The sequence below is a fragment of the Amphiura filiformis genome, chromosome 12 (assembly GCF_039555335.1).
Source record: "Amphiura filiformis chromosome 12, Afil_fr2py, whole genome shotgun sequence".
NCBI lineage: Eukaryota > Metazoa > Echinodermata > Ophiuroidea > Amphilepidida > Amphiuridae > Amphiura > Amphiura filiformis.
The window spans coordinates 12,474,482-12,535,429 of NC_092639.1; the positions used below are offsets into that span (position 1 = coordinate 12,474,482).

The following is a 60,948-nucleotide window of genomic DNA, read 5'->3' on the forward strand; positions in this document are numbered from 1 at the left end:
CCTATTAGCACATGAAAATCAAAACAAATTCTGATTTCAAAAGAGCACCTGAAAATCATAAAATGTTTTTAATGGACCAAATGTCTGGTAGCGACGTATAAATTGAAAGTTTAATAGTGTCAATGGTAAAGATATACCCTAGTTTTACCATAGGTTTAGTTAAGAAAATAAAATCACGGAAAACCGTGATTAATGCTATTTCGCTCTGTTGTACGTTATCCATACGTCATTGCGTACAATTGGTTTCATGTTGGTGAATTCAGACAACGTTTCGGCTAGCCGTCACTCATTTTCTAGGCTGTATTATAAATCTGTTGTGTCATCATTCTATATGGTATGTTCATGAAATGTAATCATATACTTGTTTTTCATTAGAATATTGAATTATTTTCCTCACATTACCCCTGGAAAACCAAAGAAATTGAGTTTCTGTCTTTGAGAATAACTACACACACGTATGAGAGAATGAGTGAACAGGCTATGAGAGAGAGTTACCAAAACACATGAGCTGCTCTCGCTGGGTTACATGACTTCTTTATACGCCAAATATTGTATTTCGCGCTTGTTGTAATTACATCTGCTTAAGTCTAATTTCCTATTAGCACATGAAAATCAAAACAAATTCTGATTTCAAAAGAGCACCTGAAAATCATAAAATGTTTTTAATGGACAAAATGTCTGGTAGCGACGTATAAATTGAAAGTTTAATAGTGTCAATGGTAAAGATATACCCTAGTTTTACCATAGGTTTAGTTAAGAAAATAAAATCACGGAAAACCGTGATTAATGGTATTTCGCTCTGTTGTACGTTATCCATACGTCATTGCGTACATTTGGTTTCATGTTGGTGCTTTCCAGACAACGTTTCGGCTAGCCGTCACACATTTTCTAGGCTGTATTATAAATCTGTTGTGTCATCATTCTATATGGTATGTTCATGAAATGTAATCATATACTTGTTTTTCATTATAATATTGAATTATTTTCTTCACATTACCCTGGAAAACCAAAGAAATTGAGTTTCTGTCTTTGAGAATAACTACGCAGAATGAGTGAACAGGCTATGAGAGAGAGTTACCAAAACACATGAGCTGCTCTCGCTGGGTTACATGACTTCTTTATACGCCAAATATTGTATTTCGCGCTTGTTGTAATTACATCTGCTTGTACGCAATGCAATCAAGCTACACTATATGAAAGGTAAACATGTAAAATGTATTTAAAGTCTAATTTCCTATTAGCACATGAAAATCAAAACAAATTCTGATTTCAAAAGAGCACCTGAAAATCATAAAATGTTTTAAATGGACAAAATGTCTGGTAGCGACGTATAAATTGAAAGTTTAATAGTGTCAATGGTAAAGATATGCCCTAGTTTTACCATAGGTTTAGTTAAGAAAATAAAATCACGGAAAACCGTGATTAATGCTATTTCGCTCTGTTGTACGTTATCCATACGTCATTGCGTACAAGTGGTTTCATTTTGGTGAATTCAGACAACGTTACGGCTAGCCGTCACACATGTTGTAGGCTGTATTATAAATCTGTTGTGTGCGTTATATTCTTCAGGACGTCACAAAATTAATTTTGCTAATAATTTATAGTGTGCTTATCTACCTAGTGTTATTTATCTGTATTAAACCAAAAGTTTAATTTATGCAAAGTCAAAAGAAAGTGGGTGAACCTGTGAATGGAATATTAACCTGTTTTGATATAGGGAGAGCAATATTATGCATGCCTTCATTGACAAGATGTCAAATTATGACGTATAAACTGAAGTGTAAAATTGTAGAGTGGTACACATTCACAAGGAAGGTGCAACATCACCATAGTTCCGAATTGATTATCAGAATTGTCATCATTCTCTATGGTATGTTCGTGAAATGTAATCATATACTTGTTTTTAATTATAATATTGAATTATTTTCTTCACATTACCCTGGAAAACCAAAGAAATTGAGTTTCTGTCTTTGAGAATAACTACGCACACGTATGAGAGAATGAGTGAACAGGCTATGAGAGAGAGTTACCAAAACACATGAGCTGCTCTCGCTGGGTTACATGACTTCTTTATACGCCAAATATTGTATTTCGCGCTTGTTGTAATTACATCTGCTTGTACGCAATGCTATCAAGCTACACTATAAGAAAGGTGAACATGTAAAATGTATTTAAAGTCTAATTTCCTATTAGCACATGAAAATCAAAACAATTTCTGATTTCAAAAGAGCACCTGAAAATCATAAAATGTTTTCAATGGACAAAATGTCTGGTAGCGACGTATAAATTGAAAGTTTAATAGTGTCAATGGTAAAGATATACCCTAGTTTTACCATAGGTTTAGTTAAGAAAATAAAATCACGGAAAACCGTGATTAATGCTATTTCGCTCTGTTGTACGTTATCCATACGTCATTGCGTACAATTGGTTTCATGTTGGTGAATTCAGACAACGTTTCGGCTAGCCGTCACTCATTTTCTAGGCTGTATTATAAATCTGTTGTGTCATCATTCTATATGGTATGTTCATGAAATGTAATCATATACTTGTTTTTCCGATAATATTGAATTATTTTCTTCACATTACCCCTGGAAAACCAAAGAAATTTAGTTTCTGTCTTTGAGAATAACTACGCACACGTATGAGAGAATGAGTGAACAGGCTATGAGAGAGAGTTACCAAAACACATGAGCTGCTCTCGCTGGGTTACATGACTTCTTTATACGCCAAATATTGTATTTCGCGCTTGTTGTAATTACATCTGCTTGTACGCAATGCAATCAAGCTACACTATATGAAAGGTAAACATGTAAAATGTATTTAAAGTCTAATTTCCTATTAGCACATGAAAATCAAAACAAATTCTGATTTCAAAAGAGCACCTGAAAATCATAAAATGTTTTTAATGGACAAAATGTCTGGTAGCGACGTATAAATTGAAAGTTTAATAGTGTCAATGGTAAAGATATACCCTAGTTTTACCATAGGTTTAGTTAAGAAAATAAAATCACAGAAAACCGTGATTAATGCTATTTCGCTCTGTTGTACGTTATCCATACGTCATTGCGTACAATTGGTTTCATGTTGGTGAATTCATACAACGTTTCGGCTAGCCGTCACTCATTTTCTAGGCTGTATTATAAATCTGTTGTGTCATCATTCTATATGGTATGTTCATAAAATGTAATCATATACTTGTTTTTCATTATAATATTGAATTATTTTCTTCACATTACCCCTGGAAAACCAAAGAAATTTAGTTTCTGTCTTTGAGAATAACTACGCACACCGATGAGAGAATGAGTGAACAGGCTATGAGAGAGAGTTACCAAAACACATGAGCTGCTCTCGCTGGGTTACATGACTTCTTTATATACGCCAAATATTGTATTTCGCGCTTGTTGTAATTACATCTGCTTGTACGCAATGCAATCAAGCTACACTATATGAAAGGTAAACATGTAAAATGTATTTAAAGTCTAATTTCCTATTAGCACATGAAAATCAAAACAAATTCTGATTTCAAAAGAGCACCTGAAAATCATAAAATGTTTTTAATGGACCAAATGTCTGGTAGCGACGTATAAATTGAAAGTTTAATAGTGTCAATGGTAAAGATATACCCTAGTTTTACCATAGGTTTAGTTAAGAAAATAAAATCACGGAAAACCGTGATTAATGCTATTTCGCTCTGTTGTACGTTATCCATACGTCATTGCGTACAATTGGTTTCATGTTGGTGAATTCAGACAACGTTTCGGCTAGCCGTCACTCATTTTCTAGGCTGTATTATAAATCTGTTGTGTCATCATTCTATATGGTATGTTCATGAAATGTAATCATATACTTGTTTTTCATTAGAATATTGAATTATTTTCCTCACATTACCCCTGGAAAACCAAAGAAATTGAGTTTCTGTCTTTGAGAATAACTACACACACGTATGAGAGAATGAGTGAACAGGCTATGAGAGAGAGTTACCAAAACACATGAGCTGCTCTCGCTGGGTTACATGACTTCTTTATACGCCAAATATTGTATTTCGCGCTTGTTGTAATTACATCTGCTTAAGTCTAATTTCCTATTAGCACATGAAAATCAAAACAAATTCTGATTTCAAAAGAGCACCTGAAAATCATAAAATGTTTTTAATGGACAAAATGTCTGGTAGCGACGTATAAATTGAAAGTTTAATAGTGTCAATGGTAAAGATATACCCTAGTTTTACCATAGGTTTAGTTAAGAAAATAAAATCACGGAAAACCGTGATTAATGGTATTTCGCTCTGTTGTACGTTATCCATACGTCATTGCGTACATTTGGTTTCATGTTGGTGAATTCAGACAACGTTTCGGCTAGCCGTCACACATTTTCTAGGTTGTAGTATAAATCTGTTGTGTCATCATTCTATATGGTATGTTCATGAAATGTAATCATATACTTGTTTTCATTATAATATTGAATTATTTTCTTCACATTACCCTGGAAAACCAAAGAAATTGAGTTTCTGTCTTTGAGAATAACTACGCAGAATGAGTGAACAGGCTATGAGAGAGAGTTACCAAAACACATGAGCTGCTCTCGCTGGGTTACATGACTTCTTTATACGCCAAATATTGTATTTCGCGCTTGTTGTAATTACATCTGCTTGTACGCAATGCAATCAAGCTACACTATATGAAAGGTAAACATGTAAAATGTATTTAAAGTCTAATTTCCTATTAGCACATGAAAATCAAAACAAATTCTGATTTCAAAAGAGCACCTGAAAATCATAAAATGTTTTTAATGGACCAAATGTCTGGTAGCGACGTATAAATTGAAAGTTTAATAGTGTCAATGGTAAAGATATACCCTAGTTTTACCATAGGTTTAGTTAAGAAAATAAAATCACGGAAAACCGTGATTAATGCTATTTCGCTCTGTTGTACGTTATCCATACGTCATTGCGTACAATTGGTTTCATGTTGGTGAATTCAGACCACGTTTAGGCTAGTCGTCACTCATTTTCTAGGATGTAGTATAAAACTGTTGTGTCATCATTCTATATGGTATGTTCATGAAATGTAATCATATACTTGTTTTCATTAGAATATTGAATTATTTTCCTCACATTACCCCTGGAAAACCAAAGAAATTGAGTTTCTGTCTTTGAGAATAACTACACACACGTATGAGAGAATGAGTGAACAGGCTATGAGAGAGAGTTACCAAAACACATGAGCTGCTCTCGCTGGGTTACATGACTTCTTTATACGCCAAATATTGTATTTCGCGCTTGTTGTAATTACATCTGCTTAAGTCTAATTTCCTATTAGCACATGAAAATCAAAACAAATTCTGATTTCAAAAGAGCACCTGAAAATCATAAAATGTTTTTAATGGACAAAATGTCTGGTAGCGACGTATAAATTGAAAGTTTAATAGTGTCAATGGTAAAGATATACCCTAGTTTTACCATAGGTTTAGTTAAGAAAATAAAATCACGGAAAACCGTGATTAATGGTATTTCGCTCTGTTGTACGTTATCCATACGTCATTGCGTACATTTGGTTTCATGTTGGTGAATTCCAGACAACGTTTCGGCTAGCCGTCACACATTTTCTAGGCTGTATTATAAATCTGTTGTGTCATCATTCTATATGGTATGTTCATGAAATGTAATCATATACTTGTTTTTCATTATAATATTGAATTATTTTCTTCACATTACCCTGGAAAACCAAAGAAATTGAGTTTCTGTCTTTGAGAATAACTACGCAGAATGAGTGAACAGGCTATGAGAGAGAGTTACCAAAACACATGAGCTGCTCTCGCTGGGTTACATGACTTCTTTATACGCCAAATATTGTATTTCGCGCTTGTTGTAATTACATCTGCTTGTACGCAATGCAATCAAGCTACACTATATGAAAGGTAAACATGTAAAATGTATTTAAAGTCTAATTTCCTATTAGCACATGAAAATCAAAACAAATTCTGATTTCAAAAGAGCACCTGAAAATCATAAAATGTTTTTAATGGACAAAATGTCTGGTAGCGACGTATAAATTGAAAGTTTAATAGTGTCAATGGTAAAGATATGCCCTAGTTTTACCATAGGTTTAGTTAAGAAAATAAAATCACGGAAAACCGTGATTAATGCTATTTCGCTCTGTTGTACGTTATCCATACGTCATTGCGTACAAGTGGTTTCATTTTGGTGAATTCCAGACAACGTTACGGCTAGCCGTCACACATGTTGTAGGCTGTATTATAAATCTGTTGTGTGCGTTATATTCTTCAGGACGTCACAAAATTAATTTTGCTAATAATTTATAGTGTGCTTATCTACCTAGTGTTATTTATCTGTATTAAACCAAAAGTTTAATTTATGCAAAGTCAAAAGAAAGTGGGTGAACCTGTGAATGGAATATTAACCTGTTTTGATATAGGAGAGCAATATTATGCATGCCTTCATTGACAAGATGTCAAATTATGACGTATAAACTGAAGTGTAAAATTGTAGAGTGGTACACATTCACAAGGAAGGTGCAACATCACCATAGTTCCGAATTGATTATCAGAATTGTCATCATTCTCTATGGTATGTTCGTGAAATGTAATCATATACTTGTTTTTAATTATAATATTGAATTATTTTCTTCACATTACCCCTGGAAAACCAAAGAAATTGAGTTTCTGTCTTTGAGAATAACTACGCACACGTATGAGAGAATGAGTGAACAGGCTATGAGAGAGAGTTACCAAAACACATGAGCTGCTCTCGCTGGGTTACATGACTTCTTTATACGCCAAATATTGTATTTCGCGCTTGTTGTAATTACATCTGCTTGTACGCAATGCTATCAAGCTACACTATAAGAAAGGTGAACATGTAAAATGTATTTAAAGTCTAATTTCCTATTAGCACATGAAAATCAAAACAATTTCTGATTTCAAAAGAGCACCTGAAAATCATAAAATGTTTTCAATGGACAAAATGTCTGGTAGCGACGTATAAATTGAAAGTTTAATAGTGTCAATGGTAAAGATATACCCTAGTTTTACCATAGGTTTAGTTAAGAAAATAAAATCACGGAAAACCGTGATTAATGCTATTTCGCTCTGTTGTACGTTATCCATACGTCATTGCGTACAATTGGTTTCATGTTGGTGAATTCCAGACAACGTTTCGGCTAGCCGTCACTCATTTTCTAGGCTGTATTATAAATCTGTTGTGTCATCATTCTATATGGTATGTTCATGAAATGTAATCATATACTTGTTTTTCCGATAATATTGAATTATTTTCTTCACATTACCCCTGGAAAACCAAAGAAATTTAGTTTCTGTCTTTGAGAATAACTACGCACACGTATGAGAGAATGAGTGAACAGGCTATGAGAGAGAGTTACCAAAACACATGAGCTGCTCTCGCTGGGTTACATGACTTCTTTATACGCCAAATATTGTATTTCGCGCTTGTTGTAATTACATCTGCTTGTACGCAATGCAATCAAGCTACACTATATGAAAGGTAAACATGTAAAATGTATTTAAAGTCTAATTTCCTATTAGCACATGAAAATCAAAACAAATTCTGATTTCAAAAGAGCACCTGAAAATCATAAAATGTTTTTAATGGACAAAATGTCTGGTAGCGACGTATAAATTGAAAGTTTAATAGTGTCAATGGTAAAGATATACCCTAGTTTTACCATAGGTTTAGTTAAGAAAATAAAATCACAGAAAACCGTGATTAATGCTATTTCGCTCTGTTGTACGTTATCCATACGTCATTGCGTACAATTGGTTTCATGTTGGTGAATTCAGACAACGTTTCGGCTAGCCGTCACTCATTTTCTAGGCTGTATTATAAATCTGTTGTGTCATCATTCTATATGGTATGTTCATAAAATGTAATCATATACTTGTTTTTCATTATAATATTGAATTATTTTCTTCACATTACCCCTGGAAAACCAAAGAAATTTAGTTTCTGTCTTTGAGAATAACTACGCACACCGATGAGAGAATGAGTGAACAGGCTATGAGAGAGAGTTACCAAAACACATGAGCTGCTCTCGCTGGGTTACATGACTTCTTTATACGCCAAATATTGTATTTCGCGCTTGTTGTAATTACATCTGCTTGTACGCAATGCAATCAAGCTACACTATATGAAAGGTAAACATGTAAAATGTATTTAAAGTCTAATTTCCTATTAGCACATGAAAATCAAAACAAATTCTGATTTCAAAAGAGCACCTGAAAATCATAAAATGTTTTTAATGGACCAAATGTCTGGTAGCGACGTATAAATTGAAAGTTTAATAGTGTCAATGGTAAAGATATACCCTAGTTTTACCATAGGTTTAGTTAAGAAAATAAAATCACGGAAAACCGTGATTAATGCTATTTCGCTCTGTTGTACGTTATCCATACGTCATTGCGTACAATTGGTTTCATGTTGGTGAATTCCAGACAACGTTTCGGCTAGCCGTCACTCATTTTCTAGGCTGTATTATAAATCTGTTGTGTCATCATTCTATATGGTATGTTCATGAAATGTAATCATATACTTGTTTTTCATTAGAATATTGAATTATTTTCCTCACATTACCCCTGGAAAACCAAAGAAATTGAGTTTCTGTCTTTGAGAATAACTACACACACGTATGAGAGAATGAGTGAACAGGCTATGAGAGAGAGTTACCAAAACACATGAGCTGCTCTCGCTGGGTTACATGACTTCTTTATACGCCAAATATTGTATTTCGCGCTTGTTGTAATTACATCTGCTTAAGTCTAATTTCCTATTAGCACATGAAAATCAAAACAAATTCTGATTTCAAAAGAGCACCTGAAAATCATAAAATGTTTTTAATGGACAAAATGTCTGGTAGCGACGTATAAATTGAAAGTTTAATAGTGTCAATGGTAAAGATATACCCTAGTTTTACCATAGGTTTAGTTAAGAAAATAAAATCACGGAAAACCGTGATTAATGGTATTTCGCTCTGTTGTACGTTATCCATACGTCATTGCGTACATTTGGTTTCATGTTGGTGAATTCCAGACAACGTTTCGGCTAGCCGTCACACATTTTCTAGGCTGTATTATAAATCTGTTGTGTCATCATTCTATATGGTATGTTCATGAAATGTAATCATATACTTGTTTTTCATTATAATATTGAATTATTTTCTTCACATTACCCTGGAAAACCAAAGAAATTGAGTTTCTGTCTTTGAGAATAACTACGCAGAATGAGTGAACAGGCTATGAGAGAGAGTTACCAAAACACATGAGCTGCTCTCGCTGGGTTACATGACTTCTTTATACGCCAAATATTGTATTTCGCGCTTGTTGTAATTACATCTGCTTGTACGCAATGCAATCAAGCTACACTATATGAAAGGTAAACATGTAAAATGTATTTAAAGTCTAATTTCCTATTAGCACATGAAAATCAAAACAAATTCTGATTTCAAAAGAGCACCTGAAAATCATAAAATGTTTTTAATGGACCAAATGTCTGGTAGCGACGTATAAATTGAAAGTTTAATAGTGTCAATGGTAAAGATATACCCTAGTTTTACCATAGGTTTAGTTAAGAAAATAAAATCACGGAAAACCGTGATTAATGCTATTTCGCTCTGTTGTACGTTATCCATACGTCATTGCGTACAATTGGTTTCATGTTGGTGAATTCCAGACAACGTTTCGGCTAGCCGTCACTCATTTTCTAGGCTGTATTATAAATCTGTTGTGTCATCATTCTATATGGTATGTTCATGAAATGTAATCATATACTTGTTTTTCATTAGAATATTGAATTATTTTCCTCACATTACCCTGGAAAACCAAAGTAAGTGAGTTTCTGTCTTTGAGAATAACTACACACACACGTATGAGAGAATGAGTGAACAGGCTATGAGAGAGAGTTACCAAAACACATGAGCTGCTCTCGCTGGGTTACATGACTTCTTTATACGCCAAATATTGTATTTCGCGCTTGTTGTAATTACATCTGCTTAAGTCTAATTTCCTATTAGCACATGAAAATCAAAACAAATTCTGATTTCAAAAGAGCACCTGAAAATCATAAAATGTTTTTAATGGACAAAATGTCTGGTAGCGACGTATAAATTGAAAGTTTAATAGTGTCAATGGTAAAGATATACCCTAGTTTTACCATAGGTTTAGTTAAGAAAATAAAATCACGGAAAACCGTGATTAATGGTATTTCGCTCTGTTGTACGTTATCCATACGTCATTGCGTACATTTGGTTTCATGTTGGTGAATTCCAGACAACGTTTCGGCTAGCCGTCACACATTTTCTAGGCTGTATTATAAATCTGTTGTGTCATCATTCTATATGGTATGTTCATGAAATGTAATCATATACTTGTTTTTCATTATAATATTGAATTATTTTCTTCACATTACCCCTGGAAAACCAAAGAAATTGAGTTTCTGTCTTTGAGAATAACTACGCAGAATGAGTGAACAGGCTATGAGAGAGAGTTACCAAAACACATGAGCTGCTCTCGCTGGGTTACATGACTTCTTTATACGCCAAATATTGTATTTCGCGCTTGTTGTAATTACATCTGCTTGTACGCAATGCAATCAAGCTACACTATATGAAAGGTAAACATGTAAAATGTATTTAAAGTCTAATTTCCTATTAGCACATGAAAATCAAAACAAATTCTGATTTCAAAAGAGCACCTGAAAATCATAAAATGTTTTTAATGGACAAAATGTCTGGTAGCGACGTATAAATTGAAAGTTTAATAGTGTCAATGGTAAAGATATGCCCTAGTTTTACCATAGGTTTAGTTAAGAAAATAAAATCACGGAAAACCGTGATTAATGCTATTTCGCTCTGTTGTACGTTATCCATACGTCATTGCGTACAAGTGGTTTCATTTGGTGAATTCAGACAACGTTACGGCTAGCCGTCACACATGTTGTAGGCTGTATTATAAATCTGTTGTGTGCGTTATATTCTTCAGGACGTCACAAAATTAATTTTGCTAATAATTTATAGTGTGCTTATCTACCTAGTGTTATTTATCTGTATTAAACCAAAAGTTTAATTTATGCAAAGTCAAAAGAAAGTGGGTGAACCTGTGAATGGAATATTAACCTGTTTTGATGAGAACCTAGGGAGAGCAATATTATGCATGCCTTCATTGACAAGATGTCAAATTATGACGTATAAACTGAAGTGTAAAATTGTAGAGTGGTACACATTCACAAGGAAGGTGCAACATCACCATAGTTCCGAATTGATTATCAGAATTGTCATCATTCTCTATGGTATGTTCGTGAAATGTAATCATAAACTTGTTTTTAATTATAATATTGAATTATTTTCTTCAAATTACCCCTGGAAAACCAAAGAAATTGAGTTTCTGTCTTTGAGAATAACTACGCACACGTATGAGAGAATGAGTGAACAGGCTATGAGAGAGAGTTACCAAAACACATGAGCTGCTCTCGCTGGGTTACATGACTTCTTTATACGCCAAATATTGTATTTCGCGCTTGTTGTAATTACATCTGCTTGTACGCAATGCTATCAAGCTACACTATAAGAAAGGTGAACATGTAAAATGTATTTAAAGTCTAATTTCCTATTAGCACATGAAAATCAAAACAATTTCTGATTTCAAAAGAGCACCTGAAAATCATAAAATGTTTTCAATGGACAAAATGTCTGGTAGCGACGTATAAATTGAAAGTTTAATAGTGTCAATGGTAAAGATATACCCTAGTTTTACCATAGGTTTAGTTAAGAAAATAAAATCACGGAAAACCGTGATTAATGCTATTTCGCTCTGTTGTACGTTATCCATACGTCATTGCGTACAATTGGTTTCATGTTGGTGAATTCCAGACAACGTTTCGGCTAGCCGTCACTCATTTTCTAGGCTGTATTATAAATCTGTTGTGTCAACATTCTATATGGTATGTTCATGAAATGTAATCATATACTTGTTTTTCCGATAATATTGAATTATTTTCTTCACATTACCCCTGGAAAACCAAAGAAATTTAGTTTCTGTCTTTGAGAATAACTACGCACACGTATGAGAGAATGAGTGAACAGGCTATGAGAGAGAGTTACCAAAACACATGAGCTGCTCTCGCTGGGTTACATGACTTCTTTATACGCCAAATATTGTATTTCGCGCTTGTTGTAATTACATCTGCTTGTACGCAATGCAATCAAGCTACACTATATGAAAGGTAAACATGTAAAATGTATTTAAAGTCTAATTTCCTATTAGCACATGAAAATCAAAACAAATTCTGATTTCAAAAGAGCACCTGAAAATCATAAAATGTTTTTAATGGACAAAATGTCTGGTAGCGACGTATAAATTGAAAGTTTAATAGTGTCAATGGTAAAGATATACCCTAGTTTTACCATAGGTTTAGTTAAGAAAATAAAATCACAGAAAACCGTGATTAATGCTATTTCGCTCTGTTGTACGTTATCCATACGTCATTGCGTACAATTGGTTTCATGTTGGTGAATTCAGACAACGTTTCGGCTAGCCGTCACTCATTTTCTAGGCTGTATTATAAATCTGTTGTGTCATCATTCTATATGGTATGTTCATAAAATGTAATCATATACTTGTTTTTCATTATAATATTGAATTATTTTCTTCACATTACCCCTGGAAAACCAAAGAAATTTAGTTTCTGTCTTTGAGAATAACTACGCACACCGATGAGAGAATGAGTGAACAGGCTATGAGAGAGAGTTACCAAAACACATGAGCTGCTCTCGCTGGGTTACATGACTTCTTTATACGCCAAATATTGTATTTCGCGCTTGTTGTAATTACATCTGCTTGTACGCAATGCAATCAAGCTACACTATATGAAAGGTAAACATGTAAAATGTATTTAAAGTCTAATTTCCTATTAGCACATGAAAATCAAAACAAATTCTGATTTCAAAAGAGCACCTGAAAATCATAAAATGTTTTTAATGGACCAAATGTCTGGTAGCGACGTATAAATTGAAAGTTTAATAGTGTCAATGGTAAAGATATACCCTAGTTTTACCATAGGTTTAGTTAAGAAAATAAAATCACGGAAAACCGTGATTAATGCTATTTCGCTCTGTTGTACGTTATCCATACGTCATTGCGTACAATTGGTTTCATGTTGGTGAATTCAGACAACGTTTCGGCTAGCCGTCACTCATTTTCTAGGCTGTATTATAAATCTGTTGTGTCATCATTCTATATGGTATGTTCATGAAATGTAATCATATACTTGTTTTTCATTAGAATATTGAATTATTTTCCTCACATTACCCCTGGAAAACCAAAGAAATTGAGTTTCTGTCTTTGAGAATAACTACACACACGTATGAGAGAATGAGTGAACAGGCTATGAGAGAGAGTTACCAAAACACATGAGCTGCTCTCGCTGGGTTACATGACTTCTTTATACGCCAAATATTGTATTTCGCGCTTGTTGTAATTACATCTGCTTAAGTCTAATTTCCTATTAGCACATGAAAATCAAAACAAATTCTGATTTCAAAAGAGCACCTGAAAATCATAAAATGTTTTTAATGGACAAAATGTCTGGTAGCGACGTATAAATTGAAAGTTTAATAGTGTCAATGGTAAAGATATACCCTAGTTTTACCATAGGTTTAGTTAAGAAAATAAAATCACGGAAAACCGTGATTAATGGTATTTCGCTCTGTTGTACGTTATCCATACGTCATTGCGTACATTTGGTTTCATGTTGGTGAATTCAGACAACGTTTCGGCTAGCCGTCACACATTTTCTAGGCTGTATTATAAATCTGTTGTGTCATCATTCTATATGGTATGTTCATGAAATGTAATCATATACTTGTTTTTCATTATAATATTGAATTATTTTCTTCACATTACCCTGGAAAACCAAAGAAATTGAGTTTCTGTCTTTGAGAATAACTACGCAGAATGAGTGAACAGGCTATGAGAGAGAGTTACCAAAACACATGAGCTGCTCTCGCTGGGTTACATGACTTCTTTATACGCCAAATATTGTATTTCGCGCTTGTTGTAATTACATCTGCTTGTACGCAATGCAATCAAGCTACACTATATGAAAGGTAAACATGTAAAATGTATTTAAAGTCTAATTTCCTATTAGCACATGAAAATCAAAACAAATTCTGATTTCAAAAGAGCACCTGAAAATCATAAAATGTTTTTAATGGACAAAATGTCTGGTAGCGACGTATAAATTGAAAGTTTAATAGTGTCAATGGTAAAGATATGCCCTAGTTTTACCATAGGTTTAGTTAAGAAAATAAAATCACGGAAAACCGTGATTAATGCTATTTCGCTCTGTTGTACGTTATCCATACGTCATTGCGTACAAGTGGTTTCATTTTGGTGAATTCAGACAACGTTACGGCTAGCCGTCACACATGTTGTAGGCTGTATTATAAATCTGTTGTGTGCGTTATATTCTTCAGGACGTCGCAAAATTAATTTTGCTAATAATTTATAGTGTGCTTATCTACCTAGTGTTATTTATCTGCATTAAACCATAAGTTTAATTTATGCAAAGTCAAAAGAAAGTGGGTGAAACTGTATTAACCTGTTTTGATGAGAACATAGGGAGAGCAATATTATGCATGCCTTCATTGACAAGATGTCAAATTATGACGTATAAACTGAAGTGTAAAATTGTAGAGTGGTACACATTCACAAGGAAGGTGCAACATCACCATAGTTCCGAATTGATTATCAGAATTGTCATCATTCTATATGGTATGTTCATGAAATGTAATCATATACTTGTTTTTCATTATTATATTGAATTATTTTCTTCACATTACCCCTGGAAAACCAAAGAAATTGAGTTTCTGTCTTTGAGAATAACTACGCACACGTATGAGAGAATGAGTGAACAGGCTATGAGAGAGAGTTACCAAAACACATGAGCTGCTCTCGCTGGGTTACATGACTTCTTTATACGCCAAACATTGTATTTCGCGCTTGTTGTAATTACATCTGCTTGTACGCAATGCAATCAAGCTACACTATATGAAAGGTAAACATGTCAGTAAAATGTATTTAAAGTCTAATTTCCTATTCGCACATGAAAATCAAAACAAATTCTGATTTGAAAAGAGCACCTGAAAATCATTTTTGTCTTGAATGGACAAAATGTCTGGTAGCGACGTATAAATTGAAAGTTTAATAGTGTCAATGGTAAAGATATATGCTAGATTTACCATCGGTTTAGTTAAGAAAATAAAATCACGGATAATCGTGATAAATCATGATTAATGCTATTTCGCTCTGTTGTACGTTGTTCATACGTCATTGCGTACAATTGGCTTCATTTTGGTGAATTCCAGACAACGTCACGGCTAGCCGTCACACATGTTGTAGGCTGTATTATAAATCTGTTGTGTGCGTTGTATTCTTCGGGACGCGCGAAATTAATTTTGCTATTAATTTATAGTGTGCTCGGGAGTCTGCTTCTAGTGTTATTTATCTACATTAAACCAAAAATTTAATTTATGCAAAGATAAAAGAAAGATGGTAAAACTGAATGGAATATTAACCTGTATTGATGAGAACATAATTTATGGAGAGTATGCCTTCCGTGACAAGATGTCAAATTATGACGTATAAATTGAAGTGTAAACTTGTACATGTAGAGTAGTAGACATTAACAAGGAAGGTGCAACATCACCATAGTTCCGATTTGATTGTCAGAATTGTCGTCATTCTGTATGGTATGTTCATGAAATGTAATCATATACTTGTTTTTCATTATAATATTGAATTATTTTCTTTACATTACCCCTGGAAAACCTAAGAAATGGAGTTTCTGTCTCTGAGAATAACTACGCATAGGTATGAGAGAATGGGTGAACAGGCTCGAAAGAGAGGTACCAAAAACACATTACCTGCTCTCGTTGAGTTACACGACTTCTTCATACGCCAGATATTGTCTTTCGCGCTTGTTGCAATTTAATACATCTGCTTGTACGCAATGCTGCTTGAATGCTATCAAGCTATACTATTAGAATGGTGAACATGTAAAATGTATTTAAAGTCTAATATTATTTCGTATTAGCACATGAAAATCAAAACATTTCTGATTTCAAAAGAGCACCTGAAAATCGTAAAATGTCTTCAATTGACAAAATGTCTGGTAGCGACGTATAACTTGAAAGTTTAACAGTGTCAATGGTAAAGATATACGCTAGTTTTACCATAGGTTTAGTAAAGAAAAGAAAATCACGGATAACCGTGATAAATCATGATTAATGTTATTTCGCTCTGTTGTACGTTATTCATACGTCATTGCGTACAATTGGCTTCATTTTGGTGAATTCAGACAACGTTTCGGCTAGCCGTCACACATGTTGTAGGCTGTATTATAAATCAGTTGTGTGCGTTATATTCTTCAGGACGTCACAAAATTAATTTTGCTAATAATTTATAGTGTGCTTATCTACCTAGTGTTATTTATCTGTATTAAACCAAAAGTTTAATTTATGCAAAGTCAAAAGAAAGTGGGTGAACCTGTGAATGGAATATTAACCTGTTTTGATGAGAACCTAGGGAGAGCAATATTATGCATGCCTTCATTGACAAGATGTCAAATTATGACGTATAAACTGAAGTGTAAAATTGTAGAGTGGTACACATTCACAAGGAAGGTGCAACATCACCATAGTTCCGAATTGATTATCAGAATTGTCATCATTCTCTATGGTATGTTCGTGAAATGTAATCATATACTTGTTTTTAATTATAATATTGAATTATTTTCTTCACATTACCCCTGGAAAACCAAAGAAATTGAGTTTCTGTCTTTGAGAATAACTACGCACACGTATGAGAGAATGAGTGAACAGGCTATGAGAGAGAGTTACCAAAACACATGAGCTGCTCTCGCTGGGTTACATGACTTCTTTATACGCCAAATATTGTATTTCGCGCTTGTTGTAATTACATCTGCTTGTACGCAATGCTATCAAGCTACACTATAAGAAAGGTGAACATGTAAAATGTATTTAAAGTCTAATTTCCTATTAGCACATGAAAATCAAAACAATTTCTGATTTCAAAAGAGCACCTGAAAATCATAAAATGTTTTCAATGGACAAAATGTCTGGTAGCGACGTATAAATTGAAAGTTTAATAGTGTCAATGGTAAAGATATACCCTAGTTTTACCATAGGTTTAGTTAAGAAAATAAAATCACGGAAAACCGTGATTAATGCTATTTCGCTCTGTTGTACGTTATCCATACGTCATTGCGTACAATTGGTTTCATGTTGGTGAATTCAGACAACGTTTCGGCTAGCCGTCACTCATTTTCTAGGCTGTATTATAAATCTGTTGTGTCAACATTCTATATGGTATGTTCATGAAATGTAATCATATACTTGTTTTTCCGATAATATTGAATTATTTTCTTCACATTACCCCTGGAAAACCAAAGAAATTTAGTTTCTGTCTTTGAGAATAACTACGCACACGTATGAGAGAATGAGTGAACAGGCTATGAGAGAGAGTTACCAAAACACATGAGCTGCTCTCGCTGGGTTACATGACTTCTTTATACGCCAAATATTGTATTTCGCGCTTGTTGTAATTACATCTGCTTGTACGCAATGCAATCAAGCTACACTATATGAAAGGTAAACATGTAAAATGTATTTAAAGTCTAATTTCCTATTAGCACATGAAAATCAAAACAAATTCTGATTTCAAAAGAGCACCTGAAAATCATAAAATGTTTTTAATGGACAAAATGTCTGGTAGCGACGTATAAATTGAAAGTTTAATAGTGTCAATGGTAAAGATATACCCTAGTTTTACCATAGGTTTAGTTAAGAAAATAAAATCACAGAAAACCGTGATTAATGCTATTTCGCTCTGTTGTACGTTATCCATACGTCATTGCGTACAATTGGTTTCATGTTGGTGAATTCCAGACAACGTTTCGGCTAGCCGTCACTCATTTTCTAGGCTGTATTATAAATCTGTTGTGTCATCATTCTATATGGTATGTTCATAAAATGTAATCATATACTTGTTTTTCATTATAATATTGAATTATTTTCTTCACATTACCCTGGAAAACCAAAGAAATTTAGTTTCTGTCTTTGAGAATAACTACGCACACCGATGAGAGAATGAGTGAACAGGCTATGAGAGAGAGTTACCAAAACACATGAGCTGCTCTCGCTGGGTTACATGACTTCTTTATACGCCAAATATTGTATTTCGCGCTTGTTGTAATTACATCTGCTTGTACGCAATGCAATCAAGCTACACTATATGAAAGGTAAACATGTAAAATGTATTTAAAGTCTAATTTCCTATTAGCACATGAAAATCAAAACAAATTCTGATTTCAAAAGAGCACCTGAAAATCATAAAATGTTTTTAATGGACCAAATGTCTGGTAGCGACGTATAAATTGAAAGTTTAATAGTGTCAATGGTAAAGATATACCCTAGTTTTACCATAGGTTTAGTTAAGAAAATAAAATCACGGAAAACCGTGATTAATGCTATTTCGCTCTGTTGTACGTTATCCATACGTCATTGCGTACAATTGGTTTCATGTTGGTGAATTCCAGACAACGTTTCGGCTAGCCGTCACTCATTTTCTAGGCTGTATTATAAATCTGTTGTGTCATCATTCTATATGGTATGTTCATGAAATGTAATCATATACTTGTTTTTCATTAGAATATTGAATTATTTTCCTCACATTACCCCTGGAAAACCAAAGAAATTGAGTTTCTGTCTTTGAGAATAACTACACACACGTATGAGAGAATGAGTGAACAGGCTATGAGAGAGAGTTACCAAAACACATGAGCTGCTCTCGCTGGGTTACATGACTTCTTTATACGCCAAATATTGTATTTCGCGCTTGTTGTAATTACATCTGCTTAAGTCTAATTTCCTATTAGCACATGAAAATCAAAACAAATTCTGATTTCAAAAGAGCACCTGAAAATCATAAAATGTTTTTAATGGACAAAATGTCTGGTAGCGACGTATAAATTGAAAGTTTAATAGTGTCAATGGTAAAGATATACCCTAGTTTTACCATAGGTTTAGTTAAGAAAATAAAATCACGGAAAACCGTGATTAATGGTATTTCGCTCTGTTGTACGTTATCCATACGTCATTGCGTACATTTGGTTTCATGTTGGTGAATTCCAGACAACGTTTCGGCTAGCCGTCACACATTTTCTAGGCTGTATTATAAATCTGTTGTGTCATCATTCTATATGGTATGTTCATGAAATGTAATCATATACTTGTTTTTCATTATAATATTGAATTATTTTCTTCACATTACCCTGGAAAACCAAAGAAATTGAGTTTCTGTCTTTGAGAATAACTACGCAGAATGAGTGAACAGGCTATGAGAGAGAGTTACCAAAACACATGAGCTGCTCTCGCTGGGTTACATGACTTCTTTATACGCCAAATATTGTATTTCGCGCTTGTTGTAATTACATCTGCTTGTACGCAATGCAATCAAGCTACACTATATGAAAGGTAAACATGTAAAATGTATTTAAAGTCTAATTTCCTATTAGCACATGAAAATCAAAACAAATTCTGATTTCAAAAGAGCACCTGAAAATCATAAAATGTTTTTAATGGACAAAATGTCTGGTAGCGACGTATAAATTGAAAGTTTAATAGTGTCAATGGTAAAGATATGCCCTAGTTTTACCATAGGTTTAGTTAAGAAAATAAAATCACGGAAAACCGTGATTAATGCTATTTCGCTCTCTTGTACGTTATCCATACGTCATTGCGTACAAGTGGTTTCATTTTGGTGAATTCAGACAACGTTACGGCTAGCCGTCACACATGTTGTAGGCTGTATTATAAATCTGTTGTGTGCGTTATATTCTTCAGGACGTCGCAAAATTAATTTTGCTAATAATTTATAGTGTGCTTATCTACCTAGTGTTATTTATCTGCATTAAACCATAAGTTTAATTTATGCAAAGTCAAAAGAAAGTGGGTGAAACTGTATTAACCTGTTTTGATGAGAACATAGGGAGAGCAATATTATGCATGCCTTCATTGACAAGATGTCAAATTATGACGTATAAACTGAAGTGTAAAATTGTAGAGTGGTACACATTCACAAGGAAGGTGCAACATCACCATAGTTCCGAATTGATTATCAGAATTGTCATCATTCTATATGGTATGTTCATGAAATGTAATCATATACTTGTTTTTCATTATTATATTGAATTATTTTCTTCACATTACCCCTGGAAAACCAAAGAAATTGAGTTTCTGTCTTTGAGAATAACTACGCACACGTATGAGAGAATGAGTGAACAGGCTATGAGAGAGAGTTACCAAAACACATGAGCTGCTCTCGCTGGGTTACATGACTTCTTTATACGCCAAACATTGTATTTCGCGCTTGTTGTAATTACATCTGCTTGTACGCAATGCAATCAAGCTACACTATATGAAAGGTAAACATGTCAGTAAAATGTATTTAAAGTCTAATTTCCTATTCGCACATGAAAATCAAAACAAATTCTGATTTGAAAAGAGCACCTGAAAATCATTTTTGTCTTGAATGGACAAAATGTCTGGTAGCGACGTATAAATTGAAAGTTTAATAGTGTCAATGGTAAAGATATATGCTAGATTTACCATCGGTTTAGTTAAGAAAATAAAATCACGGATAATCGTGATAAATCATGATTAATGCTATTTCGCTCTGTTGTACGTTGTTCATACGTCATTGCGTACAATTGGCTTCATTTTGGTGAATTCCAGACAACGTCACGGCTAGCCGTCACACATGTTGTAGGCTGTATTATAAATCTGTTGTGTGCGTTGTATTCTTCGCCCGGGGGGGCCACTGGTCATTGACAAGGGGGTATCATGCGTGGCCAAAAAATCACGTAAAAAGGGTATTTTTTCACGATCAGGCACTGTACGTACGTATCGTGAATAGGGTGTCAAAAACATGGAAATTAGAGAAAAAGGGTATCTTTTTCACAACAGATTTACGTATTTAGGGTCCGTCCAGACTCCAGTCCTTCATAAGTTTCATGTCCTTCATGTTTATCCCTTGACTTGACTGTGTAGTTCTCTGTTTAGTCTCTTCTTTAAGTCCATAAAGATTGCCGACTTCGCCCAGCTGGCCCTGTTAATATTTTTCCATTAACCCATTCAATGCTACACAACTCTACAACATTCAATGGTGATGTACACATGCAGTACATGTACATTGTACATGCACAGCACGTGTATACTCTGATTTTAAGAGTTTCAATTCTCCTTTATAAAGTCCAAAGTTTCTCATATTTCATTTAAAAATATTTTTACTATTATTTGAATTTTCTATCTTGTATTATGGATAAAAATAAAGATTTTCAAGCTAATTTTCATGTTGTATACAATTATTTAACCACAAATATCTACGGTAGAGGATTGATTGACTTGACCTGTGACCTATTATCCACAAAATAAATAAATAAAAACATGCAAGTTATTATCGTCAAAAGCATCATATTTTTGTCAGAATTTTGTCACAAGTGAGCTTGATTTTATTTAAAAAACACATTTTAAACTTTTGAATAAATTGTGAAAACATCAAATGAATATTAAAAGGTAAGATGGATATGGTGCAGAATTAAAATACGTTTTTGGATTGGTATCAAATTCTGCAGTCATACACAAATCCTGCAAGTCTTGGCTGAACTGATTGAGCACCATGCATCTCAGTTGCTATTTACCGACTTATTTTCATCCTAATACTTTATTCAACTTATGAAATAATACCACTATTATTCATCCGATTCCTTCCAGAAGTAGGCCTTAATTGTTGTCATTTTAAGCTTTTAAAATAAATTATTAATATTATGCACTTTTCATCTTTTCGCAATTAAAAGCCTAGGTCATAAAAAAAAAAAAAATCTGACCACTATTTTATGATTTTTGTCTCACTTTGAAACATGATTTGTAGGTCTATAATAATATTTGGAGGATGGAGAATAAATTGTCGAAACTTTAATAGGGCCTACAAAAATGATATAAAAACATTTCTTGACTTCTTTTTCTCTATTTTCTTTTCTTCATTGTTGTTTTTTCTTAGTTAGAGTTTTGTAAATTTTCTTTTCATTTAATTCCCTCTTAGGCTCTCTGATACTATAAATCAGCTTAAAATAATGTAACGTTTATTTTATAATTTTAAAATAGCTCATATTCTGCCCTGGTAGCAGAGCCATTCTAAGTTACTACATGTATTAAAGAAATCAATGAAAATGGAGCTTCAAGTCCCGGCTTCAAGTAGTAGGCCTATTACTTGCTTAGGGTGTCGAAAATATATGTTTTACTTGCTAAGGGGTTAAAAAACGCCAATACTTGTTTAGGGTAGGATATTACACTTGTTATACTTGTTTAGGGGTGTATTTTCAGTCGTTGCACATACTTGTTTAGGGTGCTTTTTGAAACTCCATGGCCACGCATGATACCCCCTTGTCAATGACCAGTGGCCCCCCCGGGATTCTTCGGGACGCGCGAAATTAATTTTGCTATTAATTTATAGTGTGCTCGGGAGTCTGCTTCTAGTGTTATTTATCTACATTAAACCAAAAATTTAATTTATGCAAAGATAAAAGAAAGATGGTAAAACTGAATGGAATATTAACCTGTATTGATGAGAACATAATTTATGGAGAGTATGCCTTCCGTGACAAGATGTCAAATTATGACGTATAAATTGAAGTGTAAACTTGTACATGTAGAGTAGTAGACATTAACAAGGAAGGTGCAACATCACCATAGTTCCGATTTGATTGTCAGAATTGTCGTCATTCTGTATGGTATGTTCATGAAATGTAATCATATACTTGTTTTTCATTATAATATTGAATTATTTTCTTTACATTACCCCTGGAAAACCTAAGAAATGGAGTTTCTGTCTCTGAGAATAACTACGCATAGGTATGAGAGAATGGGTGAACAGGCTCGAAAGAGAGGTACCAAAAACACATTACCTGCTCTCGTTGAGTTACACGACTTCTTCATACGCCAGATATTGTCTTTCGCGCTTGTTGCAATTTAATACATCTGCTTGTACGCAATGCTGCTTGAATGCTATCAAGCTATACTATTAGAATGGTGAACATGTAAAATGTATTTAAAGTCTAATATTATTTCGTATTAGCACATGAAAATCAAAACATTTCTGATTTCAAAAGAGCACCTGAAAATCGTAAAATGTCTTCAATTGACAAAATGTCTGGTAGCGACGTATAACTTGAAAGTTTAACAGTGTCAATGGTAAAGATATACGCTAGTTTTACCATAGGTTTAGTAAAGAAAAGAAAATCACGGATAACCGTGATAAATCATGATTAATGTTATTTCGCTCTGTTGTACGTTATTCATACGTCATTGCGTACAATTGGCTTCATTTTGGTGAATTCCAGACAACGTTTCGGCTAGCCGTCACACATGTTGTAGGCTGTATTATAAATCAGTTGTGTGCGTTATATTCTTCAGGACGTCACAAAATTAATTTTGCTAATAATTTATAGTGTGCTTATCTACCTAGTGTTATTTATCTGTATTAAACCAAAAGTTTAATTTATGCAAAGTCAAAAGAAAGTGGGTGAACCTGTGAATGGAATATTAACCTGTTTTGATGAGAACCTAGGGAGAGCAATATTATGCATGCCTTCATTGACAAGATGTCAAATTATGACGTATAAACTGAAGTGTAAAATTGTAGAGTGGTACACATTCACAAGGAAGGTGCAACATCACCATAGTTCCGAATTGATTATCAGAATTGTCATCATTCTATATGGTATGTTCATGAAATGTAATCATATACTTGTTTTTCATTATAATATTGAATTATTTTCTTCACATTACCCCTGGAAAACCAAAGAAATTTAGTTTCTGTCTTTGAGAATAACTACGCACACGTATGAGAGAATGAGTGAACAGGCTATGAGAGAGAGTTACCAAAACACATGAGCTGCTCTCGCTGGGTTACATGACTTCTTTATACGCCAAACATTGTATTTCGCGCTTGTTGTAATTACATCTGCTTGTACGCAATGCTATCAAGCTACACTATAAGAAAGGTGAACATGTAAAATGTATTTAAAGTCTAATTTCCTATTAGCACATGAAAATCAAAACAATTTCTGATTTCAAAAGAGCACCTGAAAAATGTTTTCAATGGACAAAATGTCTGGTAGCGACGTATAAATTGAAAGTTTAATAGTGTCAATGGTAAAGATATACGCTAGTTTTACCATAGATTTAGTTAAGAAAATAAAATCACGGAAAACCGTGATTAATGCTATTTTGCTCTGTTGTACGTTATTCATACGTCATTGCGTACAATTGGCTTCATTTTGGTGAATTCCAGACAACGTTACGGCTAGTAGGCTGTATTATAATTTATTTATTAATTCCCCCGAACTCCATGTCGGTAAGTATAATTTAACGTTAGGCTAATGAATGTTGATTCCAAGTTTCCCGTCACCCGAACGCAACACTTTTTCATTTTGGCCAAAACTTTCATGAAAAATGAGTCAATTATCTGAAAAATTAGACGAAAATATCAAAACGCTCATAATGCCAGAACTGTCCTGTTGATGATTTCAGCAGTTTTTCTAGGGATATAGGATGTAGTTAATAATGAAAATTGAAGGGTTTCTAAGCGCCTGCTCGTGTAAAAAATTATCCTCACCAATGTCTATAGTTTAGTCAAATATGTTTTATTTTGATCAATTCTCCAGCGGCTAATAGAGCCGATTAGTTATTTCTATTTTTTTTCTAACGTCATCCATGGCGTTGTCTTTTTTAAAGACATTTCTTGTTTCTTTTACAGTGCTTAAAAAAGTACAACTTACCAGAAGTCCTTTGTTATACAATATTAATCAGTAAAAATTCACCGTTATCTGGTATCGTTATACTTAAAACCTTTATCTTTCACTACAACGTGAAATAGGATGTTTAAAAAAAATACATTAGTAAAATACAAAATATTGAACATTTAAGTTTATGATATAATGGTAAGAATATTTTTATGAAGTGCAATATGGACTGTTCAAGAGCCCATTCAACGAGGCTTTGCAACAATTATCAGCAGAAAAATTGGGCAATCAAATAACAAGAATCTTTGTATGAGTTACATAATTATAGGTTAATTAATGCGTATCACGTGTTGGGAGTGAAATTGTACAAAATATACTAAAATGCAGAAAACCTTAGACGAGCGCGTATTGTAAGGATACATCGCGTATATACTGCATTGCACGCACTATCTTGTCTCTGATTGGCTGCTAAGGCGATATATTGTTGCTGAGTGGAAATTTATGAATGAACTGTGCGCCGTACGCGTTGTTAGCGCCGAATTTGCAACATCACGGTAGTCGCGCTCGTAAAAGGTTTGCTGCATTTTAGTATAATACACGCCCTTACCTAAAAAACTAGCATTCCCTAGCACTCACTAGGCATTCCATTGAATGGTAAAGAACCAGTAATGAATGCCTAAATGGTGAATGCCTCCAATACTGTAACATTGAGTTAATAGGCGGTTGTTAGCACTCAACCGCCTGTTTGTTAACCCTCAACCGCTTATAGTGGTTCATAAGTGGTTCATAAGTGGTTCATAAGCCCTCCTCAGAGGCGAAATATGTAAATGAGCTAAGCACTCGAACCACTAAGGAGGCATTCAAACCACCAAGGAGGCATTCAAACCGCCTAGCATTTAAACCACCTAGGAAGCATTCGAACCGCTTGGTAAGCATTCCAACCGCCTAGGAAGCATTCCAACCACTAGGAAGCATACCAACCGCCTCAGAAGCATTCCAACCGCCTACAGGTTAGCACTCGAACCACTTAATTAGCCCTCAACCGCTATAAGTGGTTCGTAAGCGGTTCTTAAGTGGTTCATAAGCCCTCCTCAGAGGCGAAATATGTAAATGAGCTAGGCCCTCAAACCACTTAGTGGCATTCCAACCGCCTATGAAGCACTCCAACCGCCAAAGAAATTTCCAATCGCCTAGGAAGCATTCCAACCGCCTATAGGCATTCCAACCACCTATAGGTATTCCAACCGCATATACATGTAGGTATTCCAACCACCTACAGGTGAGGCAATCGAACCATTATATAATTATATAGCTATGTTGGCTAAGCAATTCTACGAGATTGAGAAATAGAATGCACTGCAGAAAATCACATATGGTAAGCCCAGAATATACTCCATTTTTTATCCATTGTGACAGACGCAGAGGCATTTTAGTTCAGTACAGCGTCTGTCCTCTGTCTTTGTCGAGCGGAGATGTGACTCCAAAGTTCTTCTGGTTGAACGATATAATTGTCCAATTCTTATCAACAACTGTGGAGGTCCAAACTATTCCCTTCATAATAATGAAGTCAAAAGTGAAAAAAGACAATTTCCCTAATGCTTTTTCAGATCAAATGAGGCTCATGATAATACTTTTCCATATGATGTCCCACATTTTTTTTCCTTCAATAAATAGCACTTAAACCCCTATCTTATAGGGGTTGCTATAGGAATTCTAGGAGAGTAAGGATTAAGAATATGCACAAATTGAACTTGAATATATCAGCAAGTATATAGCCATGTGCATCAGCAAGAGCCACTAAATTGCATCAAATTCATAATGATAAATTGAGTAACATTGGGCACAGGTTAGGATTTCGACGTTTTAACATTGAAACAACGTCGAAGTTTCAACCTAATCTGATTTCAACCTAACGGTTAGTTGATATCATGTTGAAATTTCAACGTTAATTGATACAACATTGAAATTTCAACCTGATTTCAACCAACTTTCAATGCAAAAATTAAGGAGGTTGAAATCAGGTTGAAGTTCATTTGCAAATACAACCTGATTTCAACCAGTCGACATCGATATTTCAACGTGATTTCAACGTTAGGTGCGCCCACTGGGATCAGTGTGTTTTATAAATATGTACACAAAATAATTATAGCTACATAATGATATAATTTGTTGTTGTTGTTTGGTTTCATTGAGGTTTCATTGCTCTGCTTGAGCTCATCTTGCGCCATATGAGTGCTTTTTAGTGTATTTTGTGTGTGGTATAAATGTACACTATTATTATCTGTATTATTATCAATAATAATGTCCCAATATACTAACTAGCTCCTCCTTCCTAGCACCAGACCATTTCATACAATGTACATGTATTTCAAGAAACTGCCTACATTACATCTACCCATATTGAAAAAACACAACTTTGCGGATACCTATCCGCTACTCACCGGGTAAGCACCGGCTGAAATGACATGCAAATTAGGTAGATACCGGGTAAGCACCCGATACCTTTTAGTGGATGCCTCCATGGTATCTGGTCACTTGTGAATAGCCATCGGGTAAGTACCAGATAAGTATCGGGTGCCTATCGGGTGCCTACATGGTATTGTGAATAGCCATCTGGTAAGTACCGGATAAGTACAGGGTGCCTATCGGGTGCCTCCATGGTATTGTGAATAGCAATGGGATAAGTACCGGGTGCCTTTCGGGTGCCTTTTGTGGAAAACTTTTGAGAACCGTTAGTGTACGCTTACCGGATAACTATCCGATGGCTTTTTTGGAGACCACCGGATAAGTACCCGATGTCATTTGGCACATTTCAATTGGCATCAATGGTTTTCAACAAACCGCACTTGGTCGGCATATATTTAGGGGCTGTGCAATAATTATGAGCCCCCCGGGGGGGTAAAATTTCCGAACGGCTCGCCAAAAATCGCTCGCCCCCCCTCTCGGTCCACTAAAAATTCAGTTGCCCCCCCTGTGCATGCCAAATTTTGGGATCCCAATTTACAAACCTTAAATGGTCTAGATACATGTTGCGAGCGCTGCGAGCAGGAAAATTTGCATATTTAAGCGTTTCTGTACTGTTTTCCTAAGCCTTTTTAGAGCGTTTTCTTTAAAAGGTGCCCCGTGAATGTGTGCCAAAATCGCTTTTCCCCCCCTCCCGGATGGCAAAAATTGCTTGGCCCCCCCCCCCCTTTCGGCTCGCCAAAAGTTTCTTGGCCCCCACAATTTTACCCTCCCCCAGGGCTCATAATTATTGCACAGCCCCTTAGGCAACATTCTTGTGGAAGTTCATGTAAATGAGGCAATACATTGATTGAGTATAACATGGATACAACCCCGGGGGGGTCACTCCCATTGTGGCCTGTACACCATCCGCGATAATCAACTTTTGAAAAGCACCTAAACAAGGATTTAACCCTTGGCTAAAACGACACCCTAAACAGGGATTTCATTCCTAACATCAAATTTCATACCCTAAATTTCATTTCCGCGTATTTAGCAATTGCAATTTTGCTACCCTTTTTCCAATTTTTCATGTTTTTGACACCCTAAACGCGATACGCGCGTATCGTGCCTACCCACGAAAAACGACCCTTTTTACGCGTTTTCATTATCGCGTATGGTGTACAGGCCACAATGGGAGTGACCCCCCCGGGGATACAACAAACCGGCGAACATGTGAGCTTTATTATCGCGGTGCAGTTTCTACTGTAATACGGTACATTGGAATTTACTCATTAACACAAAATCTGTAAAACACAATGAATTCCTGAACACTAAATGATTTTGAGTCCCAAGCATAAATTGTACATAATGACATGATAACACAAAGTAAAATGCAAAACTAAAATCCAATTAGGCCTGGACAATTTTGTTAAACAAGGTTTCAGATTCCTATAAGTGCCAACCCGGGCCCAGAGGTACACCACCTGGGGGGGGGCACTCAACACAAATGACCATATGGGTATGCTCCCCCGGAAAGACCCCCCTTTTTGGGTTTCGCAGCTCCGAAAGACCCCCTATATTTGACCAAAATAAAGCTCCGAAAGACCCTTGATTTTGATAATTTCAGCTCTAAAAGACCCAAAAATTGCTTATTCCTCATATTTCTTGTTTTTTCAAGCGATTTTCAACCAAAAAGCCAAGAAATACCCTTGATTTTGACTTTTCGTAGCTCCAAAAGACCCCATTTTACTTGTTCACAGCCCGGTTCGCAGCTCCGAAAGACCCCCTTTTACCGGTACGCCGTCAGCTCCCAAAGACCCACCACCTCAAAATTCCGGGGGAGCATACCCACCAAATATTTTTGATGTGCCCCCCCCCCTCCGGGTACACCACATGCTATACTTTGCGGCATTGTACAATTATACCTCCGATCTCCAACCTTTTAGACATGTATCAGTAATTGCCAATGATATGAATCCAATTTGCAGTGGCTAGAAGCAAGGTTATCACAGAAAACTAATTTTGGATACTTGCAAGTGCATACTGCAAAATTCAGCAACCTTTGCACACATTATGTACATGCAGTTGATAAGCTTATAACATTTACTGCTTGAAATGCAACTCTGCAAATCTTTAATTTACCTGTGCATCTACATGTGCATATATATAGTCATTGTAGTCATCTGTAGTATAAAATTCTTCATAAAAAATGAATGATTTGTGTGAAGAGACCAAAACACCACCATCAAGAGAACAGCTTGTTGCATGAATCCAACAGCAAATTTGAAATGGCAGTTGGTGATCATGTGACCTTAGTGGATACCTTTTGGATGCCTCCTTTTATTGACTAAGTTAGTGGATACCTTTTGGATGCCTCCTTTTATTGACTAAGTTAGTGGATACCTTTCGGATGCCTCCTTTTTCTTGACTAAGTTAGCGGGTGCCCTTTCGGATGCCTCCCTTTTATTGACTAAGTTAGCGGGTGCCTTTTTGGATAACTTGTTAAGGCACCGGATACCTACCCGGTAGCTCCCAACTCTGACTTTGAGGCATCCGAAAACTAATGCGCTAGCGGGTGCCATCGGATGTCTTTAAAAATGACATCCACAAGGTATCGGATACCTTGCGGATCAGCACCGGGTAGGCATCCGCTACCTTATTTTTTTGATATGGGTAGTCATATTTAAGCTTACCTTTATACATACACCATCCATCATTGTGGCATATATTATTGCACACAAAGATAACTACATGGATCACATATACATGTATGATGTTGTCCACATAATATGCATTGTCATGTAGCATCCCAAATGTAAAAAGTGGACAAATACGGCCTATAATAAAGCTGGAAACATGAAAGGATAAAGATTCCTTCATCTCTGCATTCACACCAGTTCAAAATGGCAGTTAGAAATATATTCCCATCATGCACCTGTTTGACCCTTGGGTCAACCACTAAGGAATGCTAGTCAAGGCTATTAGCAGAATGCCTAATTGAATGGAATGCCTATTACTTAGAAATCTTATAACCGAATGCCTATTACTTAGAAATTTTTAAACCGAATGCCTAATACTTAGAAATTTTTCAGTGGAATGCCTATTACTTTACAAATTTTTTAACCGAATGCCTAATACTTAGAAATTTTTTCAGTGGAATGCCTATGACTTATCCGAATGCCACCGAGTGCCTATAGCAAACCGCCTAATCCTAGAACCACTAGGAATGCCTAAGTTACGAATGCCTAAGTTAATAGATTGAGCTTTAATGAGGGCTTAATGAGTAAATAGGCATTCGGTAGCATTCTTGTGAGGCATTCAGAATGCCTGTGAACCAGCTCTATAGGCATTCATTAGCTGCTGAGTGCTAGTGACCACCTAGTACCGCTATCCTTAGCACTCGAGGGCTTGGCGAATAGCTACAGAATGCCAAATAGGCATTCATGTTTGGTAAGGGCGAGTACTGAGATGTTGATGCGTCTAATGTACGAGCTTCGAGAAGGGGAGTGCATTAGACGCATCAACATCTCAGTACAAGTGCATTATTTTGTATAATTTCTCGAGCAACAAGTGATACGGTATGCATTTATTAACCTATTTCATACACGACTAAAATCCCAAGATTTTTGCTATGTTTATTACAAAATTGTCACTTAAAATGTTGGAAAATGCAAGCAAATATGCATCCTCCCGCAAGGAAAATGAACGCGTTCAAAAATACTGCGCGTAATACGCGGAGTGCGCGCCCGTGCAATTCTACAATATTTATGCACAGCTAGTAATTTACTAACGTTTGCTCTGATTAGTTCTCACTATCTAGGAGTGTATGAACTGTCATTAAAAATAAACGTTAAAATAAACAGGACATTAAGTGAGATAAAAAGCTGCCAAAAGCATTTCTTAAAAATCGAAAATGTTCACCGATATTTTGTTATCGGAACATTGAGATACTCCGAAAGAGGTTCATTGATATACCAAAAGGCCAAAAATGGTCGTTTTTAAAATTCAAAGTTTCACTCAACATGCTCAAGCGAACCCTCCCCTTATAAACATTACTGTTACATTAGTATCAATGCCCCGTAATTTATTTTTGTTTAAATATCCATAATTATTATATTTGTCAGTATTGAATTGATCCTTTTGGCCAAGAGTATACGAGGTTATGGTCCACCATTCATGTCCACTGTTTGTTTGATGAATTGCCAATACCGTGATACTCTAGCGAATACATCGGGAATCCCGGCTCCACCGCATTCATACCCGTGACTGGTGGCGCCAATAAGATGCCATACTCCGTTTTTAACACACTGCAAAGGACCGCCGCTGTCACCCTGTGGAAGCACATTACACTGAATTAAAACGGTTTGCCCTTAAACATGTTTAATCCAAGCATTTTATTCCTTTGGTATAATTATTGCGTTGATAATGACGACAAAGTTGATGATTGTGATGAAGAGACGGAGATGAGGATTATTTTTTATTATTTGGACATTTATTTCGCGCATTTTCAATAGATCGAGGCGCTTTACGCGAGTTAAATTATATAATTCAAAATATAGAATATACACAATGATTTTTAAAAAAACAATGCAAATATGACACGTGGGTCCTACTAAACTTAAATATAAATGAATACATCAATTCATAATTAGCAATTAGCATAGATGGAGATGTAGAGGGATATGGAGAAGGAGATTAGCCTTTTCGAGATATGGCGGACACAATAGGATGGCGCTGCACGAAATGGGTAAAGTCTTTGAATTTACCGTGTTTTACCATATATTTTAAACTGCCCTCTTATTATGTACACCATATCTCGAAAAGGCTAATGGAGATGGAAACAGGACGGGGACGAAGACGAAGACGAAGATGAAGATGAAGATGAAGACGAGCTGAGACGACGTGACGATGATATCAATAATTAAATGATACCCCAACTATCTTACCTGACATGTGCCAGCTTCCCTGTTAGGGTCATCGGTACATATCATATTGTCAGTAATATGGCTGTAAACACGCTGGCAAGCACTTTCAGTAATTATATCTAAATCAACTTCCTGTAGATCTCTTGATACATATCCTACGATAAAATAAAGACAAGTTTAATTTTTTTTTTTTTTTTGCTCAAGCTTTGAGTCGGGCTTCCTGGTGAGCTTTCAGGTCAGCGCTTGTTTGCCCTTTTCTCTTCAAAGTCAATAAAGAGCCCTGTTATAATATATAAACATAAATAAATATTAATTATTTTACAGTTTCCACAGGAAATGAACACGCCCTTTTGCGTGGCAGGTACCCCTGGCCATTCCTGGCATCTGACCCTGGATCTATATGTGTTCACACACCCCAATGTCTCCCATTTGACCTACAAAAGGTTTCAACAAAAGCAATTATCAACCTGAAAGCCAACAGGTGCATATCAGATGATTCAAGGTTATAAAACAACCCTACCTTCCCATTCAAGATGCCCCCATCCAACTGCCTTGCAGGTGCCATCAGGATAAAAAGACTCTTCGTTGGAAGATACGGCAAGACATATAGGTCGCACATGACCATTTATCGTTAGTGGGGTGTCGAGTTTCAACAGAGTGAAGTCGTTGTCGATGGTGTATGAATTATAGTTGGGATTACGGAATACTTGCACTGTTGATTCTTGGTGAGTGCTTGATTGAGGTGACAGTTGAAGATCACCGAAGTACACTTTGTGAGCGACATCACTGAAAATAACCAAAAATAATGATGAAAACACAATTTTTTATTTATTTATAAGTGAATTAAATACCACACCTTAGGGGCTGTGCAATAGTTATGACCCCGGAGGGGGGGGGGTAAAATTTCCAAAGGGATCCCAATTTTCAAACTTTAAATGGTCTGTACATGTTGCGAGCGCAGCGAGCAGGAAAATTGGCATATTTAAGCGTTTCCGTACCGTTTTCCTTTTTAGCGCGTTTTATTTAAAAGGAGCCCCATGAATGTGTGCCAAAAATTGCTTGCCTCCCCCCCTTCGGCTCGCCAAAAATTTCTTGCCCCCCCCCAATTTTACCCTCCCCAGGGCTCATAATTATTGCACAGCCCCTTACTATTAGGGATATCCTAACCTTTACATAAAACAAGTATTTGGTGGTGTGTAAGTCTTGAAATGTTTAACATTTCAAGGCTTACACACCACCATACTTGTTTTAGAAGTTTCTAAAAAGTGCTTCTACGCTATAAAGTCTCGTTCAATATGATGTTCCTAGAATCTACAGACAGTACAGTAACACAAATTATTCTTGGTTGCGAGTTTTAGTTAAGAGGCTAAACGGAGTGGATGCACTATACAGATGACGTCACAAGATATTATCACACTATTGACGAAATGGACATTGCATTGAATGTGACTAGAAAATCCGCAGTGCATCCACTCAGTTCTCCTGATTGACTCACTCGCAGTGTGCTGCAGTTATCGCCCATCCCGAACTAATAAGTGAAGTGCCGCATCTATGATTACCATAAACGTCTCGTAAGGAACCCATCCACGGCCACTTATCGACGACATTCTCTCCACCAACAATTCTGTTTAGGAGCGGCCGAGTTCCACAATTACCGGTATTAAGAAGGTCAACTTTCGCCGTGATACCTGCATGATACCAAGCACATAATAATTATTAATAAAGTTACCGGAGATGAAGCAGGAAAGGACAATGATCATATGGTAGTATTGAACTAGGAGGATCGTTGACCTTTTGATACGTAACAAATTCGCTACACATGATATGACAGATAGTGCAAACTATTCTTTTCCTGCAATCTTGACACTTGAAATCCTGCAGCAATGTAACTTACCCGGGTTGTAACACATCACACCAGCTTGTTCTGAAAATGGAAGGTCATGAACGCAGTTATTATTAGACCATCCGGCGTGTGGGCAATCTTCTATACGAGTTTCGCTACCAGCACATTGCATATTATCTAGCCATATTTCGCCACCGTCTCGTTCTCCGAAATGAGAATCTCTTGAGTCAGCCCAGTTGTAAGCTACCACGGCTGCTGAGTACCTGTATTCAAGGGGTAATTGTAAATATGCGATAAGATTAAATATTCTTCAATGTACGCAGCTAATATGCGTGACGTAATCACGTTTATGCGACTTCAAATTCACGAAAGCGTTGCTTACCTTGTAACTGGCCATTTACGACGCTTCATAAGTGTGAAAATCCATCGTATTATAAATTCATTTCAATAATAATTTACGATCGGAGCTCTTCGTAAGCAAGTCTAAAGTAATATCGTGGAGTAAGAGACGTGGGGAGATTTTTTTTTACTGCAGGGACCCTTCGTAAAGTTAGACTATACTAGTAACTTGCGAAGGGTTAATAGTGGATGTGACTGACACATATACATATGTTGTCTATGGAGTAAACACAGATTTTGAGTTCAAGGTCATGCAGGAGTCAAATAGGGTTGATTACTGAAAATCACCTTACTGAAAGGGCTCTAGCATTAGGTGCATGTTGGGTTATAATCCGATTTGGCTTAAACATGGGGAGGGTGGTCAAAAGGGGTAAAATCCTTAAGTTTGTCATCAAATGTTGCCCTTCCACTCCGCTCGAGACTCACGAGGATTATGGATCATGAGGGTGTCTGACAAGGACAACTGGAAATAAACCGGGCCTGTGCAAGGACTACACAGCTGCGGTCTCGGGGGTTTGAACACGCACTTGGAGTCGGGCGCGGCGCCTTATTTAGCTGCTATGGCGCAGGTTTTAAGTTGCCTTGTTTCTATATAGGGAATAATAACCACAACGTATAAAGTGTAATGGATCAAACGATATAGCTATAACCTGTTGCTTCACATCTCTTCTATATGGTTAAATTTACCCAAGCTTAAAGTTTTAATGGTAGGCTCCTACGACATCCAGAACCCTTATTGCTGTTGCTATTGTTAGCTAATTAGTTTACAATGCTCAGAAACGCTTTATACAAAGTTTCAGAAATTTAGTTGAATGCTGATTGTTACCCGAGTTGTCTGCATACAACTTCAGCTTCCTCCATACCCCAGTAGTCGTCACATATGGTCCCCCACACACCATTTCTCCAAACCTCCACTCTCCCTGCGAAAGCTGTGCCACCAACAAGACGAACAGTCACGTCTGGAATCACCCAGTTATCTATACCAAAAGTACATCATTCATTTTTAAAGCTATTATTGATTATACTACATCCGAATTGTTACTTATAAGCTCACAAAGGGTCCCACAAAAATACTGTGCAAACGTTGCTTTCCGATTCCTCAATGAATAAGAAAAAAAAACAGATTTCGTATCTTGAAGATATTCATCAGGAATTGTTAGTTATAAGCTCATGCGAATAGTCCAATAAAATCCCATTTACATGCAGATGTTTAAAAAAACTGTCAGTTTTCTTTTTCGATGCTATTGTTAATTGCGGATCTGTGTATAGCTGATTTTGAATCAACTAACAACTCGGTCGCTTATAAGCCGCAGTCAACATTATTCTGCGCACAGATCCTCAATACATCAACAGAATCAATAGTGAAAACCACAGATTCTGTGAGAAAACTGACAGTTTTCGAAACGTCGCGTCTGAATGTAAGTGAAATTTCATTGGACTAGTCGAATAAACTTTTAACTAACAATTCCGGATGCATATCTTCAAGATACTAAATCCGGTTTTTCTTATTCATTGAGATGAGAAATCGGAAAGCACAGTATCTTCTGTGGGACCCGAGAGCACATCAGACACACCAAATTGCATTATGAATACGAGGAATGTCCTGATGATATGAAATAATTTAGATTTTTTTGAAATTCGCAATGTAATACACATTTTATGGCAAATCATTAAAAATTGATATTTTTCATATTTTTGATATTTAACAATCTTCCAAGTAAACTTATAAATCTAATGATATATACGAAAGGTCACAATTTTCAAATGATGGGTGGCTTTTTCTCCCCGTTTCCTCCCAGCTACATACACTTTAAGTACACAACAAATACTGTGCAAATGTTTCTCTCCGATTCCTTAACTTAAGTGGTTAGAGAAAAATAATGATACACACTTCATTTAATAGGCTACATATTCCTTAAGTAAGTCAGTCCTGTTTAACCAACGTTTTAGTTGAATAAGGCGGAAATAACTCATTCTATCATACTATGGCCAAACAATATTCCAGCATGACAGCTGCTACCAACTGTCAACATTTGACAACTAATTGCTTCAGGCGAGAATCACTTTCATCCAAGTTGGACAAAAAGTCATCTGATGTAACTGGTTTCCCGTGATCTGGGTCAGATAATGCCCTTGCAATGGCAATTTGGTAAGTTTTTATGTTCAGTGTAAAAAAAATCAAATAATGTAATTTTATATCGTTTCCGGGTGTGGGGTGTGCAATGCGTGCGCGTTAGGGTGTGCATGTGTATACATGGTATATAGGGATAAGTGGGTGTGATGGTATGTGTATTATCATTTTGCATAATTATGTTTGTAAAGTGTAAGTTTACCTGTTAAACATGACACTCCAGCGTCTTCCCGATGGTCACAGTTATGATTTCCCCATCCATTATGGGAACAGGAAAGCAGACTGTCTTCATTTCCTACGCAAGCAACATTATCTAACCAAATTTGTGCCGAGGACGATCCACTGCCATAGGCTGCATATCTGCAAAGATTTGATCAAGAATGCGTAAAATAATGACCGTTTTTCTGCGTTTTTTAAGCTGACGTTATCTTTGATTTTCTAGAATCCGATCGACATATAATGAAAGACAGATATAAAAAGACTAAATCGCGTCTGACGTCATCTGTCAATCAATTTCCCTACGATCCTTGATTGGTTAATAGCGCGTAAATGAAATAAGGAATAGCAGAAAATGGCGAAAAATTACGTACTTTACCACGCAAAAAGCAACTTCTCTAGGCATTGTTGACACGCGTACACGATGCCTTCGGGAAAGAAAGTTTCCTACTATAAAGACCTAACTTTTGAGATGGTTTGTATGTTTGAAGTTTTTACCGCCGCGTTCAGCAACTCATATCATCACGACACTTGTGAACAAACCGTGCTCGTTTTTTGCTCGAGTTTGATGACAGATGACATCAGACGCGATTTAGTCTTTTTATCTCTGTCTTTCATTTTAGGTCTATCTTAGTTTGAAGATATCTTTATTATTGTCATCAGCCGGTTTTGGTTTCAAAGAATCATAAGAGTATGGCCAAAACCGGCCTCCCAACAATAATAAAGATATCGTTTTTTATATATTGGTATGATACAGAAATACTTACCGACTAGCTTCATATGCCGCAGTAAACCCCAGCATACGACACACGACATCGGCGTCTTTCTTGTCCCATTTATCGTCACAAACTGTCCCCCATATACCATTATAATAAACTTCTACTCGACCTTCAAACGACCCGCTTCCTCCAACGAGTCTTATTCGGGTACTAGTAGTCCCACCGATTGCTATCATAATGGAATATAATAGATGACAAGAAACTTAATCAATTTCTCTTCTTTTGGATGTTGTGGGTGGGTGGGTGGGTGTGGGGGGTGTAGGGGTGTTTCAAGAATGACATTCGATAATCTTTTCAATGTATATCAAACACTTACCATTTTCGCAGTTAGTCCCAGAGTAGTTACTCGTACATTGGCAGTCATATCCACCAACACGATCCGTACATGTACCGCCATTTTGACATGGGTTAGGAGAACACTCGTTAATATCTGGAATGATATTATACAAATATTTCAGTGGAAACATGCAGGCCCTTTTTCTTAAATAAAATGGACCACTTAAATTCACTTTCAATCAGCATTGCGTATAGACATTTGATAACACACTTGCCAATTGAATATATGAATACAAAACCCACCCAAGTCCATACTTTGGCCAAATTGAGTTAAGCATGGGAAATTGTTGCTATACATAGGCCTGTTATATGAATGAAAGAACAACTCAAATTCATCCTCTGTGTCTATTGAGCATGTAAAAAATAGCATGTATCAAAGAACCACCCAAGTCCACGATTTGAGTCTTGTAACTCATTGATTGAAATCCAGTATGTATAAAAGTCCACTTGTAACACATTCATTGCTGGAGAGTGACTTTTGAAAAAATATGGGCTTAATCAAGGAAATTGTGTCGTTTATATTACATGGCAGTATGCTTATCAACATTATACATACCTGTGTGCTTTATTTTGTATTATCTTACTAGTGGTAATATTATTCCAACATTGTTGGAATTGTAAATATTATTCCAACATTGTTGGAATTGTATATGATTAAAAAAACCACCCAAGTCCAACATTTAAAATGAACCCCCACGATGTCCCTGAAATGCTAATCGTCATACCTAATACAGTTTAACCCACTCATTTGCACGTAAAAGTTACCATATTGACCAGGTAAATCTAACTGAAGGAATTAAAATGATACACAGGTTTTTTTCTCAAAATCACTTCCCATGGACTTGGGTGGGTTTTGAATTCATGTATTCAATTGATTGTTTGTTTGTGAATAACAATGATATTGTTGTAGTAGTTAATTTTTGTAGTAGTCAAGCAGCAAAAATTAGATTTAGAGTGATAGCTGAAAACAAAGAATACGAACAACTTTGTTGGTAATGTACTTTACTCAGAAAAGAGTTAAATGTCATAGATGGGTCAAATTGTAAAATCGCTCAGATCTGCACAAATACCCGCAATTTGGTTATAGTCGGTCTTTGAATTTCGGTCTTTCAAATGACAATTTTTGTTGAAATGCGCTGGCACTTGAGCCCCCCCCCAGCTACGCCACTGGCTCAAATGTCAAAGGTCGCACTTACCATTTTCGCAATTAGTCCCATAATAATTACTCGTACATTGGCATTCGTATGTACCAACTTGATCCCTACATGTACCACCATTTTGACATGGGTTAGGAGAACAATCGTTAATATCTGAAATGACACACACACATATATATTTCATTTGAGACACTGAAGTTCAATCTTACTCAGTATAAAGGCTGTGCATATGACGTATCATACCGTAAATATGGCGGACTACTCAAATGCATTCAACAAAAGCATGATTGCAATCTATCGCGACAGTTCGTCTCCAACATTACGATCAAACGGGTTGATAACAACATTTGATTGAATGGACTACACTGCGCCATGATTACGGTGAAGGACACCGGTTCAAATCTATTATATCGAATATATTGTTTCATTGTGATTACGAATATTTATAATGTTATTTGTACATTAATTATCGATTTGTAGAACGAAATGTTTTTGTGGTTTTTTTTGTAATGCCTTTTTTTAATGATGTGTACCAAGTTAAAAAGCATGGAACAATGTATGTTTGCTAGCATGTTTGATAGAGAGTAATAAGAATTATATTAAATAGAGCTTGCTTTTAAATAGCATATAGGCAATTCTTCAAAACATAAAAAAAGCCTGTCAAGACGGATATGCTTGAAATAATTAAAAGCTATTAAATATGCCTAGTACTCGGGGAGCTAGGACCACTTTCTGTGCACCCCCACAGGACCAAACCAAACCAACCCCTTCAGGTTCCTGAGATGACCCCAAAACACAATCAGGATGCTCCCAAAAACACAAACTGGCCCCAAGGGGGGCAAAAGGTCATCGAACCCGGCACAGAGTCAAAATTTTAAACTTGCTCAAATTGTGCTAAAAACCACTCCAATGCACTCCCCCAGCCACAAGGACCCAGAAAATGTACAGCTTGACCCATCCAGGACGCACCGCTCCCGAGTTACAACCAAAAATGCTTTTGACATTCATCTCCAGTGGATAATTTTTGTCCCAAATATTAGCTTGTCCAATATTTGCTACCCCCCCCCCCTCCTTCACTTGAACAATCCTGGTATCTCCCCTTTCAACTTACTGTTATTACATAGCCGTCCATTCCAGCCAGTTGCACATGTGCATTCAAAATTCCCGCCATTGTTCCTGCACGTGGCGCCATTATAGCAAGGATCACTATCACACGGACGTACAGCTAAAATATAATAAAAAATAATAGAGATTGCGATTTTCCATACGTCTCGCGAGGCCCGTGCGTTCATTTGGGCGTCTGTACGTGCGTGCACGGTTTTAAGCTGGATTGTGCTTCTAAGTCACGAAGGAGCACAGCCGGCTGAGACTTAGACCAACATTTTGTGCTTGATTATTACTGCATCATTTGCCGTCACTGATATCTCAAATTAAAGAAAACATCATTGCGGTCATAATGCATGGTCACCTTGATTTTTGAAATCGACCCAAACTTTGGCTTAAGCTTAAGGTCCTGTTTCGTGAACTGCATGCTACCTTATTTATTGTGTTAACTGTAGAATAACACTGAGATAAAGCAATGAATTTACCTTCACGTGTGGCAAAACGTGAAAACCTGTTCAACTGTTTGCCAGTACCCTGTCTGGTTCTTTTCTATTTCTTCGGTTTTTTTTCTGTTTTCGTAGAATTCCGTCTACAAGTACAAATATGTCTCTAAATGAGTGCATTTTTAACAAAAGCGTTAAAAGGCAGACACCCACCACAAAAATAATATTTAAAGTTTAACTATATTACTGGCACAGACATGTATTATTGTAAGACCAATCTATGTGGAGGATGTTCTTTCGCCAAAAAAGACACTTATTTAGATGCTTGTAGACGGAAATCTACGGTATTTAATCGATATGATTTCCACCATCATCGGTATCATACTAACCATCACTGTGCTGAACGAAACAAGAATAATAGGGTGACAATTAGGGCTACCGTAACAAAAGACTCACCAGTAGTACATACACTTCCAGACCAGCCTGAGGTACAGGTGCATTGAAAGCTATTCCCGCCATTTGTATTTCTGCATGTGCCACCATTTTTACAAGGATTGCTATCACAAGCAGACGTTGTCGGCTCCGGAGCTTCAATTAACAAAAAATAAACAAACAAATCAAAACAAAAACGAACAAGGAGTGAGTAAATAGACAAGCAAAAACTCGTATGAATTATTTACTCCTATATATCCACACGCCGAGGGGGTAACTTTTCTGTTGGGCAGGTAAAATTTCAAAAGTACCTGCCGCGCCTGGCTGGAACCAAACATCAGGCCAGGTGTTACATTACTCGTATATTACACGTAGAGGACTGCATAGAATTAATGTAAATACTAGTAACTGAAAGGAAAGCATCAAATCCATTAAAGAATTTGACACTAAACAAAAAAGGTCTTTGAAAAAAGAGGAAAGAAATATTAGTTTTCAGGTAAACGCCGCAAATAGGCTCTAAAGATACACACACAAATCTTGATATCACTATTTCAGTTGGGCTCTCAGTCTTATCATTATGACATAATTTTATTGTTTATTCATTAAACTTCATTCATAACTTGAATTTTTCAATTCTGAAGCTACAATGTCATGAATGTTGGGCTGGTAAAGTTCCAGTCGGGTCGAGTAACTTTTAAAAGTTACTTGTCCGACTATCTAGTAGCCCTACTAGTATAGGGCCTTTTGATTGTGGTGATCCAAAACCATGCTATATCATAAAACCTCGCTATATCCACATGATCCAGAGAACTGCTAAACACTGTGACTGCTATTCCCCAGAAAAAAGGGTTTTTTTCGGGTGGAGCGGTTAGTGGGTTTTAACGGTTCTCGGATATAGTGTGTTTAAAAGGCCCTATAGTAGGGCTACTATCTAGTGCCAACGCTATTTAGGTGGACAGGAGTGTGAAGACGTAAAATAACATACATGTAAATTATTCTACAAGTATTTTGTGACAAGCGTGTGTAATACAAAAGAGAAATTCATGAACGGCGCGTAAATAGAAAAAGCTAAAGGACCCAAATAGCTCCAATTTTATGTAAAATCCAAAATTTGGTTACCTTCACATCGTACAGATGCGTCCATGGCGTGTGTGCAGGACCGAACATTGGCCGTCTTACTACATGCATATAAATTAGGTTCGCTTCCAGCACACCTCACTTTGGTGAACCAAATTTTACCGGTGCCTTGTCCAAAGCGGGCATTCCGCATTGTTGTCTTAACGTCACCGAACCCAAGCTGTCTACATGCAACTCTTCCGTCTTCTCTGTTCCACTGTTGATGACAAATGGTTCCCCACCTGCGCGTAAAACATTATACATGTTGAATAGACCTTTTCCCTTCTTCCCATCATGCACTATTCCGGAGGGTATGACGTAGTCAATCAACCTCATAGATCGTGTGCATCTAATGGTCTTTGCAATAATTTTGTCTTAATATGGGCATACTGATGACATTATGTTTTTTCCGATGAAGGCACCAGCCGAAATGTCTGTATTCCAGAATGTAATGAGTACTCCCCCGGGGAGGTTATGTGCAGGGCTGTCAACTCTCACGCATTGGTCGTGAGTCTCACGCATTGGGTCACTTTCTCACGGTCTCACGCCAAGGTAGTATAATCTCACGCCTAAAAGTAAATCTCACGCAAAAAGCTGAAAATTGAGTAAAATCTCACGCATCGCCATGAATAAATTGTTGTTCCTACACCCCCCCGCTTTTCACATTCTCGAGCACCGTGGCTCAAATAATCATGGGTCAAAATGAACATTGAAGTCGACAAATCCCGGTACTCCTCTGTCTCACGCCAAGCAATTCCAAAAAGTTGACAGCCCTGGTTATGTGTTTTGCGACACTCGTACCACCTGGAAGAGTGCATGATGGGAAGTAGGAGGAAAGGTCTATATCCGAGTACAATCATGCGGTAGAATATTTTTCACGAGTTGAAAAATGGAATGTTCAATTCAACTAGGCTTTGTTGAGCTGAATGGAACAGTTCAAATTGCTCCTCGTGAAAATGTTCTTTCTATTGAATAAAAAAATTCAATGTTTGCTTCATACTTATATATAAATTCCTTTTAATTCTGTACTGTATGTCACCGGGAAAACAAAATTAATTAAAAATGATCTAAACTATCAAGGTGGTTGTGGTCAACATGGAGAGATAAATTACGTAACACGTTGTTCCTTCGTGCCGAATTGATTTGCTTTATTTGATTTTTGTTATCAAAACGAACATTTTAACACTTATTTTGTCAAAATCGGAGCACTTTGAGGTTTTTGACCCCATAGAGCCAAAAACGTAACCTTTGTCCTCTCTTGGTTGATAACTCAAGAACGATAATTCCTAGATAAGTCAAACTATACATTTTATGAATCCTTAAGACGAGAGTGGTTTTGAACAGAATTTGAGCAAGTTCGATATTTGACCCTGTGTCAGTTCGTTGACCTTTTCCGGCCAAAAGCTACTCCAGTTCAATTGCTTTCAGGCATTGTTGTGTAACTCATGATGTCAACTACCTTATTTTGCAGCTTTGCCCCCATCCCCAAGTGGTACCTCCCAACCCCCGACCCCGCGGGCTCACCCACTAGAAGTACTTGATCAGTGCTGGTTTATACTTACGAGCCTTGTCGTAGGATTTCCACTCTTCCTGTATATTGGTTTGGGCCTCCAACAAGGCGGATATTGCTAGCCCTAAGATCGATGTCTTCCAAGCTGATCTGACCCCTTGAGCTGTTGTAGATGTTGTCAACGCTACTCGACTCTAGTGAACTACCATAATGACTACTATAACTCCAGTCACTCTCATAATCTGTGAAGTCAACATGAGATATGTATTCATTCCATTACTTGACACGTTTTACTTTTCTAAGTGACGATACAAAGAAGTTTTCAGTTATGAAGAGCTTTGTTGCAAAACCCCTTACATCCACTTGAGCAATTCCGAGAACACATCAAAGAATCATATAAAAAAATCACTGATAATCACTGATCATCCTACCCAATACAAGCATCCCGCCAAAAACTGCTTTTGTTGCAAACCCCCATATATCTGTACTTATTTTGATGATTTTTTGATGTTTTCTCAAAATTGCTCAAGTGCATGTAAGGGGTTTTGCAACAAAGCTCTTCATACACCGAGGTTTAATGTGCATCCCCCAGGACTCTACCAAACCAAATTTTTAAGCTTCCTTTTATGGTCCTATAACACATTCAAGATGTTAACAAGAATAATTCCAGGTACTACGGTCATATTCAAGGTCAAAGTTCAACACAGTGGTCAAATCTCAAAGGTGCTCGAATCCAGTTAAAAGGCACACCAAATGACTCCCCTCATTTTAAGGATTCAGAAAACGTTTAGTTTGACCTTGGTTACGTTACGTGGACGACACTTTGGATATCTCAACATACTTGAGTTGACATTTTTGCTGGCATATGACTTATAGGTGGAATGTCCATAGGGTATACTTGGGTTACAACAACTTACACGTCTTCCTAATGAAAATATCTGCTAAAACTATTCTAAAATACTTGGTATACAATTCGGAAGTGTGAAGTGAATTTCCAAAATGAGGACAAAGTTTGACCCAATTTTTTCTTCGATGGTTTGAACAAGTGAAGATAAACATTTTTGACAAATTTTTGCCTTTTTTTCTTTAACAGTTCTTTTTGCCGCCACTTCTTCTTCTGCCCTTCCTTTTGCCGCCCCCTGCTTTTACCCCGGGGGCTCGCGACCCCAAAGGCCCCCCTCGTCCAACATGATAACCCTAGCTCTATCCCTTTTTGTTCGGACTAACGAACTAGTGGTCAGTTCCCCCTTCTATATATATCTGCTAGCAGATAGTTGCCAATAACTCATACACACCATGCTCACTGAAATCTGTCGAATCTTCTGTAACAGCAAGAATGTTAACGTCTCCTTCGTAGTAATCTTCATCTCCTTCATTAAAAGCAACTTTTGGGACCTTTCGGAAGCCTATATGTAGTAAAGAAAGATTATTATTATTGTATTATTTCAACTTTACATAGCAAAATTCGTTGTGCTATTCTACATCTATATTAATATATCCATATATTCCTTTAAAGTAATATGACTTATTGATGTAGTTGTTGTTGTTGCTGTTATTAGTCTTGGTGTTGTTGTTGATGATGTTGTTGTTTTTGGTCTTGATGTTAGTTCTGTTGCTGTTTTGTTAACTTTTGATGTCTTTCTAATCTTTACTGTTCCTTAATTCAAACAAGAAATATCCAACCTAAATGTGGATATTTTAACACCCTATCTATCACTTGAAATTATCGTAAAACATTTTGATGTGATTATCATCTTCGTTAAATCTTACGGTACTGGTAGGCCACAGCTGCAAAAGCCAGACACGAGATGACGAGACATGCTACAAATAGTGAAAGCTTCAATATAACCCATCGTTTCCAAGTGGTCTTTTCCAGGTACGGCTCTATTACGAGTGGTTTCAGTCCATTGAGATGATTGGGAATTACTGGCTCTGATGCTGTAGTTGCCTTTGTTGGCGATGTGGTCCAATCACTGATTATTGGTAGATCTTTCGTTCTGCCAGAATCCGTGTTGGTGAGGCCAAAGAGCGTAGCCTATAACACAAGGAGAAAAAACGCAACATTTGTTAAATTCGTGGAGAGATTCATCAGGTTTGTAGATAATTATAATTTGGAGTTTTCATCTTTCAAAACCAATTGAATACATGAATACAAAAGCCACCTAAGTCCATGGGAAGTGATTTTGAGAGAAAAACATGTGTATCATTTTAATTCCTTCAGTTAGATTTACCTGGTCAATATGGTAAGTTTTACGTGCAAATGAGTGGATTAACCTGTATTAGGTATGAAGATTAGCATTTCAGGGACTTCGTGGGGTTCATTTTAAATTTTGGACTGGTGGTTTTTGAATCATATACAAAGACAACAATGTTAGAATGAGATTACCACTAGTAAGATAATACAAAATAAAGCGCACAGGTATGTATAATGTTGATAAGCATTCTGCCATGTAATATAAACCACACACTTTCCTTTATTAAACCCATTTTTTTTCAAAAGTCACTCTCTAGCAATGAATGTGTTACAAGTGGACTTTTATACATACTGGATTTTAATCAATGTGTTACAAGACTCAAATCATGGAATTGGGTGATTCTTTCATACATGCTATTTTTCACATGCTCAATAGACACAGAGGATGAATTTGAGTTGTTCTTTCATACATATGACAGGCCTATGTAAAGGAACACTTTCCCATGCTTAACTCAATTTGGTTTAAGTATGGACTTAGGTGGCTTTTGTATTCATTATCATGTTGGTTTTGAAAGATGAAAACTCCAAATTACAACATTTGTTGATTGGAAGTGTTATGTAGTTTTGGTTTGTTTGTTTGCTTATTCGGTTTAGAAAATGAATGTAGGCTTTACGTGTCTCAACACATGCGTTTAATTCTTACTTATGACTTTATAAGACATGAGAGTGTGCCGGTGGCAAAACTGACACTGTTTAAAGTAGGCTTATCTTGTTGGCGATGCTTGTGAAAATACAGAGTTTTATTAGGCCTAGGCATACAAGGCAAATTTTCTGATCCCCAATTCACTTTGCCCTCCCCGTGCCCTCACACAGTCACAGTCACACCCCAGTCTGTACATACACACCCCCCCTCTGGTTCCACTGTACACAATATACAGACCGCACAAAAGAATTCTGGTATATACCAGTTATTTTCACCCCTGAATTTTCATAAACAAAAATAAGGCCTATGTCATAATTAAAATCTTTTAACTCGGATTTAAAGGGGCATTTCGTGATCCACAGCCTCATCCCCCCACTTTTCTAAAAAAAAGTTGAGATTTTTATATTTTATATGTACAAAATATTTCTTGCAGATTAATTCGTTTAGCAAAGATATCGTGAAATTTGAATTTCGTTATGGTGCACCAGAACGAAATTACAACGTATTGTCTATGGAGCAGTGTAATACACATAATCATGCATAACTCGCAAACGCAATATCGGAATCAACTGAAATTTTGGGAATATGCTTTTTTCGTGGATATGTACTGAAAAATGTCATAAAAAGAGGATCCTAGGAACACGAAATACTCCTTTAAGACCTCACTCGTTGAAATCGTCATCGGTCAAGAAATAAAGACGCAGAATGCCAAAGAAATGCGAATCTAATGACTGCTTGTTTTAATTCTGACATAGTTGTCTTTGTTTAGGATACACAGGGGTGAATGTAATTGGTACCTTAATTTTTTTGCGGTCTATAATGTATAAATTATGGTCATCGAGTAATTATAAAATAATTTCGAGTGCATGGACATGTGAATGTCTGTTTACATGATATATGCGAGAGTAATGTCGTTTTTCCTGACGCTGGATTCTCTAAGGTTATGAGTTTGTTGTTGGTGTTGGTGCGGTTGTTGTTTCAATTTAGTTATTATATTCGTTTCGTTGTTTTGCTGATTGGTTGGTAGTAGGCCTATTAGTAGTACTAATATAATATAATATAATATAATATAATATAATATAATATAATATAATATAATATAATATAATATAATATATTCCTAGCCTGAAAGTAGGATGGAGTGCCCAATCTCTGATGATGATTTAAATTAAATCTATCTCTGAGGGAAGCGAGACGGTTGGGATCCCTTAAAACCGGTTTAACCTACCACAGTGTCATCGCCCCGATATCTTCATGGCAGAAATCGCCATGGTAGGTTGAATCCACCGCCACGCATGGCCATTTTGTTCCGACCTGTTTAATAGTTTTGAGACGCATAATGGGCCGAAGGACATCTGACTAAGGCTACTGACAATAGCCCGGTGACTGACCTTGCTGTGTGTGAGTGAGCATGGTACGCATATAGGTCATCTGCTTTTAGACTACCTCCACGATTGGCCTATACACTGCGCTATATAGTTCGGCACATATAAAATCCGAATTATTGTCAGTTATTGAGTTCAAGACGCAAGCTTCTTTCTCAAGACGCAAGCTAACGACTATCATATCTGTTCAACACGTATATTCAAGTGCAAGGAACCACAATCTGGCTTCTTTAGACGAAATCATTTATGGGAGATATTCATAATTTTCTACCCCGGTATCCAAAGATTTTCGTCTGAATATCAAAATCGTGCATAGCACATTCATGTGTATCGATCCCGGGTATTTATTTTAGTATCTCTGCTGTACCAAGTAATTATTAGCCAGGCGATGTCGGTGTCCACCAGAGTCTGGTCCTAAGTCCAGAGACCTCAGAGAATTGTTTGATGCCTACCCAAGACAAGGAGATATGCAGTTCAAGAACTACTTCCCAAGACACCTTCAAAGAGGCTATAGAGAGATTGCGAAATTTACGTGAAACGTGACACGGGAACGCGAACAGCAAGCTACACTAGTCGAAAATCGGTTATTATGCCCTCTAGAGGATGAAATCTATTGTGAATTGGTCAATCGTGGAATTACCGTAAGGCGATTACGTTGCGGTTGGTAGCAAAAAATGACGTTCCAAAATGACAAAAAAACGCATTATAAAATGCAGAAAAATGTTATGTTTATCTTGTTATGAAGCGAATCAAAGTATCCTAATAGAACAAGTAGAGTCCGACATGTAATTAAATCCATTTTGGGGGTTAAAATTTGATCTCGTATAGACAAGAAGAAGTGAACAAATTTCAATTTTTTTCGACGCGAATTCGAACGGGCAAATTGCCTATTCATTTGTGTGTGGAAAATGCCGTCCAAAAATCAGCTTGCGAAGAGGCGTTTTGGGCAAGATTGTGTCGTGTTACGGCATAAATGCGGTATAATTGTCTGTTTGGGACGGGGAACAGAAGTTCGTGCAACGCTATTTTTCGCCTTGCTTGTTCATTGTGCATTAAACAGCTGTCAAAGTGTTTTGCTTATGGATACTATTCAGTAAACTCAAAAATGTTTTTAAAACATGATAATGCATGTGTTTTTGGTTTTAGTTAAAACATTTTGATAACATATCGATGTATGTTTATATAAAAATCATGAAAACTCGTGTTATACTGAAAAAGTAATACAACAACATTTTAAGCCAAAATTCGAAATGCTATAGTAAAATATCATTTGGCAAACATATTTAAGTGTCTATTGTGTTAGAACGTTTATCAGCAAGTTTTGAACAAAATGTTTTTTGAATATTATTAAAACGTTTAATGCCCTTGACCCTCACATAACCTTTAACCCGACATTTAACGTTTTCTGTAATATTTTGGTGTTTGCTGGGTAGTAATCGAACTAGGCATATTAGATTATTTATTTTCATTTTGCTTTAGAAAGTAAACAGGGTATTATTTATATGATAATGGAGTTTGTTTCTTGTTATTCGAATAATATACACCAAGACTTCCTAGGCATCCAACATCAAACTCTGTTTAGATTATTTAGACAAATAGCATACACGTGTGAACATAGGCCTATACTCATTTTCCAAAACTCAAATATCGGTAATCTGGACTGAATGCTTAGAACATTATAGATACAGCCAGTCGTATTTGCATATCAATACCGAGGAAAGTAGTTCGATGAAAGAAGATAATCTTCTCTGGTTCGATGCACCCAAGGTGAATCAATGGGTGCTTCCTATTACATTTAGATTATTTGTCTCAGCATAGCGCCATCATGATTGCAATTGCGTTTACACGTAGTCTTGGTTCAGACTCTATGCGGCTATCACGAACATACTAGGAACGACAAGCGTTAGGACCGACACAAACTGGCTGTGTAGGAGGCTAGTTTGGATGTGAACGGGACTATGACGTTCTACCGCAAAATGCAGAAATCCGTAACCCGTATGGCGTTTGCAGTGAACGCCTCTCCACAATCTCTCTATTATAATGGAGTGCTCATCTAAAGGATGAAATAAGGCTCCGAAGGTGACTGCGCTGGTGCTCTACCAATGAATTACTTTTCTCCCCCCCTAATATATAATATAATATAATATAATATAATATAATATAATATAATATAATATAATATAATATAATATAATATAGGGGAGAGCGGGAAGTGTTCGCCCTAGAGGCAGGTTCGCCCACCCTGGCCCCTTGTTTCTCAGCACTACGGCTATCGGGGAATTTGGTGATGGCAAAAGTAGGTGACTTAGGTCATTATAAACTTCTTATATTAGCTACGCGACATATAGGGACGTGTTCATCGAACTGCAGCCAAAACAAAAACAATTACACCAAAACGTAATTTTTTCTTGCATTTAAATGTATTATCATTGATACATAAATACAGATGGTTTTAATGGAAATTTGTATTGGGAACATATGGGATTTGTCAAAGATTTAATGCAGTTATAAACTCCTTATTCGATTTGTATTTTGCATACCCTGAAGAAAATACAAAAATGTGCACATCCTTTTGAGGATGGGGCATGTTCGCCCTATATCTTCCCCGGGCGGACTTACCCCAAACTGGAGGGCGTATTATGCAAAATATTTATAATTATACCATTAAACAAGGTAAAACTACTGAAAAGCGTGTTTTTAAAGTAATATGTGCTATCAGTATTACTCATACCGCCGTTTATGTCCTAATCCATAATCTCCCCGAAGTTTTAAACATGATACGTTTAAGCTCACTTTGGACCCCTACATTTTACCCTGACACGACCCCTGCAACAAATTTAGTGACTTCCCAGAAGAGAATGAATGCCCTGTATACTCTTGCTAAATGTTTGCATTTATGTTATTGTTATGCAATGTTTAAACCTTTTTTGTGATTAGGGTGAACATACCCCACCATATGGGTGAACCTGCCCTAATATGGGGCAAGTTCGCTACTTTGCAAAACTTTTTTGTTTGCTCTATCCTGTTGCTATTGTAAGGCCTATAGTTCTGGGATTGTGGCCGTATATAGCTAAGACATAGGGCTTTCACATGGGCTAATAAGGTCATCCCTAACCTTAAATTTGACATCACTAGGCTGGTCAGAAAAATATAGGACGAACACTCCCCGCTCTCCCTAATATAATATAATATAATATAATATAATATAATATAATATAATATAATATAATATAATATAATATAATATAATATCATGTAATATAATATAATATAATATAATATAATATAATATAATATAATATAATATAATATAATATAATATAATATAATTAGACAAACTTCCAGTTATGTTATTATGTGTCTTTTAAGACACAAAGTGGCCTAGGGTTGGTACATGTACTCACGTTACGTGTGTCCGATTTATCTAAATGTTTCTGTTTCTGAGGTCCGCCACTCGGATCCATCCCTGATGATGATATCGGACTGCTCGCTACAGCCCCTGATTGGAAATTTCCACACCGACTTTCTAAAACAATGGCTGGGTTATTCTGAGACGTCTGTCTTATTTTAGCGTGTCGAATATTAATAAGAATGGAATGGTTAAACGATGACATGATCAAAACAGAACTTGTGGAAATGGACACAGGGACGGGTTGCCACTTATATATAACAAAGCGCGGCATTAATATCGCCCACATTTACCTTTACCATGTTTACCTGAAGGTTGGTTCCCCGGCCCAGAGGTTGGTTCAATCATGGTTCAATTACCAAATAGGCGGCTACTGTCCGTAAAATTTGCCCAATTGTGTGGTGAAAGCGCTCACTCATCCTTGTGTAACACTTGATTACAAGGACTTCTAATGAAAAACCCAAAAATGATTCGATTCAATGACTTGTCTACTCGGTATTTATTCAGTCCGATTATCTATTGTTATATTGATGACGTTATCAATTCTCAATCTGCTTATTTTTCTAAGAGTTGTCTCAATCATTGCGTTCTGGAATTTTCAATGAAGGTCTCTGGTTACATTTTTTCGTTTGTTTATTGATTTCACTTAAGGGGGTACTACACCCCTGGCCAATTTTGTGCCTATTTTTTGCATTTTTCTCACAAATTATAGCGCATTGGGGACAAGTAAGATATGTATATCATAGGGGCAAGGACTACAACTACAGCACTGAAAACATTACTGGTCGAATACGATAGGATTTCAGTCTTAGGCGCCTTAACACGGCTACCCAATAGGCCCGGGGTTTGAACTTAGTCTCCGGTCGAGGCAGGTAGTTGAATTCGACAGGCGATCATGCAAGGAGACTTATAGACTTGAAACAGCCACTGTCATTGATTGGTTAGGCTTAGTTTAGGGTTAGGATGAGGGTTAGAGTTAGAGTTAGGGTTAGGATTAGGGTTATGAATAGGCTTATGGTTAGCTTACACAAAATAATTACTTGAAGGTTGTACACCGCCCCCCCCCCAAAGTAACTTGTTGAATCAAAAGCTAGAGGGCTGCAGACAGGTTCAAAGACCTATCAGAGCGCTATCAGAAAACCGTCTATTTATTATTAACCGAAATCCTATCGTGTTCGACCAGTAATGATATACAGAGAAGATCATGCTAGGCCCACATAGCGGGCCCTTTCTCTCCTCTTTTGTTTCATTTTGATCGTTTTAATTACCAATCATGTGTTCATAGGATTCTAATGTAACAAATTATCCGCTTGTCAAAGCTCTATTTTCTTTCCTTCTTTGCTTTTTTTTTTTTTTTTTTAAGTTAAGAACCACATATTACGCTTTCAAAAAATAAATTTAACAAAAATTCATTGCTTGTTGTTGACACAGTTTTGGAGATAATCGCAATTTTATGAAAGAAATCCCTATTCAATGCTGTATTATATGCAAACTTCAATTTGATGTTTCTCCTAAACCGAATGTATTTCACCCTTAAAAATCTGCGATCACGTGGGTGTTGTCATGGAGATTGATATAATTGAAACTGGCATTGACTCTTTTTCAACACTGGAATGTGCTCCATACAAGCCCTGCAATTTTCGAGTTCAGAACAAATATTTGAACAAAATTGTGCACAAAATGTTCATTTTATACGCATGAAGGTGAAAATGGGAATTTTAGAAATTTTTAAAAAAGTTCACATTTTTTTCAATATTTTTTTACAAATTATTTCTTTAGCATTCTGAAAATTGAGATTATCTTGATTGATAATCGAAAACTGATAATCGATTATTGATAATCGATAATCGATTATTGATTTTCGATAATCAATTATTGATTGACACCTCCATACAAATAGCCAGTAGGCCTACGTAAGGAAAAGTCATGATTTGAAAATCACCCCAATCATTTTTAATGCTATTTGAATAGCGGGCCCAATCATGATTGATATTGATTATTGATTATCGATTATTGATTATAGATTATCGATTATCGATTGTTGATTGACACCTCCATACAAATAGACAGTACGTAAGGAAAAAGCCTGATTTGAAAATCACCCCCCCCCCCTCCACATCATTTTTAATGCTATTTGAATAGCGGGCCCAATCATGATTGATATTGATAATTGATTATTGATAATCGATTATTGATTATCGATTATAGATTATGGATTATCGATTGTTGATTGACACCTCCATACAAATAGACAGTACGTAAGGAAAAAGCCTGATTTGAAAATCACCCCCCCCTCCTCCACATCATTTTTAATGCTATTTGAATAGTAGACATAATCTTGATTGATATTGATTATATTGACTGAATATTGATTATCGATTATCAATCGATCCATCATCGATAACAGATAAACACTGGTTGCCAAAATGCAAACAAGATCATGCTGACCGGCATAGCCATCTTCTTCCATTCCTGTCGCCGCCGCATTACTGGTCGAATACGATAGGATTTCAGTCTTAGGCGCCTTAACACGGCTACCCAATAGGCCCGGGGTTTGAACTTAGTCTCCGGTCGAGGCAGGTAGTTGAATTCGACAGGCGATCATGCAAGGAGACTTATAGACTTGAAACAGCCACTGTCATTGATTGGTTAGGCTTAGTTTAGGGTTAGGATGAGGGTTAGAGTTAGGGTTAGGATTAGGGTTATGAATAGGCTTATGGTTAGCTTACACAAAATAATTACTTGAAGGTTGTACACCGCCCCCCCCCCCAAAAGTAACTTGTTGAATCAAAAGCTAGAGGGCTGCAGACAGGTTCAAAGACCTATCAGAGCGCTATCAGAAAACCGTCTATTTATTATTAACCGAAATCCTATCGTGTTCGACCAGTAATGATTCAGCAACTCAAGGCAAGTAGTTATTGATTTATTGATCAAATATTGGTTTTCCCTCATTTTTGACAGTAACTCCACAACTGTTGACTGTGTTGAAATAAAATTTCCAGTGCAGTAGTTGTAGTCCTTGCCCCTATAATATACATATCTTACTTGTCCCCAATGCGCTATATTTTTTGAGAAAAATGCAAAAATAGGCACAAAATTTGGCAGGGGTGTAGTACCCCCTTAATAATTCGATTAATTTATGGGTATCTAGGCCTATATGGCAATAATATTATATTAATGCTGAAAAAAGAAATGAAAAAAAAGGGATTTTTGTTTGTTGGTTTTGTTTGTGTGTTTGTTTGTTTGTTTGTTGATTTGTTTTTGTCAACAAAAACACTCCGATAATTTGGCCCGGCAATTTGGCCGCGTTTTTGCTATATGTTTCGACTCAATGGCGGATCATCGACCATCGATTGAGCGAACGTCTACCCTTTGGAGCAAAAACCTTTTGCGAGCAAATGACCCTTTGGAGAAAAAACCTTCGGAGACAAGAGAATGGCCGTTTGGATCAACAAGCACTCTTCGGAACAAGCATTAAATGAATGTGAACATGATGAATGAACTTAACGTGTACACTGACCCTTTGATTTCCAAAGAAGCTACCGTAAAAGAAAATATAACTTGTGATACATTTTCCAGAAACATTCGCAAAAAGACATTGAAGTGAATGAAATTAGAGTCTCCGGTAGCTGCACTAATCACTTAGGGCCTATTGAAGTAAATTTCAGGGCCTATTGAAGTAAATTTCAGGATCAAAGTATTTATTCACAACGCCGAATCAAAATAGATATTATTAGCCTAAACCTAAGCTTTTCGGCTCAATTTCATAAAGACACTTTGTATAAGAAAATCGTCGACTCAGGGGTCGCATTCTTGCACATCCTGCATATGGGACCCCTTGTAGGCTACTTTTTTGTTTTGGACGGTTAGGACCACTTAAGTTGAAATTGACCAACATGCAGGTCCGATGATCCGATCAAATGGAACCCTTAAATTTTAAACTATGTAGGCCCTAAATGATTGCTGAGTTGCTCATAATACAATTATTTCGTTCTTTGATACAAAAAGGAACCAATTATGACACAGAAAACCTAAGAAATCTCCCAAATAGAGCTTTCTAAAATCATGAACACCCGGGGGGGGGGTGGCACTTCAATATGAAATGGATATAGGTGTAGGACTGGCACCTCCGCACTAAGGGGCATTCGGTGAGAGCAAAATGTAAAAAATATGGGGTCATTGGGTGAGAGCATGATTTTTGGCATTCGGTGAGAGCAAAATGTAAAAAATATGGGGTCATTGAGAACATGACCATTTTTTAAAATTGAATCTTTGGGTGAGAGCCGAAACAGTGGCACAGAAACCTCGAAAATCGAATTTCTAGTTCTAAATGACTTCAAATTTCTTTGTTTTTTCAAAATAAGTAACAAAATCAGTGATAAATGAAAGTTGCTGTTCAAATTGAACCGTGTAAGGGTCTTTGGGTGACAGATCAAATGAAAAAATAAGGGGTCTTCGGGTGGAGCATGTGTTTGTATAAACAGCCCTACATACGCGTCCCCTCCAAAGTTGGGGTGCCCCCCCCCCCCCCGCCATGAACATAACCCATCAATTATCTGGCTAGGAGATTATTACCTGTGCTCAACCAATCGTCAAAATTTAGTAATCTTGTCCGCCTCCCTCCCCGTATAGTATACAGAATGTGTCTTGTCATAGCGCCCTCAAAATAAAAATGATTTTGAATGAGGTGCGAAAATCCCGGGGCGAAAATGAATTGGGACAAAAATGAGGGAACGGAACTTGATAGAATACATGTAGGCTACCAATTAGAAAGTCACGCAAAAATCATCACTAAAATGCCGTGTCCTGATTGATCATATAAGTGACTAATATTCTGTGAAATACATTAATTAAATGTGTTGATAACGGTGTCATATATCTCACTCTTCACCAGGGGCGTAGCCAGCTTTCTTGGTCGGGGGGGGCAAAATAAAATGTCAGGGGCACAGCTGAACAAAATTGCAGTTGCAACATGCAATGTTTGTTTTTAGAGAGACTGCACACTGTCTAAGAGTTTCCCAAAAAGCATATGATATGCGCGCGTAGCGTGCAAAAATTTTGTATTTGGCCCATGATCGGGGTGAATTTTGATGAAAAAGGGGCTCCTTGCCCTTTTTCTTTTCCTTTGCCCTTTGGTCAGAGGGGCACTTTTTCCTTTCATTTTTTGTCAGGGGGCAGTCTTGTCAGGGGGTGCAGTCTTGCTACTATACAAGAAACACTTTTGGAAGGTTTAGTGATCATTAGGGGGGGGGGTCTACATCTCAGAACAACAAAATAAAAAAAGCCTCCTCCTTTTTCCAGGCATTATTGTATACGCTAAAACAGTTAAATTATGGGTATTTCACCGATTTTGCAATACAAAATATAAAACAAAAAGCCCCTTTTCCTTTTTTTTTTCGAAAACTTGAACATGAAACATGTTTTTTTATTTTACTTGGCCTAATGGAAATAATGCCCCAAAAACCATAGACTCGTATCACCTTATTTTGACCATCCACTTGTGACCTTTACAACAGTCCATCCAGTTTATTCTCCTTCAGCGAGGATTAGCAAAAACATCACCGAGTTCGTCTTTTTGTACTTCGACTGGTCGTTGAACCACAGGACCATCAAAAAGATGGAGAGAAAATTAAATCTGCAAGTACAAATGTATTTTATTTAAAGCTACCTTGTGTAATAATGTATAGGTAGAGAGCAGGTGGTGTATGACGTGCAGTCCCTAAATTCAGTAAATTTTCATCGTCAACCGTGTAATTGAATGGGATTATTTTGAAATTTTAAAACGCTTGAAATATCACAAACAAATAGGCATATGTTGATAAATAATATAAATACAAGCTAAAACCGTTGGGGTTCGATAATGAACCCCACAAAACTAACCGAGTATATGGAAATTGCCATACGGCCGGGCGGTTTCACGAGTTGCCGGCGCGATCATGTCATCCGCCGCCTGGTAGAGAGTGAAAGAAATAGCGGATGGAGAGAGAGAGGAGGAGGAGGAGAGACAGGGGGAACTTGGGGGAGTGGTGATATTTAGAAAGAGCTCATACTGAGCAAATCAAATGATTTATTTGGCGTGCAGAAGCGTAGCCAGGATTTTGATGGGGGGAGGGGTGGGGCGATTGTGTGTGTGGGGGGCACTCTGCCCTGGCTGCGTCACTGTTGGCGAGCATTAAGGATACTTGTAAAATGGCTTTATGACACAATAATTATAACATTTAGTTGAAATGACCTCTCTTTTCCAATTAAGAAATTTATAATCCAATCTCTACTATCTAAGGCTTTTAATTATTGATCATCACAATCATATAATAGAGAGATTGCGAAATTTACGTGAAACGTGACACGGGAACGCGAACAGCAAGCTACACTAGTCGAAAATCGGTTATTATGCCCTCTAGAGGATGAAATCTATTGTGAATTGGTCAATCGTGGAATTACCGTAAGGCGATTACGTTGCGGTTGGTAGCAAAAAATGACGTTCCAAAATGACAAAAAAACCCCGGGGGTGCCAGTTGAACCGTCAATGAAGTCATCACCGACCAAAATTTCGCGGTAAAAGGGTATCTTTTTAAGCATAGGCCACGTCCCGCGCGGGACGCGAAAAGGGTCTCAATTTTGGTGTTTTCTGGAAAAAAGGGTACCTTTTTTACAAAAGATATGTCGGCGTTTTGGGTTCATGAAAAATCAAAGTCCAACATTTGACGTCAGCCGCTGTTTTCGTTCCTGATTGTAAACAACTTCTTACTTCCGGGTCTGTAAGTGTAATATATTAGTCTTGTGCCCGGTCTTGTACCATGATTAAAATGTTTGTGCATGCTGCCGAGCGGGCTGCGTAGAGACGGGCGTAGAGACTACGAATTTTGTACAAGGTACAGATACTGTGTAATCGGAATGGATTACGACATACGTTTGACTGCTGAACCAGATATGACAGGAACCATGCCTTTTGGAAATCGTGAAGTGACATTTGCCATCGCTGTTTGTCACCCGCGCAAAACCGAAGTTAAACGGGGAAAAAAAAGTGCTTTATATTTCAGATTTCAGAGCTTAGCGCGGATCATGGATTCGGCCCGGGATTCAGCACTGAAATCAAAGTAAACCAATGAAATGATTGCAGCTTGTTTGTTGTGTATGACCACAATTTTGTGTTAAGGATGATATTCCAGGCTATTTCATATATAACAGAAATTGTATGTAAAGGGATTGGAAATACACTAGGTAAATATTGCTTTCTACCTTCGTCAGTGAAAAGGGTCATTGGGACATGTAAGGTCAGTGATATGGGTACCTTTGTTTGCACCATGGCTGTGGTCAGTGATTTGGGTATCCTTTTTTCATAGCAGGTCAGTGGTAAGGGTTACCTTTCAGCCCTTGGGCATGTCAGTGTTTTGGGTGAAAAATAAAAGTGTCTGGTCAGTGATGACAACATGCAATGGTATATGAGTGGCACCCCCGGGAAAAAAACGCATTATAAAATGCAGAAAAATGTTATGTTTATCTTGTTATGAAGCGAATCAAAGTATCCTAATAGAACAAGTAGAGTCCGACATGTAATAAAATCCATTTTGGGGGTTAAAATTTGATCTCGTATAGACAAGAAGAAGTGAACAAATTTCAATTTTTTCGACGCGAATTCGAACGGGCAAATTGCCTATTCATTTGTGTGTGGAAAATGCCGTCCAAAAATCAGCTTGCGAAGAGGCGTTTTGGGCAAGATTGTGTCGTGTTACGGCATAAATGCGGTATAATTGTCTGTTTGGGACGGGGAACAGAAGTTCGTGCAACGCTATTTTTCGCCTTGCTTGTTCATTGTGCATTAAACAGCTGTCAAAGTGTTTTGCTTATGGATACTATTCAGTAAACTCAAAAATGTTTTTAAAACATGATAATGCGTGTGTTTTTGGTTTTAGTTAAAACATTTTGATAACATATCGATGTATGTTTATATAAAAATCATGAAAACTCGTGTTATACTGAAAAAGTAATACAACAACATTTTAAGCCAAAATTCGAAATGCTATAGTAAAATATCATTTGGCAAACATATTTAAGTGTCTATTGTGTTAGAACGTTTATCAGCAAGTTTTGAACAAAAGGTTTTTTGAATATTATTAAAACGTTTAATGCCCTTGACCCTCACATAACCTTTAACCCGACATTTAACGTTTTCTGTAATATTTTGGTGTTTGCTGGGTAGTAATCGAACTAGGCATATTAGATTATTTATTTTCATTTTGCTTTAGAAAGTAAACAGGGTATTATTTATATGATAATGGAGTTTGTTTCTTGTTATTCGAATAATATACACCAAGACTTCCTAAGCATCCAACATCAAACTCTGTTTAGATTATTTAGACAAATAGCATACACGTGTGAACATAGGCCTATACTCATTTTCCAAAACTCAAATATCGCTAATCTGGACTGAATGCTTAGAACATTATAGATACAGCCAGTCGTATTTGCATATCAATACCGAGGAAAGTAGTTCGATGAAAGAAGATAATCTTCTCTGGTTCGATGCACCCAAGGTGAATCAATGGGTGCTTCCTATTACCTTTAGATTATTTGTCTCAGCATAGCGCCATCATGATTGCAATTGCGTTTACACGTAGTCTTGGTTCAGACTCTATGCGGCTATCACGAACATACTAGGAACGACAAGCGTTAGGACCGACACAAACTGGCTGTGTAGGAGGCTAGTTTGGATGTGAACGGGACTATGACGTTCTACCGCAAAATGCAGAAATCCGTAACCCGTATGGCGTTTGCAGTGAACGCCTCTCCGCAATCTCTCTAATAATGAGAAATGGTCTCCACTTATACAAATTACAACCAGTGATGAAAATATTCATTGACCATCCAGGATTTGAACCTGTGATCTTCGGATCATCGGACCGGTATGATCTACCAACTGAGATATTCAGATGGGGAAGAGGAGTGATGTTATTATCCCTACAGGCCTTCAGTTCAACACCCACAACCAAATATTCTTCAAAATAATTATGAAAAACCAGAGAAAATTATTTTTTTTTTCCAAAAGGCAGCATTTGAACTTCAAGTGCATTTTGCATAACCATGATAACAGCCCCACAATGTTGTAACAGTGCAATGACATAATACCATGAATACTGTGATTAAATTTGAAACTATCATATTACTAGTTTTCCTGACACAATTTGCACTTATTAATCAAAAAATGATTTAATAGGGAAACAATATACAAGGCATTGAACTTTAAATGTGATATGTATAGTAATTATGTTCTAAAGGGCATCATGGTCTGCCATCATTATTAACTGGTTTTAAATTACATACTGGTTCATATTGAAACAAATTGAAGTTCATTATTGTGAGCTTTTTAGTTGAAATTTATGATAAAGCTGATTAAACTATAAGACTGGATCATATAACTGTTGAAAGGATTTAATATCAGATAAGAAAACTGTGAAATTTAGAAGTAAGTATAATCTGGAAAAAAAAAACCATGAATATTGCTCTAGTTATAGAATTT

General features: G+C 36.5%; 1 protein-coding gene across 2 annotated transcripts; it reads right to left on the reverse strand.

Annotated features, from left to right (window-relative positions):
- Positions 1-30,834: 30,834 nt before the first annotated feature.
- Positions 30,835-51,733, reverse strand: LOC140165804 (neurotrypsin-like). 2 transcript variants are annotated; one of them, XM_072189126.1, is made up of 17 exons: positions 51,427-51,731; positions 45,511-45,775; positions 45,036-45,146; positions 43,793-43,982; positions 42,234-42,472; positions 41,139-41,270; positions 40,247-40,360; positions 39,175-39,288; positions 37,959-38,072; positions 37,631-37,811; positions 36,850-37,007; positions 35,343-35,493; positions 34,169-34,380; positions 33,770-33,962; positions 32,795-33,060; positions 32,296-32,429; positions 30,835-31,680 (listed from the first exon to the last, which is right to left on the reverse strand). In XM_072189126.1, exons 1-17 carry the CDS (start codon positions 51,718-51,720, stop codon positions 31,510-31,512), a joined length of 3,039 nt encoding a protein of 1,012 aa, XP_072045227.1. In that variant the 5' UTR covers positions 51,721-51,731; the 3' UTR covers positions 30,835-31,509. The 2 variants fall into 2 exon arrangements, with proteins under 2 accessions (XP_072045227.1, XP_072045228.1); XM_072189127.1 differs by lacking the exon at positions 39,175-39,288 and having other exon boundaries at positions 51,427-51,733.
- Positions 51,734-60,948: the final 9,215 nt, after the last annotated feature.

What these genes read in the sequence shown, in the direction of transcription:
- LOC140165804 (XM_072189126.1), bottom strand. Translation starts at nt 51,720, where the DNA reads ATGTGGGCGATATTAATGCCGCGCTTTGTTATATATAAGTGGCAACCC. An exon ending in TGGAGTGTCATGTTTAACAG is followed by an intron (nt 35,494 to 36,849) that starts GTAAACTTACAC and finishes CTTTTGGTATAG; the next exon opens with ATAACTGGGTGATTCCAGAC. An exon ending in TGTGATGTGTTACAACCCGG is followed by an intron (nt 33,963 to 34,168) that starts GTAAGTTACATT and finishes GGTATCATGCAG; the next exon opens with GTATCACGGCGAAAGTTGAC.